We start from the raw sequence: 70,084 nt of genomic DNA on the forward strand, positions 1-70,084 counted from the left end.
ATAACCGCGTGGATCAAGACCAACAAAAGGTGCTGGCGATGCGGTCGCACACACCAGGCTGCACAGTGCCACTTGAAGATTACATGTCACAAATGTAAGGGGAAACATCTGCAAGCTCTGCATGAAGTGAACATAAAACCTGCAGCTGAGGATACATCCTGCCTCATCAGCACTACTAATGAGGTCCTGTACATAGATAGGCAGGCTGGGTGCAGCCAGGTCCTACTCAAAGTGAGTAAAGTGCTGCTGCGTAACGGTGAACACACCTTTGAGACATATGCCATCCTTGACGATGGGTCGGAGCGGACCATTCTCCTTCCTGCAGCAGCGCAGAGCCTTAAGCTTACTGGTGAACCGGAAGATCTGATCCTCAGAACTGTTCGGCAGGACATCAGGGTTCTACACGGCACTGCAGTGTCTTTCTCCATCTCCCCAGTAGATCATCCAAAGAAATCCTTCAAGATATACAGAGCATTCACTGCTGATCAACTGGGTCTAGCTGAGCACACTTACCCAATGAAGGCACTTCAGAAGAAGCACAAACATTTGAGAGGCCTCCCTCTCCAGACGATTAACAGAGTGCAACCCTTGCTGTTAATCGGGTCTGATTATACACACTTAATCACTCCAGTGGAGCCTGTGCGTCTGGGACCCCACGGGGCACCAGCAGCAGTGAAGACGAGGTTGGGCTGGACACTTCAGGGGCCGACCAGGTACAGCAAACAGCAAGCAACATCACAACAGTGCCTGCACATCTCCACCCTCTCACCCACTAACGAGCTTCTACAGAATGTAGAGAGATTGTGGCAGCTGGATGTTCTGCCCTACAGGAGTGAAAAGCTTGTCACACGCTCCAGGCAGGATCAGGAAGCAGTCCGCCTGCTGGAGGCGAAGACCACAAGAGTAGAAGTTGATGGGATTCAGTGCTATGCTACTCCCCTCCTCAGGGTGAAGAACATGCCACAACTTCAGGCACCTAAAGAGGCTGTGCTCGCTAATCTCCGCAGTACAGAGAGGCGCCTGCTGCGAGACCCTCAAAGAGCAGCCGCATACTGTACAGAGATTGGAAAGCTGGAGAATGCGGGCTATGCAGTTAAAGTGTCAGAAGAGCTGAAGGAAGCAGCCGAGTCCTGGTTCATTCCACATCACATGGTGAGCCATAACGGAAAGAACAGGATTGTGTTCAACTGCTCCTTCATGTATAAGGGAAAAAACCTCAATGAGCTGCTGTTGCCTGGGCCCACCTTCCAAGTTCTAGTCTACTGGGTGTACTGCTGCGCTTCAGAGAGCATGCCATTGCTGTCAGCAGCGATATCAAAGGCATGTTTCACCAGGTGAGGCTGCTCCCAGAGGACAAGCCATTGCTGCGCTTTCTGTGGCGAGACCTGAAGACAGAGGAACCACCCAGTATCTACACATGGCAAGTCCTTCCATTTGGCACCACATGTAGCCCCTGCTGTGCTACTTTCGCGCTGCAGAAACATGTGTTTGACCACAGTCAGTCGGGTGAAGATGTTCGAGTGTCTACAGAACGATCGTTTTATGTGGACAACTGTCTGCAGAGTCTGCCCTCGGTGGAAGAAGCCCATTACCTGGTCGACAAACTGACTTCACTGTTGGCTACAGGTGGATTTGAGCTACGCCAGTGGGCCAGTAACATCCCTGAGGTCATCAGCCACCTGCCCAAAGAAGCCAGATCTGAGAGCAGTGAGTTGTGGCTCAACGAGTCAGGCACTGACCCACAGGAGCTCGCCCTGGGACTCCGTTGGCTCTGCAATTCAGACACCTTAAGATATAAGTACCATATGCTGGAACAACCCACACCCACAATGCGAAACATATACAGAGTCCTGGCACGCCTGTACGACCCCCTGGGATTTATAGTCCCCTTCACCACGCGGGCCAAGGTCCTAGTGCAGCACTTGTGGGACTAACAGAGAGACTGGGATGACCCATCACTGCCTGAGGATGTGCTGCAGCCATGGCTGACTTGGGAGGAAGAATTGCAGCATCTCTCCCAAATCCTACTGCCTCGCTGCTACGTGAGCCCTGAGATGGACACTTCAAACATCCAGAGAGACCTACACATCTTTGCTGATGCATCAGAGAAGGCATATGGCTCAGTGGCTTATCTGCGGACGGAGAGCTCACACGGCCGTGTGGAAGTGTCTTTCCTGACTGCCAGATCCAGAGTAGCCCCAAAGAAGCAGCAGTCGATACCCAGACTAGAGCTGTGTGCTGCCCTGACTGCTGCACAGCTAGCTGCATTGCTGCAAAGAGAGCTTACCGTGAATATCCGCAATGTTGTCTTCTGGACAGACTCCACAACAGTACTCACCTGGCTCCAGTCCGACTCCTGTCGGTACAAGGTATTTGTGGGAACACGAGTAGCTGAAATCCAGGAGCTGACTGATGTCCGGGCCTGGAGATATGTGGATTCTGTCAACAACCCAGCTGATGACATAACGCGGGGAAAAACACTGCTGGAACTGGCTGGTAAGACCAGATGGAGTCAGGGCCCAGCCTTCCTACAACAATCTCCTGGCCCACACAGCCAGCCACAGAGGAGACCGAGAATTATGCTGAGCTGCGAAAACCCACTGTCTGCTGTCTCACTACAAGTGTACAGACATCTCTGCTACCAAATGCCGACCAGTTTTCCTCATTCAGAGCGCTGACTGAGGCGGTTGCGCAATCCAGCTCTGGGTCATCAGTGAGCCCTGTCAGTCTTTCTGCTGATGACTACCAAGAAGCAGAGCGAGAAGTATTGAGATGAGCCCAACAGGACAGCTTTGCTGAGGAGCTCAGCCTCTTGAGTACCGGTAAGCCAGTAGCTGCCACCAGTAGACTGATCTCCCTAGCGCCAGAGTATGACGAGACTGTGAGACTTATCCGGGTTGGAGGAAGGCTCCGTCACTGCGACCAACTAGAGCCCGATTCTGTTCACCCCGTGGTCCTGAACCATTGACATAAAGTGACCCAGCTCATCATCCATGATGTAGACAACAGCCTTCGCCATCCAGGATCAGAGCGCCTTTTTGCAGAGCTGCGATGCAAATACTGGATTCTGCATGGCCGTGAAGCTGACTGTCAGAGGTGGAGAGCCTCTCCAGTCGTGCCCAAGATGTCAGACCTCCCACAGTCCAGACTACGGCTGCTGAAGCCCCCGTTCTTCTCTACAGGCATGGACTGCTTCGGGCCTTTCACAGTGAAAGTTGGCCGTCGCCACGAGGAGAGATGGGGCATACTGTTTAAATGCCTGACGACGCGTGCTGTGCACGTGGATGTTCTGTCTAGTCTGGACTCTGATTGCTTTCTGATGGCCCTCCGCCGCTTCGTCGCACGAAGGGGTAAGCCATCCGAGCTCCGATCCGACCAGGGTACTAATTTTAAGGGAGGTGAAAGAGAGCTCCAGGAGGCCTTCAGGTCATTACACCCAACACTCCAGGCTCATCTGGCTAAACACCAGATTAGGTTTCAGTTCAACCCCCCAAGTGCACCACACTTTGGAGGAGTCTGGGAAAGGGAAGTGAGATCTGTTAAAGCTGCATTGTATGCCACCATCCAGTCACAGACTGTCCCCAAAGAGGTCCTGCGGACCATACTTATTGAGGTGGAGGGGATTTTGAACTCCAAACCACTGGGTTATGTGTCAACAGACGTGGCGGATGCTGACCCAGTGACCCCCAACTTGCTCCTCATGGGGCGGCTTGACCCCTCTTTACCACAGGCTGTGTATGCTGAGTCTGAGCTCCTGAGTCGCCGCTGCTGGAGACACACTCAGGTGCTGGCTGACCAGTTTTGGTCCCATTTTATCCGGCACTACCTCCCGACTCTTCAGACTTGCTCCACGTGGCACAAGGACTCTTCACAGCTGCAAACTGGAACCATAGTCATGGTGGTTGACCCACAGCTGCCAAGAGCGCAGTGGCCTTTAGGTCATGTCACTGACGTCATTCCAGGAACTGATGGGAGAGTCAGGACTGCAGTGGTCAAGGTCAAAGACAAAATCTACACAAGGCCTGTTGCTCGCCTTGTCGCTCTGCCTGCCATACCAGACACTGATCCGGTCAGTCCTCCTTAGTGTGGCAAATTTAGTGTAACAAATTTGGGGGCGGCTGTGACGAAGGACGGCCTCTTCAGGCAGGTAAAACTGGCTGCTTGAGAATCAGCCAATCAGGAGCGGCGCTGCGCTCTGCTGTTCGCTGAAGAAGACTGCTTGAGTTTCAGTTTCGGGAAAGTTTGGAAGAGAGAGCTGGCGTCGAAAGACTGAGCAGTTATATAGATGGATAAAGAAGATAGTGTTGCTGTACTTATTTCTAAGTTCCTAGTTTGTGTGCGTGCAACTACCAAACCACACACATACTTGATCATTTAGTCCAATAAACAAGCTAAAAGGAACATCTTGTCTGCATTCTGATCGATGCCCCCTGGCGGCCACAATCTTTTAAAGACCAATCACGAGATATATATATATACAGTCCTTTTCAATCACCAAAACAGTCTGCGTAATATCCAATTGAGCCTGTTTGTGAATAGAGAAGCTCATTGTCTGGAGGATTTACAGTGAGCGAGTGGGCGTGTTGATGACGTTTCTATCTTAAGGCTTGCGCGAATCCGGAAGAATACAAACATCAGAGGGTGATTTCCACGGAGACGCCAACAAAAATCTAACTGGAGACACAACAAGATTTGGGAACTTCTGTTGTTGTTAACGCCGCAATCGCCAGACTAATTCAAGGCAAGAGACTTGTGCTGAGTTCCAAATCGCACGCATTTTTCTTTTTACTTTTAGTATATACTGCAGTTGCCCTTACAAAGTATGCACTGTTGCATGCAGTGTGCATACAATTGGGACGTAGCCTACTACTCCATAAAATCAAATAATGTCAGAATCATTGTTTTAACACATCTTGTTCTCATTGGACCAACATGTTTATTTCCAATTGAGTCATATCCAACAAACATAAAGCAATCATTTAATGACTAGAAACACAATAAATTCATGTAATACCATATTGCTAATGAAACATGTGACCTAGTTGATTTTTTTTTTGTGAAGATTGGTGCGTGTTTGCTCTTTGCCGTTTACTGCACTGCCTTGCATGGCTGTCTGTCATAATCAAAGCATCCACAGTGTTATGACATGGAGATGAATAATTGATTCATGCAGGCGGCTCACTGGTTATGTAATAGTAGACCCAGTGAAGCATCAGACAGGGCTCGAGTCTGACACTGTGCTGCAAGTGAATAAAGAAATGTTACAACAGCTTGTTGATATTTGCTTTGTGTGTATTCAAATGAACATAATTAATCAGATTGGTGTGATTACAATGCACACTTGCACACACAATGTAGAGATGTTAAAGACAAAACACATTTTTTTTTTTACGTTTATTAGTGCAGCAACAACATCACATCAGAGTATCACACTCCTCAAAGGACGCAGATTCAGGGTTGGAAGTGTTTTAAGCAAACAATTGCGAGATTCTTGAGCAACAGTAACTCACATGAAGCTTTTACTCATATCTGACTGGAACTGAAATAATAAACTAAATGTATTATGCATGTTTATGTCTGTGTTTTTTAATTGACATTTATAGATTTCATGAATTGGGGATTTTATTTTTAAATTAATTATTTACTAGGAACATATGAGCTAAAATGATTAGTTGTTTAATCAATTGGCAGAAAATTATTCAGTAACAAGTAAGTGATTTTTGATGCAAAAAATGCCAAACATTTGCTAATATTAGCTCCTCAAATGTCAGGATTTGCTGCTTTTCATTGCGTTATATCATTGTATCATCGGGACCTATCTTCGGCTCTAGAAAACAGTGATGGGCGTTTTCACTATTTTATGATGTTTAATAGACCAAATAATGAATTGATTCATCAAGAAAATAATCATCAGAATAATGGACAATGACGTTAATTGATAGTTGTCGCATGAGTCATTATCTCTCTTTTTTTTTTACTTCAATAAATAAAGTTATCTGACTATAGGAAAGGGTAAGGCAGGATTAAAAGTGTTCATGTATGGTGGCAAAGATTTCCATCTGGACACAAAAGCATGGTAAACGTTAACATATGATGTGGTAATTTGTATGTAAATATTACTGAATTGGTTGCAGCCATGCTGCTACTTCACATTTTGTTTAGTTTTGCCTCCCTCAAGTGGTGAATGAGGGCACTGGCATTACTGGGGAGCAAGTAAACAGTATTCCCAATGAAAATAATGTAGAAATCAGGTTGAATGGGAAATTGACAATAACAAATCTATTTAATGCCCCACAACACAACTGAGTTGCATTGTTGACAACAGCTGAATTAGACAACAAACTGATTTTTTTTAAAGAGAGAGAGAGAGAGAGAGAGAGAGAGAGAGGCATGTGCTAGAAAAGCATGTGCTCTTGACCAATGCAATGGATTTGACCAGAGACTTTTAAGGGGAGGGTGGATATCCAGAGTATCCCCTTCCAGCTGGGAACACACCCTCCCCGATGACAGGTCAGAGCTGGATTCCTTCAAAGAAAAGTCCTTTGATTGTTGGCAGGAACTCCTCTGGTTTGGCTTAATGGCTGTCAGCTCTGTCAGGGTGATGGACGGGCGGGTGTTTCACCCCCGATAGAAACAAGCCCCTCCAGCGAGCCGCTGACTTTCAGAGAGCAGGACCTCTACCAGTCAACTTCTAACCTCCTCCCAAACAGATGGAAACAACCAAAAGTGAGAAGGAGTAACAAGTGATGCAAAGTCAGCCAGCAAAGAATAAATACTGCTCAGTCCAGAGTTATATCAAGAAGGTGATGTGTTCTTGGCAATTTTGACCAACTTTTAAACTTGCTTGTGAACATCACTATGTGATAGTGAGAAAGTTAGAAGTTTTTGAAGTTGTCAATGGTCAATATAATATCAAACCAAGCTACAGAGACAAAGCTCTTTAGGTTTTATTTTCAAACACATTTTAAATTATGTGTTGACTGTTGACTCTCCTACAGGCAATCACTCCATTATTACACAAGGCCAACTATACTTTTGTTTTTCCCTCTCTACCTTTAACTAAAACATGTTTTTATTCATATTTATATTGATTTTGGACATAATGTAAGTTTTAACCAAAAAAGATCAAAAACTGGTTAAACTTTACAAGTAAGGGTTAAAAGGTTTCTGGCGTCACTTGTCTCTAAGAGCCCTAGCGCTACTGCAGTGTTCAGCTCGAATTGCAGCCCCTTAACGCACCACGTTCCATGGCTGACTACACATGAGTGACAGCTCAGGTCATCAGTTTGCCTGTGAGAAGAAATTATAAACATGACAAACATGTACACTGAGCTTAAACCCCACTGAGCTCAGTCAGAGAGCAGTATTTCTCTTCTTCATCCCTCTCCAACTCACATGCACACACAGAATACAAGACAATCAACTCTAGTTGTTTATATTAACTTTAACTTAGCCGTGAGCTCCATGGCGTGATTCAGTGCTCGCCACCATCGTAGCAGGCCTTCACACAGAGGTGGTCTTTTTCATCACAGAGAGGCAGCTCTGGGTTTGTGTGGGCATCCAGCCAGCTCTGACCCTCGAACTTGGGAAAGCAAACAGGAAATTTCTGTCTACAGGAGCCTCAGTCAGCTGTCATCCTCTCTTCTCTCTGACTATAAATGTTATTATTATTGCACATTCTGGCTTTTGATAATATGCTACTGTATTTCCATAATACTGTATATGTATATACATAGATTTATGTTTATATGATTGCCTTTTTTTGTACAGCCCTTCATGGTCCCCAGAGAATGAATCCTACTGACTACCTGGCTTTTCCTCTAGCACCACCATGAGATTGATATTTGTGGTTTTTCTTAAGATCTTTTTGCTTTTTGGTATTTGAAATATGAAAAATGGTAAACATTACCTGCATAGCATCAGCATGTTAGCATTGTTATTGTGAGCATTTTAGTATCTGACATTTGCATTTAGCTCAAAGCACCACTGCCTAAGAACAGTCTCCCACTAACATCTGGCTTTTGTGTTTAGTGGGAAAGGTTATAATTAGCATTCATTCCCGGGACAAACGACTCTGCAATAGTCACAGGTTTATTAGTAGTCACATTTATTGGCTCCAGCTCTGGTGCGATGCTATGTTATCTCAGCCACAAATTTCATCAGTCTCTGTGCAAGCAGTGTTCGAACATGGTTCAATATAGTCTGCACCAAGTTTGCAAGACAGACTGAATAAGTAACAGATATAAAAAAAAAAATTAACCACAAGTTACGCTGATTTTCCCACATTTAAAAAACCTGCATATACACGCTGGGTATAACAGTAGGTGAGATAAATCTGCATGCATGTTTGAACTAAACTATGCAAAAAGGCTTTCTATGAGACTGTACTCCCCTGAAAAACGCTCCCATAGGTCATTTGTTCAAGCAGCAATTACGACTCATATTTACGTTTATAGTGGCGGTGCCCTCTAGTGGCTGTAGTAATTATGACGGGAGCAAAGCATAAAGTAATGTGACAAAGTATAGGACTGCAAAGTTCCATATAAGGAAGTTTAGGGTGGTGGATGGGTCGAACAGACACAGGACCCAGGAGACCAGGATTTGAGTCTGTTTGAAAATAAAAAGTAAACAAATGGAACAAACGGAGCTACGTCACATTTAGCGTCAAATGCATAACCGGAAGTGAAGTAACGTCTGATCTTAACCCAAACGACAATGTTTTACTAAACTTAACGAAGTAGTTTAGGTGCCTAAACATAAACAAACTGCAACTATTTCACAATGTTAATGACGTTTATAAAACCGCGACCATTACACTCTCCAATTTAGATATGAGGACAGCAAACGCACCAATATTGTCGCATGGTTTGGGGGACTTGTTACTTTCTATAGAAGTACTTCTACTTGTTCTGAAAAAAAGATACCTTTAGGTAAGGACATGCCTTTAATTAATTTGGGAATAAAATATTTTTTTCCCCCTAAATAGGCCTTTTTTCACAGCAGACATTTTGGCTTGTCACAGCAGGTGTAATTTTGGTAACATTAAAAAGGACTGAATTCCATTTGGGTGAGCTGGTGCCAGCTGGGTCCTGGTATTGTGCAAGAAACACATTTTGTTCCAGTAAGCCTGGCTTTCTCCTGCTGTGACAAGTCAAAATGTCTGCATGAAAAGAGGTCTTCTAAGTACTGTCACAGCTGGCTTCTCCAGCTTTGAAATTTAGATTTTCTTTTAGTTTTACATGTATCCTGTAGTATTTCAAAGCTGAGATACAGTAGTATAACTTTCAAACACATTACTTCTTAGGTTTTCCACATGACTTGATAAATAAATGAGTAATTCTTATTTATTGTAAAGCTTGTCTAGTTGCACCATTCAACATGTAAACTTGAGACTATTGACTTTACTGTGGCTTGAGGAATATCTGATGTCAGTCACTTTAGACTCTTAGAAAATTCAGGTTCAGCTAAATTCAGGTGCTCCCTCTTTGCTGGCAGCTGTTGCACTTTATTCAGCGCTCTGAGTAAAAGTCACCATGTTGCACAATGTCAAGGTGTAACACTAGCCTTCACCCTTGAGGTCTCTAAAGAAAAAAAAACACATAACTTTATTTTGTTTTGTTTGCCCTTCATGCAAGTAATTTATGATTCAGAGTATTGGTTTTAATGTTTAATATTTAATCTGAATTACATCTCACCATGAGCAGAGCTTGAGTTTACCTTCAACTATTCCTCATAAAACTCATCCAAAGTTATCCTTGGGTAATAGTTTTAGCCATGAAATCCTGTTTCTATTCATTGTGGCATAGTTATAGGTATCTTTCTCCTTTGTGGGTTTAAGGTAAATCATTCAGTAATGGAAAGAAAAGAACACACAATATATAGGGACAAAAATGTAAAAACGTTTTTTGAAGTACTCTTAAAATGCAGCTACAAATTTCAAGTCGGAGAAGTCAGTCCCCTGACTTGCACATAAATTAGTTTCAGCTCTTTCACATCAGAACCATTGTCTGGGGGGGGGGGCAACATACCACTCAGCCATCACAAGCACTTAAAGTCTTTAAAAACGTTGCAGTGTTGTTTACTATTGGCCCTGTATTAACAAAAGCTGGAGCCCTGGTGTCTCCGCACTAACAAGGCCCATCTGAATGCAGAAGGGGAAATATAAGCCGGCCCGTACTTGCCACTGTGTTTCCTGGCGAGTAAGAGCCTGTTTCCTGTGCATCAGCCTAAACATGGCATTTCACCAGGGGGACTTTGCCACTTTTTTGCCCCCGCCCCACATTTTCCCTCCTCTACTTTTGACTCTCAGCTGCAAACAATTTTTTAAGACACACTAAGTAACAGTTTCCAGATTAGCCTGTGATAGAGTTCTAATTGAAAATGAAATTTTGGAGGATGGATAATGTAAATCAGCTTTATTTTTTGTCAGGTCCAGGCAGTGGTTCAAACCGAAGAAGTGGATGCGGTTGTTCAGTGATTTATACCAATGTGTGGAAAGCAAGCCCTGGAAACAAATTTTCACACCGAGCAACTATTTCATGAAAAGTATAAAGCTGTCTGCTTGAGGAGAAGCTGTCCTCCCTATAAACAGTGGTGGCTTTGATTTAAATAAAACCAGAGTTGTGTGCTGCATATGTGGGACAAATGTTACACATTTTGCTTTTACCAGCGTTGCGGCTGGTGTAATCCCATCGCAGGATGATGTCTAGTTCCATATGATGGCAAAATCATTAAAGGAGTAGTTAAAAATTTTTGGAAATATGTTTATTCACTTTCCTATTGAGTTAGATGAGAACATCACTTTTATGTCTTTACGCTACATATGAAGCCACAGCCAGCAGCAGGTAAAGGTTGGGGTATGCTCGAAAATAACTAGTTCATACGACGTGTCCTCTGACCACATTGGAGAGCAAAAGGGTTTACAGCTGTTCCAAATGGCCACACTCAAAGGCAGAGTGGAAATCCTGCCGACATGAAGAGGAAGGAGACGTGATCATTGTTAATAATGGGGATAACACTTTCAACAAATTTCCTCGAAAACATTCATAGTGTTGTACAAGCGAAAAGTGACATAAATAGTTGTGAAGAATGTGCATTTAAAGAATGAGAGAGCTTCAGGGAAAAGTATGTGCCCCCGCCAACTTTCTCACCTCTGCAAACCTGGACAAAATGGCATGATGTTTGGCTTGTACGTTTTGGGAAAGTTACAAAACTGGTTGGACACAGCCCCCAAAATGACTGTTCTGTTAGAGCGTACTGGCGCCTTTAGCTTAATGGAAAAAAGATAGCCTGGCTTTGTCCAAAGGTAAGTAAACCAGCCTATCGGTACATTTAAAGCTAATTAATTAACATGTTAATTGTTGTCACTGTGAGGTTACCAGGCAACCAGCAGAGACTCCAGGAAGTCACTGCGCCCGCCCAAGAATTAATCCTGCACATAACCCCATTTTTATACCTTGGTTTTTATACAGATAATAAGTTACATTTATTACTGAGATATAACAATGTTTAACATGTTAATAAGTGAGCTTTAGAGGTGCTGGTAGGTGGATTTTGTTTCTTTTAGACAGAGCCGGCTACCTGTTTCCAGTCTTTACTCTAAGCTTAGCTAACTGAACCGGCTGCTGGCAGTAGCGTCATATTAACTGTACAGATATGACAGTGGTATCAAATCAATCCTTGTATCCAGCTCTCTACAAAGAAAATAATTCCCTTTCATTTTTAAGCTATTTCTTTAATTTCTGGTACTTTCCATGTCATCGTGAATGTGTTTGTTGTCATAGGCCTATAAACCTGAAACCCAAACATACTGTACATCTCTTACTATAAATAATAAAACACGTCATCAGAAGTGTCAGATTTTAGGAGCAGCCATGTTGCCAGGTATCGTTTTTGTAAGGATACAACAACAAACACATTTTATATATTAAATGTTGCACTGTCCCAGCTATGGACCTTCTGTTCATTTTATTTTTTACCGTACATCAACTTAAACAAAATACAAATTCTCAAACCTCAGTGTTTTGAGCCAAAACTAGACTATTCACTCTTGGAATAGACTATCAAGTGTTGTTGCCTGTCTCCATCAATTATCCAGATTTCACCACAGTGTATTTTGTGCCTTTGTGCAGAGTTTGCAGGGTAATTACTGGCAGGACCTGCTTAAAGCTGTTATTTTCCAGATGGCAGGCAGGCAAGACTCAAGAGCTGGTTAGTACCATGTGCTCACACTGGAGCCTATACAGCAAGCACTTATCCTTCAGATGGCATGGAGCTGCTATAGGCCTGGCTGAGCTGAAATGGGTCATGGTCAAAGTACTTTTGGCTGAGGAAGAAAAGCTTCGGATCCCCAGGACCCAGAAAGCATTTCATATTTTAGGGAGTTTGATTGCAGGTGGGCCGGTTTCTTGCAGCCAGTGGGAGGAAATGTGGGGTTTAAAGGGGTAGAATCTTGATTGGATGTGGAGCAGTTGTAAAGTTCAAAGCCTACAGCTGCGAGAGAGAGAAAGAGTGAAAGGTCAACAGACTGGATTCGGTGGTTTGTGGAGCTGCATTCGATAAGTGTAGACAACCAGCAGCTGCACAGTGACAAGGAGATTTACCAAGGCAAAGGTCTTCTCACCACTCAAGGATAAGATCCTATTCAGCTGTCTACTTGCTAAAATGTGCACTGGCCAAGAGTCTGGCCATTGTTTATAGCTTTCAAATTCATGTGATACATACATAGAAGTGATATTACTTGGAAACAAGGAGAAACAGCTAGCCGGGCTCTATCCAAAGGTAACAAAATCCACCTACCAGCCCCTCTAAAGCTCACATATTAACATATATCTCATTTGTTTTATCCCTACAAAAGTGTAAAAACAGAAATTGTTTTTAAAAATGTCAAACTTTTTCTTGAAGGCAGCTCCAGTGATGACTAATTATAGTAACTGTGAGGATTCAAATGAAGCGTTGACTTCCAATCTATTCTCATTTCTTCTTTATCTCCCTTTGCCTATTAGAGGAAAAACCAAGTCAAGAGAGCAATCCTTGTTTGGGTTCACTGGATGGTGATGGGCAGCTGTGAAAGGAAACACTTAACGATAAGTTTCACTTATCGGTAGAAACTGAGATGGAAGAGGATGTGTTACAAAGGCCGGGCACAAGATAGCAAACAATCTCTGTGTAGACAGAAGCAGTCATTGATTTGTGAATAACCAGTGGAAAGCAATCCATCAAAAAGTCAGTTATTGTGAGTATTTGTCTCAGGTAACATAAAACAAATCAATGATTATAATCCTGCTCATCAGTACCAGATTACATTTCACAGTTGTTGTGAAAAGCAGCATTATTTTAAAATACATTTTCTTAAAAGTGATCAAATGACAAGAAATGTAGGGCTTATGTTCATTAATCCCTTTACAGGGAAACAGCTAACATTCAGCTTAAGTTTAAATTTGAAAGTCATTGAAATTGTAGTTATGCAACGCAATATTAATTTCATGACAATCAAAGGGGTATATACTTACATTTTCTCTCTAAAACCACCCTAACAAATTCGGGCCTGTGAGCTGACTGACACATTCCTCCATGTTCCTCTGAAAAGACTTAATTTAATTTTCCTTGCGTTTTATTTTGCCCCGAGTCAACGAGCTCCACCAGCCACAAAACTCACAAGAACAAAACACCCACACTGAGAAAAGAAAGAAAGGTGAGGAGAATGGCACACAGAGAGACTGGGAGAAAAGGAGAAGTAGAAGAAGGGGAAAATAGTCTTTTTACGTTCAAAGGCGATCTTTCTCCCTCCCACTCTTATCCATTCACTTTGTGCCACATTGGCCCCTGGGGGGGATGGGGGCTGCTTGTCATTGGTGCCATTCACCTGTCAATCAGAGTGTTACAGGATCTGATGGGCTCCATGATATGGAGCGGAAACCCCCAGCCAAGAGGCACATGGGATGAAGTCACCACCTGTTTACTCTAGCAACAAAACCACCTCCACTGTCTGAAACTTCTTCTTCGGCTCAGCTAACAATGACATTTTACTTTCTGAGACTGGGGGAACTATACTATTTCGTATTCACATTACATGAAAAAAAATGAATTTGTTCAGTTCTGATGCAGTTAAGACTGACAGCACTATAAAGTCAAATGTATAGCACTACATCCATATTACACAAAGTATAATGAGGAATTTTCTCCACAAGGATACATAAAGATACTCTGGTATGGATGGACTCTGGTTCTTGGAAATTAGGGTGTTTAGATAATGTATGATGGATAGAAATGATACAATTCTTTTTTTGTTGTTGATAAAAAGATTACTGTAATATATCCTTGAGCATCTAGCTACTGCAAATTGAAATCTGTAGTGAAACAAATACTCTGGAGATATATTCCTACTGTATTTATCACCAGTAACTCTATGGACACAAAGCATAGCAATAACTACCCCCCTCAAGCCCTCCATGCTCTCAGAACAAGGTATAGAATAACACACAGGAAAGTATCTTGGGGCAGTATAAGTGTTCTGAAACAGGAGACAGATTTCCGCAAGCAAACCCAGGTGGTCTGCCGTCCCACGTCCTCTGTTACTCATGAAAAGTGACTTTTCTCTCTGCTGCTGCTGCATTCATACGGAGGACATAAACTGCACTGGAGCCCGTCGCACCAGACCCAGATTGATTCAGTGTGCGACTCTGAACATGATCTGAAGACAGCGTGTGAAGCTGATGAAGGTGCTGAGGGCTCCTGCAGCGGCGGCAGAGTTGGTGACAATAAAGCATCTCAGCTCTCGCACTGCTGCCTTTACTGCAAATGTGTCGTGTGTGTGTGTGTGTGTGTGTGTGTGTGTGTGTATATATATATATATGTGTCTGCATTACATGTGGGAATGACCTCCAAGAAAACACTACTGAATATGCGGCCAAACAATCAATCAATCGGCCAGTCGTGAGCTCATGTAAATCACTTTCCCCCCAGACCAGCCATCAATATAACTGTTTCATTGCTCTTTATACAACCAGATTAACGCTCTTGAAGAATAACAGGGACGATGTGAATGTCCTCGCCCTGGCTGTAACCCGAGAGCCTGGAGGTGGTACTGAGGGAACGCCAGGGGCCCTCAGTGTGAAAAGCGTCCAGTCAAGCTTGGCCTGAGCCACACAGACTACTACTCACTCCATCCACAGCCCCTCACAGCAGGATCCAACCATCTGGACTCATTTCTGCTTTGACAGGGTGGCTCTTAAGGCCCATCTGTATGAGGGCTGCATTCACAGTGGGCCCCAGGAATGTGGTTGTCTGGGAGAGAACTGAGCAGATTTAAGGGATGACAGCGCAAAGCGATATATCTTTTCACCCTGTACGCTACACTTGAGCATGTCATTTCATCAACATCTGCATTTCATTTTTAGTACCCTGGTCAATCTCAGGTTCAGTCTGTTTGGTTTTAGGCAAAAAAATAGGACTCAAATCACTTCGGTATCGCTTGTTGTTGAGTCATTTAGGCTACAAACACATGCAAGACATGATGTTCTCAAATATTTCTCTCATTCTCCTAATTTCCAAGTCCTAGGTTGTCATTTAAATGTTTTCATGGTTCTGTAATAGTTGAAAACAGATGATACAGATTTTGTCTTGTAGAGTTATTTGTAAATTGAGTCACTGGTTCACTTCCAGACGTTTGTTGCATCTTATACCCCTTTCCCCATATTTCCTGTCAGTTTATACCATAAAGGTGAAAATGCACTATAAGAAATCCTCTTTAAAAAGTTATGAATGTAGAAATTATTGTCCTGTGTTTCTGAACATAGCCAAGTTGTGTTACCCAACTGAAATAACCTACTGACTTTCCAGAGTTTGGTTAAGATAACCCAAAGGGATACATACTGTAGCAGAGCAGTAAATCCAGACAGGACCTCACTGCATGCATTACTGCCATTCCTGCGCCTGCAGCGACAGCTCAACCCTATTAGCTGTTCGGTTACTATGGCAACTAATACTAAAACCCCAAAAGAGCCGACAGGAAGGGGTCATAGGGCAACAGCAGGTCATACGGCAGATAACCAACACATGTCTTGCCTTGGATTCTGGGTCTACTCTGGGAAAGCATGCTGTCGCCTAACATACATAAAGATGTAATGTATGGTTGACCTGGTTCTGAAAATAACCTGGTTCTTTATAAGAAAAACGGATAAGGAGGAGGATAAAAGTGTTTATCCTCCTCCAGCATGACAGATGTCAGATGATCTTTTTAACTTAATTTGGCAGAGACACTCAACAACTTCCCTGCAAAACATCTAGACCACAATCCATATATTAACAATGTATTAACACTTACAACTGCAGACTTGAAAGACTGTAATACCGCCTATGTTGAGAATCCACTGCACTGGGAGCTGAATGGGGTGTATGTGGCAGGTCCAAATGACCAAACATTGATTTATAACCTGCATAAGACCTGTGTCCTTTGACTGTCCTCTCTGAGACTATGATCAAAAATCTCCTTTTCTGGATACGATTAACACCAAATTCATCATCCATGCAGGCGTCTGTCCGCCTTTTTTCTGAAAACACTTTTAACCACATCCCCAGGGCCTCCTCACTGTTTTCTCATTGAAAATGAAAATGAGGTTTTAATTCTCAGGACTGTTACACATCACCATGTGCTGCTTTTACTATAGGCATCCCTGGTTCTGTTTTACATTCCTATAGTGCTGTTGCAGTGAATTCACAAGTACATTTCATGAACAAATGCGCCCAATGTTACATAATCCTGCCTTGTGGATGAAATGGTATCAGAAATGTGCATCAGAGGCAGCTCCAATGTGAGTCAATCTCCTAGTAAAACCTTTTGTTCTGCTGCCTTTTGCTGTGAGCTTTCCAGCATAAATCCATTCTCATTAGTTGACTGGGGTGCAGGAGCTAAACCTGGCAGCCTAATACAAGCAGGCAGCGTCCCCCAGTGGTGTGCTACAAAACTGTGTAGAATAACTGGTGGGAAAAAAGGCCTGTTAGTGGTGCTTACTTGGCGAATCAGCAGCTTTGGGGTTTCCCATTGGCTAAAAGGGAGCTGTCAATCAAATCCTCCAGAGGGTGTTTTTCTGTGGTCTTCTCAGTGCAGTTTAGGAGCTTGTGGAGGAAAGATCCCCTCTGTAAAAACCAATGTGCTTACATTGAGATTTTCTGAAGTAAAGTAGCAATACCACAGTATAAATTACTACATTACATGTAAAGGTCCTGCATCCAGAAGTTTACTTAACTTTAAGTGCTAGTAACAAAATGTACCTACAGTAAATTATTAAAGTATTAAAAGGAAAGGTTCTCAACAATATTAGGCAAAGTTGCACCATTCTGCATAACATTATTTCCATCACTTAAACTTTTGGAATAATATAATTGATGCATTAAAGCCACATTTTCATGTTGTTAAAGATGGTACTGATTGTAACTACTTATATGGATAATTGAATCTATAACAATCTATCATACTTTATTTTGCTTAATATGTGTTCCTGTAAAATCATTGGCTGCAAAGTAACTAACTAATAACTAATTGTACTTTAAATGTTAAATGTTAATATAGCCTATTATAAATATAATATAAATGGTGACGCCCATGCATCTAATAGCAGGCACTCATATCGATTATATTTCTAAATGCAGATTTCCAGTAAGGTTTAGCTTTTTCTTTAATTTTTGGGAGTAAATGAATCTGCTAACACTCTGATGAGATTTTGTTTCCTTGCATATAGCCTCCAAATAAATTCAAATTCATGATCGGCTTCTACTGACAATGATCAAAAAGATCAAAGAACCAAAAACCTGGAACCAGTCTATAATCCCAGCGTGACATGTCAAGTGCACCGAGCCTTTGCCATACCCAGCTGACGCCCATGGGTGGCAGGACTGTTCCGGCCCACTGGACGGGGAACGGACTTCTCTCTGATTGGTCGGCGGTGTGCGCGTCCCCGTCGTCTCCTCCCGGTTTTCCTGGCATGACCTTTTCCCTTGGCAACCACTTCCTCCGAGCATCCACGGCCATCTTTAATTTTAAGTCATTCATGAAAAGTTGTTTCGCTCATGTAAACACGCCGAACGACACATTAGCGCACAAAGCGACATCGACGGCGCTGTGTGCATGTAGTTTCCAGCGACGTGCTCCACACAGAGCCGAGCAGCACCGCAGAAGGCTGTCCGCAGAGATTAAGTAAACACCGAAAGCGTAGGTGCATATTGTTCAGTGGAGCGTCTGATAGCACGTTTCCACAAATGTATTTTCAGGCTGCTGTTTGCACAATATAATCAAAACTAAACAGTTTGAATGCGCTAATACACGTGTGCTTGTAGATACTAACGTGTTGCGTTAAGGGACCTATTTATGACGTGCTCCCGAAAGAAACAGCAGGTGGAGCGCTAGAATAAATGTATGGATCATTGTCTGAAGGGCACAGCCGAGTACTCACCACTGCCAAGTTCTGCAAATATCCCAGCTGACATCACTGTGGAGTTTTAACAAAAAAATTCGAAACTTTATTATGGTTTGGCATTAATACAGGCTGGCTGTCATCATGTGTTTCTCATTCATGGCAGGATGAGAAAGAAGCAGACTGCCAAACAGCGGAAGACCGAGGAGACTCCTACAGTTGTCCAGGAGTTTGTGGTAGAAAAAATAATTCTCCGCAGAATCTTTAATGGAAGAGTGGAGTACTTCCTGAAGTGGAAAGGTTTCACTGAGTGAGTGAGATGTCCTTGCTAATATTGTGTGATTTATTTTTTTTTGTTTGTTTATGCATCATATTTAAATGTATTCCTCCCTCTGATGTATTTACAGTGCAGAAAACACATGGGAACCTGAGGACAATCTAGACTGTCCTGAACTCATTGAAGAGTTCCTAAGAAACACACATTTCTCAGAGGTGAATGAGGAAGAGCACAGCGAACAAGAGTTCATTCCAAAAGAAGAAATGACAGAGCAGGAGACGGAAATTGTGAGTATTTGAGAAATGCAGTGCCGGAGTGTCTTAAATTTGATGTTGTTTCCATGTTATTCACAGAACTTCCGCACCTAAATCCGTAAAAAGGAAAAAACAACAACATATTATTAGAATGCTTTTTATGTGGGGTGTTACACTCAAAACATTCAGGGAAGTTGTTTCTCTTAAAGTAAAAAGAAGCTGCTCTGAAGTTGAGTAAAAACATCTGACCATGTTAGCACATTTTGTTGTTTTAAGGCTGAATATGAAACTGAATGTTGTGTGAAGGTGGCTAGTTCCCTGTGCAGTGTAAGCAATACAATTTCCTTTTTTTCGCAATAGGCATTTACAGTAAAGAAAAAGAAGAAGCGGGCGGTCTTTGAATGCGGATGTTGTCTTTGTGGTTTCTTCTAACTGCTGCACCTTTATCCTTGTAATTCTCTTCGCAGTCCTTCATGCAGTCTCAGCAGCAACGCAACAGCGAGCCAAATGACAAGCAGTCAGACTCCCCCACTAACCTCAGCACTTACCTCGAGCCTGAATGCATCATCGGCTCCACAGACAGACAGGGAGAGCTCATGTTCCTCGTCAAATGGTAACTCCACTGCTTCCTCTTTTCTCTGCCCTTGCATAAACGCCAGGGGTTGGGTAAATGTTTGTGTGATGGTAAAAGTCAGTTGTTCACGTGTAAAGCTGCAATCTATATGTTCAAACTACAGAAAGGATGATAGCATCTGGTGTCAGGTGTATGAGGGTGTTTCGTCGTTTTGTAGGTATGCAATTAATAATGTCATCATGTTGTGTGAACATATCATTAGGAGACAAAGTTAGACAACATCGTGACCACTTGACAAAACACTCCTCAGATTAAGTGATTATGAAGTGCATGCTGCCATGATAAAGAAACGGCACACCCCAGAAACGCAGTGTCTTTCTTTTTGGTCTGAATTCCAGCTAATGAAATCATGCTTTTGGTTGCATTATGGGAAGTGGAGGATCTAGAGTTTTGGAGCTTCATCCATATACTGTAAGGCAAGGCAGTTTTACTTGTTCATTTATTTATTGGCACCTTTCGCACACAGAGGTAATTCAAAATGCTTTACACAAGGCAAAGAGATGCTTTAGAACAACATTTAAAACACAATACAATAATGAAAACATATATTAAAATAGAGTAAAAGGAAATACAAATGGACACAAAATAATCGACCAGAAACAAGTAAATATTTAAATATCTGCTGAGTCCCTTAACTTTACTGAAATGCAGTACTAATATATGTACTACCCCTTTTAAGTGTCATTGGATATTTCAAAACCATAGAGTGACTGATGTGATTCAGTCCCCTTAGCCTTTCCTCATCACAATAACTGTTTCCAAATTGGCAGGAGTGTGTGCTGCTGAAACGATAAAAGTTGGAGACCGCCATCTTAATGGTCTCCTTCTCCTACGTGTTTCTTTCCCCACAGGAAGAACTCTGACGATGTGGCCCTGCTGCCGGCGCGCGAAGCCAGCGTCAGGTGTCCCCAGGTGGTCATCGACTTCTATGAGCAGAAGCTGACCTGGCACTGCGGAGACGAGGAGCAGTGAAGTGTGTGCGTGGGTTGTGTACAGAGGCAAACTGATAAACAGCTGTGCTCTCACCTGAAGCTTAGTTTAACCTCCATCGAGTGTCCCTCCTTCAGCTGACATTAGAGGCACACTGTGTGAAATTACGTCGCAGGAAGGGGTTTCAGATTCTGGCAGGTGCGAGATCCTCTGCGGGGAAGGATTTTAAGTGCTCTGTCCCGTGGTGCTCAACGAGGTCTTTGTGCCTTTGTGGAGACTGCGATGGAGACTAAAACTAACCTCTGTGTAGAGCAGCTGATTTGAGGTCAGACTAACTTGTAGCAGCTTAGGTCTCGCGTAAGCAGACACAATCACTGTGGACATGTTTTGTTTTTATTGTTGTAGAGTAATTTTAGTATTTATAGTCCTGTTTTCCATCTTGGTTGTTTAGTGTATGCTTTATATCTTTTATAGCAACACTGTGTAGGCAGAGTGAACTACCTGCTATCCACCCCGAACCTCCAGTCCATGTAGCTTTTAGTTAGAGCTGAAGATTGTAGACCTGTTGTTCGAACATTTGTTTGAACTTGTATTGTGTGAGGCGTTTATAGCCAGCCACTGCTTGTACTGTGTCTTACTGTGTCTCCTTGTGTTTGATGTCAAATATTTATAAATGTTGCCCACCAGAAATCTCCCCATATTTCATATCAGCTGCTAAGTACCAAATATTCTCTTCTCCTCTGTATTGAATTATAACCAGATTATTACTGAGTTTAAAAAATATATATTATTTGGCGATTACACAAAGTGAAGTCCTGGCAGAATGAATCAAAAGATCATAACATTTCTTAAGTAAATCTATTGTGATTAACACAATAACTTTTGTGCACCTGTGATAGCTAATATGATTGTTAAAAATGTAGCACTTTAGATACAAGACTGTCCAATTACGCGGGGCATTGTCTTCCAGCATTTATACAGGTCTGTGTACATGATATTTGTATCCTGATGGCACTATCCTGACTCTACATATCTCCCATGACTGTTATGGGACACTCAGCTGAACCTTAAACCTCCTAAAACGCACCTGCTACTAAATTACTGTAACTGTTGACCATGGATCTGTGAAGTCTCTGTGAATAAAGGAAGTCTTTTTGTGAAGCTTTTATCTTGAAGTGTTTTACGGTCACATTTGTCACATGCTAAATCATGTGGCAGGAACATCAATCCAACAAATGATCAGTAGCAAAGGATGTGTTTTAACTTATTATGAGGATAAGCCTATCTCAGTCGTGACTTTATTTTGAAACCTTTGCCCCTGGACAATATAAGTTGGGTAAAAGAAAAAATTATCTGGCTGACTTTACGTTACTGAGATTCAAACAAGAATATTTGGATTATGAGAGAACAAACTGACACCACTGTTAATCGGGTAGGTCTGAAGTTATCCAGTAATTGTGATTTTAAGAAGTTTCATAGTTAAAACACCTTTAAAATGTCACAAGTTGAGTTCTGAACCTTTAAATTCTTGTACAGCTTTAAAAAAAATTGTTTTGTCCTAAGTTAAAAAAGGATATTTGGTGGGATTTTCCTATGCTGATTCCTGTCGTGTTGGTCATTGCACTTCCTCTAAATCTGCCAATAAAACACTTCCCCTTTTTCATAACGCATTCAGTTCAGTGTTTCAGCGTCTCTTGCCTTCTCAATGCAGCAAGTTATCAGTGTCTGGGTGCGGGACCCACGACTACGAAAGAACGACTTTTGGCATGCCTACATAGACTACGAAATTTGTTTACATGTAAGTACAACGATAAAAGGAAGTTCTTTTAACCTTTACAGTCAAATAGTGGAGCTTACTGTAACATGTGCGTCACACTTGTGTCCTGTTTTAGACAAACAGCTTGTGCTTCACCAAGAAGATATCAAGTGTGAGAAGGAGGTACAGTGAGTTTGTATGGCTCAGGCAGAAGCTACAAGCAAATTCACAGCTAATGTAAGTTAATTTACTGCATTTTGAACTGAGATTTTTAGCGAAAACGGAACACACATTTCAGTTTTCATGTTAAAAGTAATCTGCACTGTGGTTCCTGTCATCATTAGGATGTATTTGTGTCTTTTGCAGGTTACAGCTGCCAGAGCTGCCCCCAAAGAACCCTTTCTTCAGCCTGAACAGCGCCCAGCAGATCACTGAACGGATGAAAGGGCTCCAGACGTTTTTGGAACAGTAAGAATGATCTCACAGATCAATAAACATATGAACTTTGACATACATCCCAGTTTCCAGAAACACCGCGACACATGACTGCTGTTCTCACAAGCAATACGATGTACTGTTCACAACAGTCTGATTTATTTATTGTCCTTATTCTCCAGGATCCTCCAGAGTCCTCAGCTGTTGTCCGACAGTTGCCTGCATCTTTTCCTGCAGTCACAGCTAAGCCCGTCTAAGATGGAGGCCTGTGCTGCTGGAAGGACCCACTACTCTGTGGCCCAGGCGGTCCAGCACTGTGGCCTGAGGCGATTCCACTCTGAAGAGGATCTGCAGAAGGACCTCAGCATGTCCTGTGACTCTGACTCAGACGGGTATGGTAATGTTACACTTTGGAGTTTTTCTCCACTCCAAAAAATCACTAGAAAGCCTTTTACCTCTAATGATAGAGTTCGTTGTATTTGCTTTGTCAGCAGTAAGACAAAATATGCTTTTAAGTATACACTCACTAATGCATTTTCCAGGACAGATAATATGAGAACTCCTTCTTCCTCATTATAAAATGTTATTCACTTTCCATCCCCTGTTCTTGTGTATGTCATTCCAGCTCAGAGTGTAGAGATCCAACGCTTCGGATTAAAGATTTGGCAATAAACAAAGCAGAGAGTACAGCTTCACTTGATCTCATGGGAACCAGCCAGGAGGAAACCCTTAGCTGCTTATGTGGTTCTACATGAAAACATCATCATCATATCATCGGCACAAATGTTTGGATCTGTGAAGAAGAAATGTGCCTCTTACCCCATCATACTGCACCTTTGGCTACGTGGTTGCTTCTAATTATTTCACTTGTAAAAAAGTTATAGCTTATCATTGGAGCATTTCAGTTTGTAACATGTACAGTAAATAGTAATAAAAATGTAACTAATGTATATCCATAAAGTGTTGTTTACCAGTATGTTCTGTCTGCACGGCTATAAAGTTGTAGCAACAAGTTTCCTGAAGATGGCAGTATTGTTACATCAATCTGTTTGTATATTAATTTATCCCATGAACATATGCTGTAACTGTCCATAGTCACTTCATAAACACGCCTAACATTCATCACTGGTTATGGTCATTCACAAGGTGTATTTTTGCCAGATATGTGCAGATAACAATGCAATACTTTAAGCAGTGACAGCCTGATGTCTCTCACTGTGGTTGAACTCCCCCTCCTAATAAAGTGTAAGGTGGAAGCTTGTCATCTGGTGGCCACTGCAGTGCTTAGCAGTATGACGTATAATAGGGTCTCTGCAGAGTTTTCTGACAGCCCCCCTGTCAGGTGTGTGGCTGGTAGGAGGTCCTGTGGGATCCCAATGGACTCGCCCCTGTCTGACGGGGCCACCAGGTAGACAGGCTACATTGCTCTCTGCTGAACAAAATGCCAGCTGCACTGACAAGCCACCTTTTATATCTGTCTCTCTCTCTCCCTTCGTACTTATATGAGCCTGTTCATTACAGTCACATATCCGTGTGTGTGTGTGTGTGTGTGTGTGTGTGTGTGTGTGTGTGTGTGTGTGTGTGTGTGTGTGCTGAATACATGTACATAAATACATGTGCTCCCACAGTGAGCAGCACTATGCTTATGCAGAGGTAATGACCACTAAACAGAGTGACGGCAAGCTGACATATCTGCACAGCCAATTAAATTAGCTTTGTCTCTCTGCAGCGGGTGAGCAGACAAAAGGCTTGTGTTGCAGAGAACAGAGAGGTGACAGCATCTCAGAACTGCTCTGAGTTTGGACAGTAGGAAAGCCCACTAACTCAAATTGGAGAGGGGAGGGGGGTATTCAAAAGAGGTTTATGCACACTTTAAGTGTTGAAGTACAGTAGGTTATTTTTACACACATGGAAAGCCATACCTGTCTTACCACTCAGTCTAACAAAAACAATTCTACCACTGATGTATTTTTTATGAATTCATTTTTAGGCTTTGTTGGCGTGTCATCAAAGAAGCAACTTAAATGTTTTACATGGCAATTTTGGAAGTTAAAGAGTTAAATTCTACAATTAAAAACCTACACATCATGGGTACTTTAGGAGCCAATTCCAGATAGATGTAGTCCATAGAATAAATATTTTTTATTTTATATTTTACTATTTTTAGGCGACCAAATGAATGCATAAATAAACTAGAGATCACACCAGCCGCAACGCCAAATCGGGTCAAGGACATAAAGTGTGTGTGACAGACATATTTAACCTGGCAAAGTACTCAAATCCTTTTGTGTGGTAGCACACACACACAAACAATCACAAGATGAAAGCGATACCAGTGTTGCTGTCGCTGCTGGTAATAAATATAGGCTTCAGCATTTCTTCACCAGCACATACATACATACATACATTTCTTCTGCACATACAGCAGGGAGGGGGGGGTGTCTAACTGCATTTCAATCACTGCTCATGCACACACATTCATTCTCCCTTATGGGAGGAGGAGCTTAGGAGACCATTTTGGGCTTCTGCAGAAAGTGGGGAGGGACTGAGAAGTTGTTGATGTTCAATTTTTTTGGCAAAGTCCTGGATCTTCCCAATCCTACCTACAGTACCTTTAAACATGCTAAAAATGTACGGTATGTCACATTACTTTCAGGAAAAGATGTTGGGTTTTGAGTACTTTAAAGATATTGCCTGTCTGTTGTCCCTGTTTTACATAAATCACACATGCATGTGTCAGTGAGTTTCCCCACATGGCTTAGCACATGCTAGCAGGTCTCTGTAACAGTAAACCTTTGTTTGTTGCTTATAGTCCTGTGGATTGAAACGTTTACATTGCTGGTTTTAGTCTGACCTGTCCAGGAGTATTGACTCCTCATAATGGTCTGTGACTCTGGTCTACTGGCTGTTAACCTTGAGCCTCGCCTGTCAGTGCAGCTCTGCTGCCATGACAACACTGACACATTTAAACCCAACAGATCGATTGGCTAACAGCTCCCTGCTCCATGTTGCGTGACCTCGAAATCAAATGGAGTGAAAACATAGAGAGCGAGTAAAATCACTCTGTTTTCAGGGTGGGCTTTTAGCTTGACATTACCACAATTATTCAGAAAAGTACAAGACCAAAATCAGGTTTTAATTATTTCCACAAATGCTTCAGCTCAGTTTAATCAAATTAGTATGCTTACTGTTTGACACATAAAACAGTAGAAGATAAAAGAAACGAAAATGGCCCTTCTGGGAGGTGCCCATCTGCCTCTGACCAAGTCAGCATGTCTTTCTGCAGCGACAGCTCAAATAAACCCCACCTCATGTCTGTGATCTCATGCTTGACTTATTATTCCCTCTGTTGTGTAATTAAAACAGAATCACAAAAAGCAAAAAAAATCCATTTTATGTTTTGGAAAGAACCAAATTGTCAAACTGAAATGCAACAATATGAAATCCCAATCAGGGTTTGTTTACTGAGAAGACTGCACAGAGCCAAAAACAAATGGAAGTATTAAGGGAGATATGCTCCAGTGGAGGCAAATTACAGATAAATCAGAGGCTGCTCATGCATTTTAAGTGCCACATTATACAGAATCCATTAGTAGCAATAGGAGTTCAGCACCACTTGAGATATTAAATCTCTTTGCCTGCAACTCGGTAGAACCAGGATGAGTCAATATCAGAGAAGCCCAGCTGCACTGCAAATAGATAGGGGATGAGACCTAAAGGAATGATGCCAGTGTTATACACCAACAACAATCATATGATAACAGCACAGGCTGGAGATACTGATGTGTTGTTATACAGCGGGACAATCACATTCTTAAGGAGCAAGGTAAATTATCTGGAAGTCTTGGGTTAATTGAATTGTTAATAGCATACGCCTCAACTCTTTTTCAAGGTCTTCAACATTTCATGCCAATACTGAGCACTGATTTACTGAGGGCCACAAAAATTCCACAACCTGACGGACAAAAACGGATTTTCAGGCATTACATCTGTCCTTGTAGTTTTTGTGTGTGTGTGTGTGTGTGTGTGTGTGTGTGTGTGTGTGTGTGTGTGTGTGTGTGTGTGTGTGTGTGTTCAAAAGACAACCCTATATCCTAACACCTGCCTCTATTTGGAAGGAAAATACTTTTTTCTCAAGGCTGAAACATTTTTCTCTGTCACTCAAATGTCACGGATGGAAATTTGCTGATTTAAGCGCTATCCATCATTCTTCAAACCCAACAGCCCCAGTACCTTTCCTAGGTTCTGCATGGTCTATACCTGCGATTTCCTCTCCACATGCTGTCGCCTTTTGGTGCACGGATGTAGCAATTACAGGCGTGATCACTGTACCAAGGCGAGCAACAGCTTTTCGTCTCCTGGAATCAGGGCTGATCAGCGTGAAACCAAGCTCCTCTCCCTTGAACACATGGGCTTGAGGGGGAACAGGGAAATTAAGATCACTGCTTCATAATTTCCTGTAATAATATGGTGTGTAATACCAGACATGCTTCCATTGGAGCATACAAACAGAAGGAATGACCTTGAGTTAAGATACCTTTTTTGCATGTATATTTTCCCAAAAATTCTTTAACCCATGCTAACACAACAGGCAGGGATGTAGCACAAACTTCTGGGCCCTGTAGAAAGGCATTTTCTATGGGCCCCTTCCCACATCCACAGCTATTCATTCTAGCATCTTTTTAGGTCCTCCTTACATGAGGGCCCTGGGTACTCAGCCCCTTTTCCTTCCCCAGTCCGAGACCCCTGCAAACAGGATCCTAAAGCTTACCAATCATAAAATGTGAGTATTGTAAGTATATTTAGTGTCAATAATGCCTTATGCTTATCCTTATATGAATTTGTGTCTTGGCACATGGGAACAGGCCCTCTATGTCACAAGATCATGTGTGAATACGCCCTCCAGGCCAACGTCTTCTTAGAGATGAGGAGTCAGCTGCGCGGGAATGCATTTTGACCATGCCGTACTAATGTGACCAGCGTATAGGTCCATGGTGACCAGATGTCCCCGTTTTTGGTGGCCAGTCCGCGTTTTTAAATGTGCGTTAATAACACATAGCATTGCTATTTTGAGGAAAGTGTTGTCAAAAAAAAAACCTGGGTAACAGAGTTGACGTCTCAATCGCGTCGTGCTCTTAATAGTCTATAATCGCTACACAGACACATACTGTACGTGAGAACACTTCACTGTCCCGTTTAATTGTAGGAATCCTGCTTCCAGCTGCTCTGCAGGGTTGGTAAAATCGTAGGCCTACTTGAGAGCAGCTTTTATAAACATTATCTTTGTCTTTCCATTTTCTTAAGTACTGTATCCAATATTAGGGCTACATATGGTATTACATTAGTAACTTTTTTATAAAATGTAAGTTTTTAGGCTAATGCAATCATTTAATCCAAAAAAAAAAAAAAAAAAGTTAGGCTAGTATCTTAAAGTGCCCATATTATGAAAAAAACACTTTTTCTGGGAAGTGCACCCTCATTTAGAAGAAGTCTCCCAGCTAATCCTGCATTGTACAGGCTGAAGTTGGAGAAACAGCTAGCTAGCTCATGTAATTAGCTAGCTACTGCGCATGTGCGACTGCCAACAAAGACGTTACAGAAGTTGAGATGTCTCACTCTGTAGCTAAAACAAAAACCTGAACACAGGGTGAAAAGAGGCAGTGCAGCAATGTGCAGTACAACAAAAATATGGTGTTTTTTGAAAATTAAACCATGTAAACCTATTCTGATACAATCTCAAATTACAAATAGAACTGCAAGCAGTTATGACGGGGCCCAAGCCACCCACGCCAGTCACCCCCGATGCCCCGGGGAGCGCACAAAAGCGGAACCCGAAACCTGGCGGCGGGGAGGCAAACGTCAGTAAATATCGAGAGGTGTGAGCCGCGAGGTCTGCGGTACGTCACTGTTGCAAACGTAGCGGTTAACAGTTCATCTCCATGCATATACAGACTACCTTTAACAATTATCTACAATAAACAAACTTCTTAACCCCCCTGACTACAGGGGACAGCAGAGAGAAATGAGAGAGTGACCGAGAGGGTAAAGGAGGGGAGGCAGGTGTGGTGGTTGAAGGAGCAGGGGAGGTGGTCAAGTTGTTGCAAATGGCGTCATAGGCGCTGATTTATGTTTTCTTCCTGGGTGCTCACAGGCACGCGCCCTTTAAAAAGGGTAGTCAAACATTCTTTGCATTTCAGCCAACACTTGTCTACGTTGACTATAGCGCCCCCTAATGGCCAATCTTCGCCAAATTTGGTACCGAACTTTAGAGCGGCATGCCGAACGGGCATCACAAGTTTCGTGTTGATTGCATTTACTGTGGCAGAGATATCGCAATTGCAAATTTCCCATTTAAATGCATTGAGTTATTGGCCAAAACAAATAAACGTTGCTTATAGCGCCCCCAAATGCCGATCTGCGCCAAATTTGGTACAGAGCATCATAGTGGGATGTTGAACAAGAGTCTTAAGTTCTTTGCTGATAACATTTAATTTGGCCGAGATATGATATGATATGTGTGTGGTAGCTAGCTAGGAAAATTTGTTTGGTCGTCAAATGTGCATACTTCAACGTAGCAAAATTCTTTGAGTAACTTTTGGTCAGGCCCATCTGGAGATGCTATTTACCAGGTTTCGTGCAGATCGGTCGCACGGCCTAGGACGAGTTCGAAAAAGTTGTTTTTTTTGCATTGCGCGATATTGCGAAAAAATGTATTATTATAGCGCCAGCTAGTGGTCCACATGTGTAATTTTTGGTAGGTGTGGTCCATGACCCATTGTCTACCCTGTAAATTTAAAGTTGTTCACATTAGTGTAAGTAGTAAATTCAGACTTGGGTCCCATAGGCCACGCCCACTTTGACCCCTCAGTACCCCACTCTAGGGTTGGCCTCGGGAGTGGCCCTAGATGGTACCCAATAAATTTTGTAAAAATCGGATGAGCGGTTCATGAGATATAAACTTTTTGTACTTGTAGTGCCTCCTAGTGACCAATTTTCGTAAAACGCATGAGCGACCTCCAGAGGGTCACGGCAAACAAGAATCTAAAGTTTGGCGTTGATAGCATTTATTTTGGATTAGATATGGCAAAGTTGGTGTTTTCATAGTTAGCTACACAAATTTGTTCGTGTGTAATATATACAATTTTGATCCTATCAAAATTATTTTTATTTATTAAGGCCCATCAGGAAATGCTACCTGCAAAATTTTGTGCCAATCGAAAAAGTAGGTTTTTGATAAATCACGATTTTTCACGCATAAAAGTCTAGGCGGAAATGGGCGTGGCCTATATCACGTGATTCGGTTGGATCCAGGAACCACGTGGATGTATGGTTTTTGAATATCAGGTGTACGGTGTGGGAGCATAGACTGTATATAGAATGGACCAACAGATCCGTTGCTCTGGACGGAGACCAGTGAAGGCTATTAGAAGCACTTTTCCGGTAAGTGCCGAGCGTTACTACGCAGCCTCCAACTGAGAGAGACGACGTAAATGTGCCGTGAGCAACCTGTCTGAAAGTTGTAAGTCTTCCGGTAGCTGTGCCAAGAGAAATCTCAATCATTCCGAATCTTGCAGAGATGGAGAGCGTAGGTATATGTAAGGAGATAACATGGACACAGGCTTTAATATTAATTATTGCTAACTAAAATGATAGTTAACATTAGTAATTAAACTTAAACAGCTAATGTAAGTTGAAACTGCCTGCAAGCTTCTCCTGTGCTATACGGTAATTCCTCTAACAATGGACAAATAAAGTCTTTAAACACTTCAGAAGTTATTCGCTGTCAAAGTGACGTCAAAATGAATGGCAGTCAATGGGATGCTAACGGGGGGGTGAGTGCTTGTTAGCATCAAAATGGTGCCATAGGAGGTTCGCGTTGTGAGGAGAAGCTTACCCCTTTGTGTGGGAGTTATAGGGCCAAACGCGGGTACTATATGGTAATTCCTCTACTATGCGACAGTAAGTCGAGTGGTTATGACACAATCGTTAGCCTATTTTTACAAAAACGTCTGCTACGGAGCCATAACGTGAGGTACAAGGTAATGGAGCCTTTTATACATTGTCGTGTTTCTTTAGAAATAAACAATGGACAAATAGAGTCTTTAAATGCTTCAGATGTAAAGTTATTCGCTGTCAAAGTGACGTCAAAATGAATGGCAGTCAATGGAATGCTAACGGGAGGTGATGGCTTATTAGCATCAAAATGGCGCCATAGGAGGTTTGCGGTCCGAGGACAAGCTTATCCCCTTGGGAAGAAGTTCCACTCTCTCGTTACTTCCGGCTTCTGAACTGGTTGCAGTTCCATCAGAGTTCCGTATAGGGGGCACTCACAGGCCAGTGCAGAATGAATGGGACTCTATGGAGCTATACCCCTCAAAATCCACTTTTCTCAGGATATCATTTTTTTTCTAGTAATTTGAATGTTGCATTCGAAAGGGGAGGCTAAGAAAATACACACTGCTGGGTGTTAGATTTTTTTAAAGTGGCTTTTTTGTTCTAAAAAGCCTTTTAAAATGTCAATGACGTCATACACATATACAGCTAGAGATACTGCTTTACAGCAAGCTCTGAGTCACTTTCTTTGTTCTCTCGAAGCATCGACATCACAGCTGACAGGTTAGGCTCTCCCTGTTAATACACGTGCTAGAAAGAGGTTTGCTAATGTTTTAAAGACCACGCCAAAATATTCACTCTGACATTCTGGTTCTGCTTCGGATGCCGTCAAGCGGGATCTCCGATTGTTATCAGTCCTTCACTGACCAATCAGCATTCATTAGCAGAATGCTAGCGTGTTATGGGCAACAACGACTCAACCTGTAAGAAATCGAAAGGACACAAGTACTCGTTCATTCAACTTTTGACCTATAATCCATGTTGAACTTGCAAAAACTACAATCAAATCTGAGATTTCTCAACGACAATCAGGCGAAAGAGACACATTTAGCCGTCTAGCTCCATAAAGTCCCATTCATTTAGCACTGGACCGCGATCACCAGTGGAACTCTGGTGGAACTGCAACCAAATTCGGTACAATGGGGCTGAATAGGGAGTGGAACGGCTTTCCATAGACGGGCTTTGGTTTAAGGTTATTTCCATGTGAAAGCTGCAGGGGCTGCAACCACCACCGGGGGGGGCTGCAGCCCCTAAAGCCCCACACTTCCAGCGCTGGTGGGTAGAGGGGTAGCTCTTTGGTCAGACTCATAGACTATAATATTAACAGTCTATGGTCAGACCCAGTTCAGTGAACGCAGAGACGCCCGGCGGTGGCAGTGCGACGACGATGGAGTGGAAAAACAAGGGGGGAAAATATGAAGAGGTAGAGGGCACCGTCTCTGGAGGCCTCTGTGCTTCGCTGCCAGTGTGTGTAAATCAGCAGGCAGCTCACGGCTGCAATGAGGTAGAAAATAAAAAAAACATAAAAATGTCCGAATGAAATAAGAGGCAAGGAGAAATCTTTTATGATGAGTCTAAATTCTCCTTACTCTGCAGTAGATCCACTGGTCGGCTCAGCTTGCCATCTCCAGACACCGTCCATCATCCCAGTGTCTGCATAAAGCCACAAATTACTCAAATTATCCCACCTGCTATTCATGTAATACATATGTAATGAGTATCCTAAATTCACATGATTATCATTCATGGTATGTTAATAGGGCCCATGTCAAATTAATTAATATGCACGTGGAATTATGTGGACTGCCAACCCACATTGTCTGAAGTTCTACAGATGTGGTTTAATACACATACAGTCCTGGACAGAAGTTTATCAACATGTTAAAACTTGTAGTATTGAACATTTGCATCACTTGAGCATAGAAGTTCATTGTTGACCTTTGTTAACAAACAACAATCTAAACTCAAAGGTCTACTAGCTTTTGGAGCTTTTAAACCGTTCGTAATGGTCTTCTTCAACAAATGGTGCTGGTTTAGATGCCATTCCTAGTGAACGTTCCCTGTTAAAAGCTCAGGACAATAGTGAGTAGATCTTTGATCTTAGATTATATATGTTAAATATAAGCTACATCATCAGTTATGTTGTTTATCGCATTTAGTCCAATTTGCCATTAGCCATTAAGATGAGACAGACAAAGACTGTTTAATGCCAAAGTGAAAACAGATCTCTACAATGTGATCTAAATTATTTAAAATGTCATGTTTGCCTAACTCCTTTAATAGGACACACTTAAATTATCACTGGTGCAGCCAATTGGTTTTAGAAGTCACATAATCAGTTGATTAATCCAGTGTCACTGCAGGGGGCGAATAAAATGATGTAAGTGCCTTCAATGGAAAAACTCCAGATTGACTTGTACAGTAATTGTTTCAAACACTGCTACAAATGGTGGTCAGCTTTGTTGGTCAGTTGAAAGCCAGTGAGCAGCAACTGTCAGCAGTATTGCAAGGCTAGCTATCAATACTTACTGCACGTTTTTAAAGTAACATAAGAAAATGTCCAGCAGGCCGAGGAGGCAAAATCATCTCATGATTTACAGTACGTGAAGGGAAACAGTTGTTACAATATCTGCCAGACAAACTGCACTGCGGAAAGCTGAAACTAAGAGGGAAATTAAATATAGATACAGTATATAATACTGTCTATAGGGGGTTAACAAATACTTCTACTTGGTATTTAACCACAACCAAAGCAGTGATGATATGAATTAAGTTTAAATCTTTGTTCATGATGTGCAGTAGCCAGGATTTTAGAAATACTGGGTCCCCCAATGCAACCAGTGCCTCCAACCATCTAAGACTCTAAGACCACATTTTATATTAATTAAAGTGTTGGGATATACACTGCAATTTCTATCTCCTTACACAATTGTCTGAATGCTTTTTCAAAGCCCGCTGAACATTGTGGAGAAATATGAATTCCCTCTTTTTTGATTAGTGCTTTTGGCCTAAAACAGTCCAATTTAAGAATTTGGAGGCTTTAGAACTCAGCATGCATGCTTTCTGTGTAATTGTCACATGTAAACTCCTCTGGATGTTAAAAATAAAAAAAAACTGAAATAATACTAAGCATGTTGCCTTGATGTCCTCAATAGTAACCCTGATGATGTTGTTATTCTGTCCACCCCATCAGCATGGTCACTGTGTACTGATGAGCAGCTCCTGGTGTACCCCGGGCACTAAATTAGCTCAGGTTAGCTTGGCAGGACCTGTGCTCAGATACATGCCAAAGCTGACATTAAGTGAGAGTGATGGCAGCATTCTGCTATCCAGTGACTCAGTTAACTCAGCAAGCTCCTGTAACTCAACCCTCATACCTTTACTTCCTCTGTCAGGGGCTATAATAAGAGCTGACATTGAGATGCAACCTCAACCTGAATGTTGGGTACAACCGTCTGTGGAGGCTAAAAGAGAAGGATTGATCAGTTTACACTGGATTGGCAGGCAGTCAGCTGCAGTGAGGTGCAAGAGTACAGTGTGGAGGGCTGTAATTACAGATAGACGTCTCTGACCTCCCCTGATTACAAACTATCCTCCCAGACCATCCAGGGTCATTATTCACCTCACTAACTAGTAGAGTAAATCAGACGGATCGCTGACCTGATATTAGAGCCACAGCCAGTAAAGAGGAAACAGTAAACAGTACGTAGGCTGGATCCTTGTAAATAATCTGCGAGGAGATGGAGCAGGAGCGAGGCGTGGGAGATGTTTATAGCAGGTGGACAAACACCTGTCACTTTGATAAGCCTGATTTATCTTGGATGCCATGTCAAAACATAGCCCGTGTCTGCCTGGACCGCCAACCCCACACCCTGGACATGAGACCTGTTTGATGCAAGCGAGAGAGATGAAAAGCAACACTCTGTGGCAACAACAGTTCATCAACGTAAAATATCACTTGTGACATGATGGTGTTCAATGTGGTGATGTTTTCAAGGCCAGAATCTTGCCTATCCAGCTCCTGAGATATAAAAGTCTTCCCTCGACAGCACTGTCTGCAGCTTGCAGAAGGCAATTAACAAGAAGGAGACACCGACACCGATAACATGTGAGAGAGATGGGTGTGGTGCTTTTAATAAATGACCTGTCTATAAACCCATATTTACTGGCCTGCCACTAACCCTTGCTCATAATATTACACATTATATATTGAAGAATCGCTGAAAGGCATGAAAATCGAAGTCTCAAATTCCAGAAATATGAATTTTCAGAGCAGCCTGTCATGATGTTCATTAGCTTTCACTTTAAATACACCATGTCTTCTTCTCACAATGTCATAAGCCAGCCGAGGAAACCTCAATTTGTCAGCTGCCATGAGTTATGTTAACAGAAACTGACCTCAATTAAGAGTGACTTGCATTTAAAAAGTGTCTATTTCAGATTTTAAGATTAAGACTAGTGGGGGGAGAGGCTTTAATGGAATGCTGACAGAGGGCCAGTTGGAAAGGCAATACATTTCCTGCAAAATGCCAGAGGATACCACATAAATAAGGCAGTGTTATTTCTGACAGAAACTCTGTGAAGCTGTGGTGTGATCTACGGCTGAATGACCCGGTTAAAGAGCAGCAGAAACAGCTGACAGCTTGATCAAGATTACCTCTCTAAAGTGGTATAGATCAAGTCTTTAGCCTTCTCACAAACCGCAGGGGTGATGGTATGAAACGGGGATGGTACATGATGATACTCAACAAGGATGAGGAGCAGGGGTGATATTAGTGTACTGATATTGTCCTGAGAGTTATTTACCCAGAAGGCATGCATTAACAGAGGATGAGCATCATAGTATTGCTTATTGGAAGTATAAATGCATGTTAAAGTTGGCTGTGTAAGAATGACTACACATGAGCTCTAAATTGTCAGTACAAAATATTCTGTCCTGAAGGGAAATTTGTTTTATATTTCCATCATCTTTCTCAGCAAATCTAATTTTATTTATTATTACTCAGCAGCTCAATCTATATTTATTTGGCCGGTAAAAGTGTGTCTTTATGGTTGCAAGTATTAATTAGTGATATTCTGGTATCATTAGTGTAATTTAGTGCTCAATAGATTAATGGCACGGTGGCATTTATCTATGAAACATTATATCTTGATGTTAAATTGCAATAAAAGAACCTGTATATTCTGCAGATATGGCTGTCCAAATCTAACGGAGGGGGATGGGGGTGTAGTTGACATCCATTAAGGAAATCCTTTATTGGCACATAAAAATGAGAGGTAATATTTAGCCTTACTTGCCTTTAGCAACCTAACCCCTAACCTAACATTAAAAATAGGACTCTTGAGGGGGAAATACCAAGCTGTATCAACAGTAAAGAAATATTTGTGTTGTATGTATTAAATCCACAATTCAACATCGGCACCAAAACATTTTTTTAAACATTTTAAGTGTTACATAATCTGCCTAAATGATGAAATAACACACACACTCAGCCTTTGTCAGTAATATTTGGTGATCTCCACTCACTGAACATCACATTGTTTCACTACTGTCCGTGCCTTTCCTCCCCTCAAAACACTTTCCTCTCTTTATCCAATGTAGTATATTCAATTACTAATTATGATAATTCATTACATCCCCAATTAGCAGAGAGGCTTTATCGCTGCACTATACCGTAAAGAGCAGGATTTATGTTGGCTTTGAATGTCACCCAGAGGTAGCCCATCACTCAACAGGAACAAAACAGAGACAGCACCAAGGGGGAAAAAAATAGAGGGATGAGGGAGAGAAAGATACAGTGAGTTATTGGTTAATGAATGCATTTTCCTTCCCATTTTCTCTCAACCTTGAGAAAACCTTGACAAGGCCCCTTTTGTCCACAACACACCAAAAGGAGTGGATTACCCTGATAGATAAAAGTGTAGTACAACTTTGGTATTTCAGTGAGGAGGCTGTAAAAGGATATGTACAGTATGTATGTAACCTCAGAGGGATATGCCTAGCTAACGCCACCCCGCCTGCTGTCAAACAGCCCTTCAGAGGGTGATAAGCATCTCTGCTATCTGTGTGGGTGGCTGTCTTATTAGTGTACCTCAGGCGTTTCACTCAGGCACGCAGCACAGTCAACCATCTGCCACGCTGTGATCCTCTGCCCAGCAAAGTCTCTCAGGTGCCATCAAATAAGCCCAGTGTCCCTTTGATGCTCGGAACTAAAGTGCTGACCAGACAAATAAACTAATTTTTAAACAGAAATAAATATTTCTTAATTTATCCAGAGGGTTGTGTACACATATTTGGTGTGAACACAGGATTTGATATTGGCATTGGCCTGAAATTGTTAATGTTTCTTTCCTCCAGAAAACACAAACCTCCATCCAGAATGTGTGTCCCACAGCAACAAAAACTGGCATGTGGCATTTCGGTCACGAACATCTGTTACAGAGGTAGTAATCTATGACCTTTGAAGAGACTCTATTGCCACCTTGTGGCTTAAATCACAGGTTAAATATTGAAAAAATGCTCAGATACAACCAATATGTCTGAATCTTCTTTTAATCTTGCCATTTGCAATTACCAAATTTACCAAAAACAGTGCATGAAATGGTGCGGAAAAACTATATCTATCTTGGATAGGATATAAATATGAACAAGCAGTGCAACATGCATATAATGTAGAAATATACTTTCAAATATGTATTTCAGTCGTATGAAAATAGTTGCATCCAGTCATCAGTCTCTTGTGGATATAAGAGGGAATGATCCTGAAAACGACACATTTATTTAAATATAGTGGATTACCTCCAGTTATATATTTTGATATTCAAACAAGTGGAAGAAACTTGTTCAGTGCAGTCACGAGGTCTGAGCAACTTACATGGGGTGTATTTATATAGCGTAAAGCTCCATCAGGAAATCTTTGGGGACGATTCCTACAATTCCATTCTTCTCTCCGACCCACCAGCCATAGTTCTGATACTCCTGGAAACAGGAAAAATTGGACCATTAAGATAATGATAAGAGTGTGTTGAGGTAACACATTTCCTCATATCTACATAACATTTCATTTAGATGACATTTTTATCCAAAGCGACTTCTAATAAGTGCTAGCTTCAAATAAGCCAAACTACAAAGTGCCACATGTAAGTGAAACATGCAAGTGCATTTGTATCTATTTTTTATAACCATCATCTTCTTAGCCAAGGTGCAGTGGTTTTAGCCTGCGGTGGAAATCTCTTTAATTCATGTAGTCATCAGTAAATATCACCATCAATCATCACACCACAAAGTTGAGGTATATCTTAAAATGTAAAATGTTGTCTGATGGGAAAGCTCCATATGTACAGAAAGCAGCTATGTTACTTTGGTGTCATTGAGACTGACAGTATGTTTAACAGATGAAGTCAGAATTAGCAAGGATATAGTCTGGATCAACAGAAGTACATTTCCAGGATAATTGCCTGGTACACGCCGGATGTCCCTCTGCTTTCACTTTCTGTGTATTCCCGTTCTCAAACTGTGTTCACTTTGGGAAACAACAACAAACATCGAGCTAGCAAGCTACACGGTGAAAATGGAAAACTTTGAAGAAAATTTGGATTGTGCAATAGGGCAGGCCTGCTTGGTTCTTTCGGGGAATGATTGTAAAGATTTACAAAGAATATTTTTACAGCATTTACTCTTTAACTGGGATGTTTTGGGAATGATTGGTGGGGATATGCTATGGACAAAGTACACACTGTGATACACTGGTAAGAGCAAATTATGTTTAACCATGCATGCAGATAATTCAAATAGCTCACATTACTGTATTGTGTGACCAGTTAACTTCATTTAATATCGTATGTGGGTTTTTTTTTTTTCTTAGTTTAAAGAAATGCAAACAACCCAGAGTTTTTTCTCCCATCCTAGAATGTATGTGTGGTGTAGCCAGACCTTACTCCGCAGCGCTGTGGAGATAGGTCTGGCAATGCGAGACTAGCAAGGATATGGTGCCCTGGTGGCATAGGTTTAGGACGCCAACTGTGACCCACAACATCCTCGGTTTGTGTCCGGTTGGGGACCTTAGCTGCATGTCATTCCCCATCTCTCCCCAGCCCTCATTCCCTGTCATCTCACGAATACTGGCTGCAAGCACTTTTCTTACCAGCATTACCTGTTAACTATTCACAAGATCTCTTCTGTTCACTCACTGTTTACTCCCACCTCCCAAACAACATCGACATCCCATCAACAATTCACATCTCTTGTTCCCTGTCCTGCCTTTCTACCCGCTGTCGGTTTTGAGACTGCACACACATCCCTCCGCTCCACACAAAAACCTCAGTGTGTGTAAAGCACATCACACATAAATCTGTCACAGCATGACAAGTAATAGCTCCAAATGGCTGTCAGCATGCAGAGATGTGAGGGGGATGCTGTGGGGAGAGATCTGAGACAAGAGGAGAATACCTCCCTCTCTCTCTCTCTCTCTCTCTGGCCAAGAGCCTGACCCCACATCAAAGTCTTCCCAGGGCATGAATCAGAACTGGAGATCACAATCTGACAAGGTTGAAGGAAGAGGAACCTGCACAATGTTTCAAATCTATGCCAAAACTCAGGGACGAGGAGGAACCACATCTGTGTCCAGTTATTCCCAGGAGAGAGTATTGAATGGTAGTGATCTTATGGTAGTATTAGACACAAAAACATTACAATAACAATAGTGATGGCTAGCATTGACCATTGTTTGGTGGATCATTCATCATGTCAGAAAAAAAGGTGCTTGACTTGCTTTCCATGTCAATTATTTATACACAGGACATGCATACAGTAAAAAGTAATTAGTACATCTAAATTATTAACAGCAAATTAAACATCACAAGAAACAAACATGATTAAAATGACATTGTACAAGCCCCTGAGGGGTAATATAGCAGATTGACATGAAGTGCGTGTAAGATGGTGCTAGACGGAGTGCGTGTGGGTGCACGTTATGACTTCCTGCAGCTAGCCTTTGAAAAACAGCAACACCTCATTGTGTAGTTCTGGCTGACAAATAAGTCCTACTTGAGTGAGTGTGGGACACAACATGAGAACATCTATACGGAGCTGTGGAAGACTAATATAGCACACACTGTGACTACACACACTTTAACACAAAACCGGATAAACTGTTCCATCATTTTATGACTTTGTCCAAATGAAACGCTCCACAGCTGATGCTTCAGCTTACAAGCACAAACTGTACAACGGTGATAAGGTGAAAAGATGTGCAGGCACGATAACGACAGCAGCAACATGTTTGCACAGCGTTTACTTTTTATCAACCCATCTAGCCACTTAAGTTAAGTGAAATGTTACATCCCTCGATTTGTTTTATGTGCTGTGACTTGGGGGGAGATCAAGGGGTGGTGCAGCATATCCGGATAACACACTCTCCCTCACTTCCAGTCAGGCCCTATAATCAACACCCAGGGTCCTGACTGGGGGGTCTCGCAGCTGTAACACTACAGCTATTTCTGGCCTGTGGAATGGGGGAGGGACACAGGGAAGAGGGAGAAAGGAGAATTGGGGGGGTCGACTGTCCCTTTAGCTGCAGCTGGCTGCTGCAGTCCAGACAGGTTTTATGGTCATTGCCCTCGCAGCAGGCCACAACCCCCAACACCAAGGTTTCAGCTAATGGCACTCCCAGTCTGAGTGAAAGGGCAACTTGATTCTTGGTCCTTTTCCACACGAAGAACGTGTCATAAACAGGCATTTGGCCAATGACCATTGATGGTGTCTGTCTGCTTTGTGCATTGGTTTCCTTCCATTAGTGCTAAATCAATTAATCAATTAGCTGGTCAGCAGTAGATTAACAATTTTGATTATCCATCATTAGCGTGAGTTGTTTTTTCGTTTTTTGGGTTTTTTTTTGCGTGTTTCTGCTCCTCAAATGTGAAAAATTGATGCCTGATTAGTCAGACAAAAAAAATCTAAACATGTCAACTCAGGCTCACTATTTTCTGACATTTTATAGACTATGCATTTAATCTATAAATCAGAAAAATAAACAGTAATTAATAAAAAAAAGAAAAAGAAATCTGTAGTTGCAGCCTACATCGTACGATCCTGGCTGAAAAAGAAATGTAATTATTAGTCTAAATTATAATTCAGGTTTTTACAAATAAATCATTTTTGGATCTCATCAGTCACATTTTTTAAGTCTTAATGGCGTTGAGGTGCCACTAGATGGCAGACTTGAATTTGGAAAGGCCAGTTGACAACAGCGCGTCTCAGTTGATTTCATGCACCATACAACCCAAACCAGACAGGAAATATAGCCAGTCTAGATGGTGCACATTTCACACCTTTTTTTCTTTTCTTTCTTTACACAAACCACAGGGTCGACATGCATCGGTAAAAATATACAATTCCTTGACTTATTACAGTGCAGTGTTCAAAAAAAAGCTTGTTAAATAAATTACATTAAAATCCAACTCGATATTCATATGAACCAGTTAAGCACAAAAGGGCTCCTGTTTAGTTACATAATAAAAGGTAAAGAACGGCCCCTCAGTCCTCAATAACTGGCACCCACGCCTAGCCGACAAGCCTCGGAAATTGTGCGTCCACGACACGTCCTCACCTGCTCTGAAACAGAGTGGTGGACTGAGCCTGGGTTTCCTGAGAACACACATTCCTATTTGGCGAGGTGAGAGAGACGTCTAAGAGGTGTGTGGGCTGAGTGCTGCTCACCGCCTGGCATGGCAGCAGCGTGCTGAAACAGTCCAGATGGAAGTGATGGAATGGCGCTGTGTGCCAGCTAAGCCCAGCCTCCGCCAGCAGCACTAGAACAGTTTCCGTTGTGACACAACTAATCCCCATCACAGTGCCAGAGAGGGAAACCTAGTCCCGTCTGCCTCTAACCATCAGCCGTCCACCTCCAGGCGGTGGGCCAGGTGCTGCCGGTAAAGGATATGAACAGTCGGTTTCTCTGAGGGCCGTGAAATAACTCACTTTAGGTGGTCTGACACCAGCAGAACCCCTTTAACTACAAACCTTGTCACATCACAGTTGGGTTTGAGCTCATCCTGGCTACCCATGCATCATGAAAACACTCAGCAAGGGACAAATCAATGTTTTACCTCTGACAAGGAGGGTTCTCCTAACCATACCTTGCTCAGGATATAGATGGCATCTCCACGGTTGAAGGACAACTCATCTGAGTGGTCCCCTGTACAGTCCCATAAGCCCTGGTAGAAGTTGGGGTAGTCTGTGTTCTTATCTCTGCTCTTATTAACTGGGTGGAAAAGGGGAAAGATACACAAAATATTTATTTTCTACTGAGAGTATAACACATTAAGTGTACAGGTCTGACACATAAGTGATCGTTTGTGTGCAGCAAAACCAACAGGAGGCAGTGGAGAGCCTAAAACCGAACTGAGGCAGACAGCAGCTGTGTGCCAAGTTAATACTAAATGCTAGGTTTTAAGTATGTAGTATGTTCACACTGGCAAAGAGACACAAATTACTCAAAACAGTGAGTATGCAAATTACAAAAACACTGATTTGAGTGTGCTGTTGATGGACGCTATTCTCCCACAACGGACAAAGACTAATTGTGGATGGAGGTAAAACAGCTCTAGGAACACCTCAAAAGACAAAATAACCATTATCTAGCTTAGTCTTTGTTGGGTTAAATTTTCAGTGTCAAAAGTTCTCTGGTTTTAGCTTCTCTATTGTGAGGGTTGTCTCTTTTTTATATCATTTTATCATATCATATCTCTTTAAAGTCTCTTTGGGTTTTGACTGTTGGTCAGACAAAACAAGACATTTGAGGACTTCAACTTGGACTTACAATTTTCTAAAATGTAGATAAAAATGATCAATCGGTAATCAAAATAATCGTTTCGTCTTAGCAGAGCACATCATTTTCTGTTTATATGAAATGATAAGTATGGTGATTTGTGTTTTACTAACTGCAAAAAACAGCACACTATAAATAGTACATTATAGAATGCTGTATACAATTAGTAAGTAGTGGGAGTAAGGACACAGCTAGTGTCTTAGCAGTTAGAGTTTCCAGCTCTCAGCCTAATTATTGATTTGAAGTGGGACCATTTCCTGTTTGTAGGCGACCCCCAATGTGTGCTAATGTGCGTAGAGCTAGAGATATATCGGTTGGCTGATACCATCACAGACATATTGGTATCGCCGTATTCGTTTTCGGCTATGCACCAATACGAAAACCTTTTTTAAAGAACATATGATGCAGAAAAAAAAGCTTGGGGTAATTTAGAAATGGTTTCATATACTGTATCTATTTATTTTATTTTTTATTTCTTCTTTCATCCACAACTGACTGATACTGAACATGATTTTAATTTAGCTATTTATTTTATTTTTATTTATTTTCTCAGTGTTCATTTCCAGAATTGGTTGACAATGTAATGCATTGCATGTATAATAATGAGAAATATTCTTTAATAAAGCAGAAAGCAGCCTTCTGAGTACCTTTGCATAGTGATAATCAGTGCAACATTAGGTACATAATCCACATAGAAGTAGTCTGTTTCCATTCCAGCTCAAAACGTCACTATATCGGCCACATATTGGTAATCCGTGAATCTTTCCCCTCTAAAATCAATATTGGTCTCAAAAAGCCCAATATCAGTCAAGCCCTAGTTGTGGGTATGTTTACATAGATACAGTAGATGGAGATAGATAGCATGCTATTTCTGCACTTGCAGAACTTTAATACGTCACTTATTGTAAAAAGGAAGTTGGCCAATTAGGCCAACAGTTATTTCCAGCATTGTGTTAACTGTCAGTTGCAAATGTTCACAGAAACTTCCTTTGTAAATGTCACTTCTTCTCAACTGTGGCTTAGAAAGTTAAGTTTGCTCACAGCACAAAAAAACGATTAAGTGACAGAATGTTAATTTGTTGATCACAGTCCCATCCTTTCTTACCATCTTCTAATCCAAAAACTAAATACACCACTCACATCCATGCAGTCCAAACACTAATTTTGGTAATGTGTACCTGAAGCAGCAGGAGGAGCAGCTTTGCTGGCTGGTTCCACCTTTGGAGGAGGCTTTGCTGGAGTGGGCATGTCATCCTCTGGAGAAATAAGATATTGATGGATTGGTGTGTAATAATTTAAAAGCTATGCTCCTCTGTATACGTTGCAGGCAGAGAAATATGCAATAACTGAAAATGTTCCAAGTTTTCATGTTCTGTAAGACAACACAGATCGTCACAGTGATACAAAGCATGGATCGGACCTGGGAGCTCTTCATAGATGTCTTCGTCGATCGGCTCAGAGTCGGCTGTATCTTCTATAGCTCCAACGTCATCGTACACTTCCTGTTCCTCCTCTTCATCTTCTGGGATGATGCCCGTCATATCTACAAACAGGGGAACATAGAGCATTTGATTTTACACACACACACACACACACACACACACACACACACACACACACACACACACACACACACACTTAAAAGCATTATGATGAGTTCTTATGTTTCAAACCTCTCAAAACAAAGTCTATCTGTTTCACCCACTCCTCCGCCTCTTTCACCGATGACGCACAAAACTGTGATGAAAGAGGAAAGAAATGAAAACTGCCATCAGTGCAATGTTCAGTTCTACATATATTAATTAACATAAACAAATAATACTGCATTTATGCATAGTAAAATGTTCCACATGGAAGAGCCTGAATGTTAGAAACACTCATTTCAACGTTTTAAATATGCGTGTCAGATTGAGCCATTGCAAAGGCAGCAGTGTAAAATGAATGAATAGTTTTTTTTAAATAACGACTTAATGAAGTGCATGTACACACATTCCGTGCCAAGTTTTTAACATGGCACATCTCAAGTCCACATTTGTTTTTCAATTAGGAAGTATACACTTAGAACAGCAGTGACTCAAATCATCACCATGAGACGAGCGTACCTGATAGACTCGCTTGTCTGGAGCCGTAATTTCAAAGCAACAGTCTTTCTTTGAGTCTTTCCGTAAAGTGCTGTTCATTTTGACAGTGTACCCGTCGATACTGAACTCCCCCTTCTGCTGCTTGTCTGGTTAGAGGAAATTAAAACTTCATCATTAATGGTTCAGATACAACAACAGCAGAATGTCAAATATCCATCCACTTTGATTTTCTCAAACAGTATGTGATTCATAATTGAGTGGGATGATATGTGTGAAAAAGTACCTCTCTCACTGCCATAATAGTAGAATGTGTGATGATTAAGAGCGCACCATCTCTTCTGCCATTCGGTGCCAAAAAAACTGTGATCTGTGGAGGGAAAACCAACAATAATCTCAAACTGTAAGAGATAGATCATTTTCTGGTTTATTTATTTAGAGGGCAATTAGAGCTGTGTTTTGCAAAAGAAATTGAAAATTCCAATGGGAGTTTGGGTGGTATAGCATGTGATATCCTATTTGTAGGTGGAGCTGTCATTTTTGTCTTTATACAGAAAACAAATCCAGCTTTTTGTTCACATGGATGTTTTGCCTGAAGAGGTCCTTGTAGGTCAAAACACAACATCAATATTTTTTTGGAGCTTGCAAATGTAAGTCTGCGACATCCTCTCCATTAAAACATGTATATTTATCTTATCAGCAGAGCACTCGCCCTTTCTGCGCTTCTCAAGGTATCCCGCTTTAAAGACAGACGTCAGGTCCTGAGCTGCCACAGGTGGGGACTGCTGGGCACCTGGAGAACAGTTGAGGAAACCCATTATCCTTTCAAAGTGTTTTTAATATGCAAAAGTGAAAATTACATTTGTTTTTAAAATCTTAAAAGATAAACATCTGGGTTTCTGACTAACGTCATGTATTCTTCACATATGTTTATCATGCATTTGTTTGACTGATCCACGGAGGCTCCACTAAGCAATGTTTTGCCTCTCACTGGAGGAGATTCCCCTTGCAGCGTGCAACTTCAATGCAAATGTTCAACTGCTGTGTCAAAGTTGCTTTGTGTGAAAGAGCAGCCATAAAACTGGCAGCTGCTTGAAGACCATAAACCCCAGACCACTAATAGCCATTTCACAAGCATTTCCCTGATACTCTGTTTATAAAAGTAAACACAAAATCTTAAATATTGCCATGATGGGGCATACGGGGTTAAAGCTACCGTACAGTATATTGAGGCATGTTGTTTCTCAAACTACAAACCATGGCAGTAATGTTCAGTCCCCAGACTGTGGCTGAGAGCAATAAAGCATGCTCTAGCTGTCAAAGGGGTGGGGTGAAAGAGGTGGTGGGAGAAGCAGTTGTGCCCCCAAATTGCTTCCCAAGTATGTTGCCAAGCTACAGTTGGAATGTCTCCCTCATTGTGCCACTCAAAGTCACTTTCTCTAAGGAGCAGACCCAACGATTTCTAGCCTGCACTTTCATGACAAGATGCAATTTCCAATACTTTAATCCACAGTTAGCAGTTAGCAAGTCAACTTGTGGATGTCTGCTAAGTGCTTGTGGCTTACCTTCGCAAGCCTCTTCATCCTTGTCTGTGCGCTCTGACTGCAGCGATCCTGCATCATTGTTGCTGTCAACTTCCTCCTCATCATCCTCCTCATCTCCACCTATGAGTAAACAGAAAGTGCTGTGTAGTAATGGTACATGTGATATTTTTACACAGTGGTTTCCAACCTGTTGTGCGTATCTACGAGGTGCAAGCATTTCATTTGACGAGTGATTTTCCCTTGTCACACTGTTTGGAGAAGTTTTAAAAGCACAATACAGTATTTTACCTAAAAAAAAAGAACAAATAACAGAGAAAAGTCTGAAAAGAATTGTGTATCAAAATTGATCTTATATTCTGAGTTGGTAAACATCATTTTTGAAAATGAGAATACATTTCAATGGGTGTATCATGATATAATTCAACTCATCTTGTGACCCCTTAGATTCATGTTGTGACCTCTTGTGTGGGTCCCGACCCTCAGGTTGGGAACCACATGGATATAAAATTGTGTGGCCCCAGTGTAACACTCACTTCTGTCCTTGAAATCTTGTGGGAAACTGTTGGGGAGACAGTAAATGGATGTTAACAATTTTCACATTTTGCATTAGAATCTTTAAATATTCACTTAAGTGACACATTTATAACCAAACTCCAAAACACAGGGAACTCTGATTTACTATGCAAACAGACATACCCCAATTTGACCTCTTTAATCCGTTTGATGAAGGCTTCCCTCTTCTCCTTTGCCTTTTTGCTTAGATTTTCTCCCTTTAATCCATCACAGAGGAAATATTCTAGGTCTAAAAATCAAACAAAAAATACCAGGTAAATCCTTCATACAATCTGATATCACTTACTGATTGTGGTGTTTTATCTTGCCAGTTAAACGGCCCAGTACTGCTGGAGATCATATTACATAAGTACAACACAGCAGTTTGCAGCTTTGACGTCAAACCGCGCATTGTTTGATACTCATAAGCATGTAAGAATTAGCAGCAATGGTGTGTTGACAAGATGCAACTGGACTAAAGTAGGTTTTCTGACTAAAACCTTTAGACATCCATATTGAGCTTGCGCTTCCTCTTTTACTAAACGGTGTCTTTTAAGCTGGGTTTTGTGACACAAGCCCTCAATGAACACGAAAAACCGCCCACTGTGTGCAAATAAACATTCATATATGAAGGTTTTACCTGAAATGAGCGTCGTTAACTCCTCGGGAATCGGACGCATTGTTGTCAGAGTTTAGTTCCTGAGAGCGGTGGCCAGTCCGGCGGGGCAAAACACTTCACACGATACGGAAGCAGCAATGAGTTTACGGACACGGAAGTTAATCTGCTAATTATTTATAACTGACCACACGGTTCCGCTGCAGAAAAAACACTGAAACCTGCCTGTTGTTCAACATCCATTCCACACTGACTTTTATTGGCCTATCAGCTTTTGTGATTGTATATAGTTTTTGACTGCTACTGATGACGGGGAGTTGATGCTTTAATGGAGCAACGGGTCTTTACAGACTAATAAAGTCAGCGGATAACGCATGATCATATTTTTGATTGATTCCACATAATATTTCTCTGGCACTTAAGTCTGTGACTGACTCACTGGACACGTTAGGAGTGTCTTACAATGATGCAAGCACTTTGGGTTTATGAATATGTCAACATTGTAAATCTAAACAGGGGCCATTAATAGTCGAGAAGGCAATTATATAAAACTGTTCTGCTGGTTTTCTGCGCCAGGTTTTTTTTTTTCGTCTTTGAACAACAGTGTTTGAATGAGCCTGCACTGGTTTATTCCTAAATCACGTTTGTAAGTTAATCAGTTTCTATTGTACAGTCAATGACAGACAAATTTTTCCTTCCTTATCTGATGCAAGAGTAAATCCTCCTAAACAACTCATCTCTAACATCAAGTCAAACCTGTGCCTCCCGGTGTATTCAGTGAAAGCAGCTAGTCATATTGTTTATAAATGTGTCAATCATTCATAGTCATCGTTTGACAAGCAGAATTCCCCAATCCAGGTTTAAAGACATGCCTTTGAACTGTATAGCTTGTTATTGTGGAGAAATGAGACCGAAATGTCAGTGCAGCTCTGGAGGGGCTGTCTGAAGACCTTCAGCTTTTTCTTCTGCTGCAGGTGGTGGACAGTGTTTGTCAGTGTTGCCAGACACACAGACTCTCCCCCAGAAATACTTTATTTACTCCAGTTTCAGTCCAGCAGCTTCAGGAAGACTTTAACATCCAAACAATATCTAATCTTCTTATTTGTCTTTTTGTTTTGTCTCTTTGTGTCAGAGAGGAAAATAGCCTATATGTTTTGATGATTGAGATCCGACAGTGATGCATATCTTTGTGTTATATCATGTGTTAACATGTTTCAGAATCATCCTGAGAAAAAGAGCACTACCAGTCCTTTAGATCTTTGGGTAATTGATAAAATCACATTCCTCACGTCTTAATGCAAAATTAAACCTCAGATCATATTCTGCATGAATGTTATTGTTTCCGCATTCATATTCTGATTGCAGAATATGAGCCACAAACCCTCTGCAGTCATTCAAAACCTGACCCCCTCCTGACCTGGCAGTAGTTCCTCCCAGCTTGGAGAGGAGAGGAGAGCCAGCTTGACCTTTGACCTGTGTGTTTGGTGTGTGTGTGTGTGTGTGTGTGTGTGTGTGTGTGTGTGTGTGTGTGTGTGTGTGTGTGTGTGTGTGTGTGTGTGTGTGTGTGTGTGTGGAGGGAGGGACCTGCATAGTGAAGTGTTGTATCTAGTTTCCCATACATTTTCATCTACTTTTCTTTCAAACTCACTGCACATTGACCAAGCTGCTCAAAGTCACCAAACTCATTCATACAACCATACATAATAAAGAAATTAAATAATTCAAAGTCTGAATATGTAATGATTAAATATGCACATTGTCATGGTGAAACCTGTGGATGTAGGAAAAAAGATACAACATGATGTATGTTTTATTTTGGGCATTCATTTTGAATGTTATCACTCCATTGAATGAGCATTATCAGTCAAATAAACTAGCAGAGTGTGCTAAGGAATAAGTGGCCTGGCCTTTATAAATAATAACTATGAGATGTAGGCCTATTTGTGCTTAGTCTAGCCTGTAGACACTGTATACACTGACACTCTTACTATTTTAAATGAGCTCAGTGGCTTCAGCACCAAACCAAATCTGACCAAAATCCTCCCCTCTGCATCCTGGGCTTTAGACTTCTCCTATCTATTTTCAATTGATCACAATTAGTCATCATAGTCAGCAAATCTTAGTAATAGTAGTTCACCACCTCACTTTGTTTTTGCTATGAGGCTCTTAGTCCAACCTGCACAATCCTGAGCTACAGATCCTATAGCTATATACACTGATTCATGTTGCCTGCAGACACTGGTCAGAATAATTGATCAGCGTGATAGTTAATGTTGTGATTCCTGGAACAATCTCTGGCTTTCCATCGACCATTTCCCACTAAACATTTAATAACAGTATCCTAATAAAGACACAGTGACCACGGCTGTTATGTGTGCGCTTTAACGAGCAGAGGCTCAACTGGTCGGTGTGAAGAATTCCTTCTGCAGTAAACAGGGACTTAGTCCAGATTAACATACATTTACCTTCATTAAAACAATTTACTATAAACAAATAGAATAGATACATTCTGTCTTATGTCGGCTGCTTTGAATTAACTTTATATTTTTAAATCATACAAAGTTTTGGCTTTGTAAGGCGCGATTCTAAATTCAAAAATATTGTATTACACTGCAGATCGGGCTATAAACAAGCCCCCTCAGTGCTGTGAGTTTTATAGGCAATAAAATGTAATTACAGAGCCAAGAAAAGTCATAGCTTTTGGCCTGGGACTCCTAGCAGGCAATTCTCACTGCAAATGTTCTTTTTCTGGGTTTGAACACGCGGAGGTAATGAATCGGCTTTTTTCTCCAGGTCAGATAAATCACTGAGGTCTGTACCAGAAGCATGGTCACGTCAAAAAAAAAGAAAACGTTCAACTAAACCTATGAAAATAAAGATTTGAAACAAACTGGGATGCAACTATATATAATTTTACATTTATATCACTTTTTTACAAATGTATTTGTATCTCATAGTGCTCTGTGTTCACTATATTTGGCTAATTTAAATGAAAGTTTTGGGGAAGTTTGAGATTATATAATCAATAGTCTTTATACTACAAGAACATGTTAACTTAGACTATAATTTAAAAAAAGTATCCTGTGGCGTTTAAATTAAACCGTTTATATTATCTTGATTTGAATACTGTGAGAAACGACATTCAGCATTATGAATTATGCATGAGCATAATTCATTTTTCTTGTGGCCAATATTCTCATATATACGTAGGCTATTTTTTATGTTTTATCGTATAGGCCTAAAATCAATGAGCTCTCAAAACTTTCTTACTGTGAAATAAGACAATAGCGCTGCTGATTCCCATCAATATAAAGTTTTATTTCAAGAAAATTATTCTGCTCAGTTATAGTCGAAATCCATATAAAAATAAACTCTCCTCTCGCAGCCCAATGGAAGAAACTGCCATACAGACTAAATAGTACTTTTTTGTTTTTGCTTTAACTTACCTTATTTGTGAGATCTATTAAAACTGAGCATATAAACTGAACACAAGTGTCTGAATTCAAATAAAACATCGTTCAATGGCTCAAGTTTTGCAGGTCGATTGTTGTGAGTGTTTCTGAGAAAAGGTCAAAAGTTTCGGATGATAAAGACAGGGGACTTTGTGCCGAATCTGACAAACTTGGTGAGAAAGAGGAGGAAGATGAGAAAACTTGGAAATCCTGCAAAGAGACGTCCAGGCCCGGGGAATTATCATTGTCCGGGCCTATTGTTGACACGCAGATAGGAACAGTGGGTGCCGGGTTAGGAAAATGTTTCAGATTTTTCTCATAGCTGTTCAATGGCGTGACAGCCGGGCTTTGGTTCTCCCCATTGTGCCCGTTCGGACAATGTTGTGAAGTTAAGGTATTTTGGTGGAAATACCTCTCCCTCTCCAGGAGCGTCCCGGCTGCGCTGCTGTCCGCCGCCTGCTCTAACTCGTCCTCCGGCCCGTTGTCCAGGCACGCGTATATCCCCTCACTGTCCCGGTTCTCCTTGCAGTGGGTCTGCCTCTTGTGCTTCATCCTCCTGTTCTGAAACCACACTTTCACCTGCTTCTCTGTTAAATCCAGCAAAGCAGCTATTTCCACTCGCCTCGGTCTGCACAGGTATTTGTTATAATGAAACTCCTTCTCCAGCTCCAGAAGTTGGGTGTTGGTATACGCGGTCCTCAACCTCCGGGATGCCCCTCCACCGCCAACACCAACCTCTGGCCCCTCTGGTGAACCTAAAAAAAATAAACCAAAGATTTTATTTATTTTAATTAGAGAAAAGCAGGCGAAAAATAAAACAGCAACACAGTTGTGTATGTATGGCTATGTGGAGAAAAAACAAGCTCTATGGGGTGAAACTTGTGGCAAGCCAGCACCGGGACTGGGAAGATTTATGGGCCCCAGGCAGAATATGATGGGTCTGCGTGGACAGGACAGGACAGAGGGTGAAGATTAATGAACATGCCAGCTGCTGGCCCGCGTAAGAATAATCTATCACTCTCCATTACTGTCAAACATTAACACTCTTACACTGCATCACAAGTCAGTGCGTTACTTGATGAGATTAAGCATGCTTAAATCAAAATCCTCTACTGGCTTAAAGGGACGCCCACGTTGCACAAGGCCCGGGATGCAGCTTCTTGCTGAGGGGAATCCTCAGACAATGAGGAGCCTTTTACATGGAGGTTATTAATCATCATGTCTTGCCTTGGGGGGAGAAGTAGAGTGGAGAGGAGTCAGTCGTTGTTGCAGCAGCAGCAGCAGCATCAGCCTGGTTTCTCTTGATGCTTTTCTTCTCCTTCATCCACGGGTACTCGGGTAGGGATGCAGCCTGCAGCGGCTGCTTTGAGTGGCTGTGGCGTGGGTGGATTCCCGGGTTAAGGCCGGGGATGGTCTGCTCAAAAGGAGGAGGAATCACTGTCGACTGTGAAAGCTCCGAGCTCTTGATTGATGAACTTTGAAATGCATCACCGACAGGGTTAGTGAGAGATGTCAGGCACTCAGCGAGCGACGGCTGGCTGTTGATAAAACCACTTTCTCGCCCAAATTCGTAATTCATCTCCTCCTCCTTGTGTTGAAATTTCGCTGAGTTTTAGGTTGATTCAGATTAATAAGCAGTTTATTGTCATAAACTACTAAACTCGTTATAGTCGTATGGAGACCTGTATGCCATAAACTATTGCTTTCATGAGGACATGGTTGGAATTAGACCGTGCTGCTTGTCACATGATTGCATCTGCCCAATGACAATTTGGGGTTTTTATCAAAAGAAGCCACTGTCCCCTGTGATTGATCGAGAAAGTCGGAGGAGTAACGCCTCATTCCTGGGGTAGGGTGGCTTTATTTACACATTTTTTGGGGTCAGTATGTTCACCACTGCCCGCCCCCAAAAACCGTGCCTTCTTTGCGCCTCAACGCAGTTTGCCGTACGAGTACACGCGAGTTGTGGTAGGCTACGTTGTGTGTGTGTGTGTGTGTGTGTGTGTGTGTGTGTTGTTCATTTATTTGTAGCGTGGCACTCCACAAATCATTTCAGCAGTCACATTTGCGTTTCATAATGCTGCGAAGCCCATAGTCGTTATCAGTGCCAAGGCGTTAATCTTGTTAGTTTCTTGAAGGTTTTCTTGGAGAGGAAAAGCTGCACCAGACATCCAACAACATGCCCACCCCTCCCCCAATACACACCGCAGGGGAGAGAGAGAGAGAGAGAGAGAGAGAGAGAGAGAGAGAGAGAGAGATGATTTCAATGTGATTTTGAGTTCAACAGATCAGATCAGATTTAGCGTAATTTGATCTAAGCGTTCCAAAAGGCTACATTTTGTCATTAAAAGGAACTTTATCATTGAAGTCATTATAGGAAATCTACTGGAAAAAACGCAATATTTTGTGTCATGTAAGAAAGCAGTTGGGTTATTTAACAGGCATTTGTCATCACCATTTCACAGTTTATAGCTCCCTGTCCCACATTCAATTTCATTTATTTTATTTCACATAGGGATAATGTTGACCTAAGCCATCATCCTTACATCTCAGCATTATTGGTTATAACATAGCGGATAGTAGAAATGATTTGCCACTTTAGTGTGAGGCAGAGGAAAGGTGGCTGTTTATTGCTCAGGCTCTAAACAAAGAGCCCTGGTAGCCTGTGTGTGATCAATCTTTCTCGCCAAAAGGTCTGACAGCTCACTACCCTAAGAACACATTTACGCCATCTAACACTCCCTTAGATCATATATGACCAGGAAGAGGACAACCACTCTCTAGGTAGGCTGTAGGAGAAGTTTTCAATATAGCAATCTAGGGATTTCTTATGAAGCACGGATGAGACGCACGGCCATTACGCACAAAGGCGTTTTGCTTACTCGCTCGATATTAAATCAGAAATCCATCTAAAGACGAAACTCTGTCGCTTTTTCGTTTTCAAAAAGGACTATACAGGCACAGAAAAAAAACGAGGAGAGGGATGCACTTGGTTAGTAGTATAGAAACGAAGGGAGCAGATTTTACATAGGATGAATTATTTGCTGAGGTGAGTGGGTGTTGGCATTGAGCAGAACTCCATTCAGTCTCATACCTTCCTCTGTGTCAGATAACAAGTCTTTTTCTGGCCTGTTCGGTTTCTAATATAATTCGTTTTTACCACATTTCTTTGGAATGTCAGATATTACTTTGTCTAACTGTTTTTGGACTTTTTATTTATTTATAAGGATGTACTCTGAATATACAGATCTTGTGAACGAATAATATACTTATATAGCCTATCATATTAGGCTATAATATAACTGAAGATAACTGATAAATTACTGACTTTGAAATTAATTGAATTTACTTTAAATTTAACCGAATTCCTTTTGTGTGTAGCTCATTGTTTTAAGCAAAACTGCTGCAAATTATTATCTAAACTAACCACATTCATTTCTTATTTCTTCTTATTTGATGTGCAAATAAATTGTGTTTCATAGACAGCTGGCCATAGATTTAAATGACACAGGTGTAGAAACAGAACAATGATACAAAGAGAACAAAGAGCTTTCTGAAAAAAAAAAAAAATCTACAATACTTAACAGAACCTGAACACTGGATTCTGTCACTTGGACATATTGAACATTATATATTGCAACAATTTCGATTTAAGTCTGCTGTTCCTGTTCGGAGCTGTGCAGACAAAAAGCTAGATTTGGCTGCTTGTTGACCGGATGTACACAGACGACGGTGTCTCGAGGAGCGGCGCGTTTCCCGTCTGTTCTGACAACATGAGACATATGGGAAGCATGCAGGCCAAACCTGCGACCACTATTCCGTTTGTTTTTTGTTAAATTTTTTTTTTTTTAAGAAAAAATATTTCAATTCCTATTTATAGCCTATACTGTGTCGTGGAATATTTCCATTTATGGTGAGTGTGATGCAAATGTTTACCCAGAACAATAAAAAAAATATTTTTTTAAACATTTACCAAATGTGCATCTGCTTTTTTGTGTGTGTAAAAGTTGGTAAATGTAATTGCAATTATATGTGTATTATACATTTAGTACACATTCTGCACAAGCGAGGTTATGCAATATTTTGAAATTATGTTAAATATTTATTTGTAAAAATGTTTATTGCATGTTGTGTCCGACATTAACGCTGCATTAAATCCATATATCACAATATATCCTGGTGTGTGTGTGTGTGTGTGTGTGTGTGTGTCTGTGTGTCTGTGTGTGTGTGTCTGTGTGTGTGTCTGTGTGTTTTTTTAACCTGTAGTAGGTAAATACGTGGAGAAACGTACACATTGTGTGTGTGTGTGTGTGTGTGTGTGTGTGTGTGTGTGGTTCCTAGAAAAACACGCCGACATGTGCAGAAATATCGTGATAACATCACAGATACGGTCATTCTGGATCATTCAGGATCATAGCAAAGGAACGAAAGTGACCCATACAACACACCTTTTAAAGAGACAACCAGCCTTCGATTAAAGTGTCCCTGCTCAGTTGCCCTGTAAATGAAGGCAAACATGGATATGAACACGGTTTAAGGAATAAGCAAATTCCAAATTGGTGTGAGATTGACAAAATAATAATTTAATATGTAATAATAGTACTAGCAGGAAAATGCATTGGGGATTGTAAACTGATAAGGAAGCTCTCTAGAAAGCAAACTCCAAACTCAAAAAGTCTGTTTCTCTTGAAAACTGCATTAATCTGAGGTGTTCTCAGTATAGCTGGTTACAGAGGTCAATCATTTTCAAGAAAGTATCTGCACAAATGTTTAACCCTATCTAATAACACACACATACATATCACAGAAATAACCTCACAATCCACATGCCCTTTCATCCAGAACACCAGATTATTGGCATTAAGGATAAGTGGAACACACTCCCATGTGCTCATTACTTTACTCCCCTGAACTTCTCCTCCAAAGTTCACTTGTGGCCTCCTCTGTCACCAGGTGTCATGAGGTTTGATGTATAGGGGTCACGAGAGGTCACCGCAAACAGCATCCAGCTACTTTCTGTTTTCCTGCAGCATGGCTCCTCTAAGGGACGTTTGCATGGAGGATATCATCCACATGTTCATGGGGGATCAGAATACCATCTACGCACACTAGTGACTGAAGAGACTTTACTGAAGGTGTACTATATAATATATAGTGTAATGCCACTATTTTTTCATGCTTATCTTTACAGTTTTCCCAAAAAGGAATAAGAGAGTTAATGAGCTGCATGTGGGTGACCTTTGGGGGTGAGGGAGGGGGGAAAGGGTGAGGTTGAGGGGGGTGTTGGGGGAAACCAGGAAGGGAGGAAAGGTTTTGGGGTATCTCTCACTTCATGGGACCTCAAGTTCATCACTCAGTTGGGGTCCAGTGAGGTCCAGTCCGGTTCCTGGAAAAAAAGAGAAAAAGAATAAAAGGCCTAACCCCGATTTTGCACACCCAGTGCACATCCAGTCTGCACACTGTATGCATACGTTTAAAGAGCATACCTTTTTTGTTATATGATCTATCTATCTATCTATCTATCTATCTATCTATCTATCTATCTATCTATCTATCTATCTATCTATCTATCTATCTATCTGATGATATGCCAAATTATCTGTATGCATATGTGCTCACACATACACATATGTTCACATATTTGATTATTTATTTATTCCATGGATATGTATTATATATTTGCCTTTTTATATTAATATGTTATAGGTATTCTTCTAAACTTCTCAAAAGCATAGAGTGGAGTCACTTGATAAACTAGCTTAATACAATAAAAAGTAAAGGAACCCGTGACCAAACAGAACCCCAATTAAATTAAATAAGGATCTTAGAGCAATTTATGCCATGGATAACCAAAAAATGAAACTGAACACGCAGCAAGATTAGATTTTTTACGACGAAAACGGTGCAGATCTGTCATAAATGGGGAGTGGTCTTGATGTGCCATGTACGCATCATCTAGTTTGAACATTGTTCTTCAGATGAGCTGCTGCCTCCACCTGCTGGCGGTCCGAGCACAGCAGCACTCAGATCAGCACGGAGCTCTGACAACATCATCAGGACACGTGTTTGTCCTAGTTTTAGTAGTTTCCACTTTTTCACCAAATAAAGTAAAATAAAGTGATGTATGTTGTGTAAGTTATTTGGAAACTATGTATGTATGTGTGTGTGTGTGTGTGTGTGTGTGTGTGTGTGTGTGTGTGTGTGTGTGTGTGTGTTTTTCAGGCCTATCCTACAACAATATCACATATTTGACTGTTTGCCCGAGCCTCATTTGAAATGCTGCTTTACTGCTGTCACATAGCCTCTACATGCTTTGCTGTTTTCGCACCTTATAAACAGTTGAGGCTATGATCGTGGTTTATTGCAGGAGGGCATCTAGTGTAGTTCAGAGGCCGAACATGTTCTATGTAATAAAGTAAGTATAGTGCATAATACATTGACTACATGTTGCGATTCAGACAATAATTAAGTGCAAAATAATCTACAAATACTGAACTTTCGTTGTTGCTTTGATTTACTCTCACTCACTCTTTCGTGACTTTCTATTGTTTCTAAATTGTTGCATCGCTGCGTGTTGTTGGGTTGGCTCCTCGATACTGCAGATTCCATTTCTGTAAAGGGTTTTTAATCGAAGGATCCAAGAATATTCAAAGATAATTCATGTGTTTTTCATCTTTATATTCCATATTTGGTTAAACAGGATGCTCTTTAAGGGACTCTTTAAAAATCAAAAGGTATTGACCATGTTACAATCAAATTCAGATCCCGCTCTCATTTCCACAGTAATATTATTGTAATATATAAATACTATTATTTAACGTAAATTCATGCCAGCAAGGTTGAAAAAATAAATAAATTCTGGACAGGCCTCAGGGTTTTCCGCTATGGCTTAGAGTAATTGGGTTGTTGCGCCATAAAGCCCAGTGGTTACAAGTATAAAAGTGTACTATTTAAATATTTTTTTCCTGAAATAAAAACAATTCAATTCCTTTTAAAAGACAGAATGAAAATTCTAATTTTGTAGAAATAGTTTTGAAATGTTAAAGGCGAGAGAAGTAAATTGTAAAAGGTAGTATTACTTTAATTCTTTATGTATGTGTATGTTTGTTAAAATGTGTTAGAAATACGAGATGGGTTTTAATAATAAGCAAAATAATAAGAAATGAATAAGCCATACTAATCTTCTCATGTACTATACAAACTACTCTTTATTTTGGATGAAACCAGGAACGACGAGGTATCTGAAGTGTGCACAAATGGATCAAAACCCAAAACGGTTATAAAAAACAAAAGACATCTAGATTACAAAAACAATAACTTAACAATGCAAATTTTTAGCTGAAAACATTCAGGTAGTCAAGGATCATTCCATGCAAATAACAAATGACACAGTCAACTATTTCTGTGCGCCAAATACAACACATTACACTTTGTCCTTTCACAAACAGTAAACACTGGATAAGAAAAAAAACATCCAGCATGGTTTTAACAATACAAACTTTACAACAACATGTGTAACAGGCCAGGAATATTAAAGCCAGACACCCCCCCTCCTCCCCCCTCTAATTCACCATCAGTCCAAAACCAGTTAACTGTCTCTCCGCCGGTCTTTGTTTTCTTTCTTCATCTTCATCCTGCGGTTCTGAAACCAGATTTTCACCTGTCTCTCGGTCAAACTCAGGACTCTTGCTACTTCGTATCTACGATCCCGGGGAAGGTACATGTTAAACAGAAACTCCTTTTCCAGTTCGAGGATTTGATGCTTTGTATATGGACAACGCTTTTTTCTGGTGGGCTTTGCGTGAAGCCAGTTGGATGATGGGTTATCTGGAAACAGTGGGGGGTCAAAACCATGACACAGGAGAGTTAATGGACTCAAAAACAGGACTGCTCTATTGACTTTACAGTTTGGGAAGGACATGCTACTCCTGGCAAGATTGTATATTTATATAGGAATTATTTGTGGTGTATGTTTATTCTGCACTTAGAAATTTGAGGATTGACGATAACAAATACCTTGTGAAATGTTGTAATTATGCAGTGAAGTGTGTCAATTACTTTGAAGACTGTGCATATCTCAATTCACAGAAGATCATGTCACTGAGCCATACGACTATCTCTCAGAGCATAAATACTATTTGCTATTCAAATGTTATGCCCATTTTTATACTAAATCAAGCCTGTGGCATCCAAATCCTCAAACCATTAATGCCATTTTCATCGATCTAAATGAGTCCATAAAGTGACCGGAAGAAAATGAAAACACGGCATTGCTTACTTGCATCTATCTCCCTCTTGTTCTCTGCTGACGGACTCTCTTCGTTGGCTTTAGACGTGGATGTGGTTTCGCAGGAAATCTCCGCAAGGGACGCACCGTTTTCAATGTCAGACAAAAGAGGTGTGTGCGTCTCCAAAGTTGTACATTCAGCACTCCCAATCAGAGGCTCGGGTTTTATCTCATAATGCATGGCTGTCGATGGTAAGCCCGTCAAACACAAGGACGCAGAGACCGGATCCAACGCCCAGGAGCGCGTAAACATGCCATCGCTGTCCCCGCTCGTGTAATGGTGATGTATATAGGTCGGAGTGGCTGTGTTCGGAGGGTGGGACGAGATGGGACTCCAAGATCCACCAAAAATAGAAGATTTCGCCTGCAAAGTGCAAGATTCCTGTCCGCCATATTCGGTGAGCATCGCCTGCTCCACCCCTGCAGCTGACGAGTACCTCGGTGCCATATCTTCATGCTCGGGAAGAACAGGCGACTCAACATAATAACTTGTTCCCAACGCCGACATTGCAAAAAATGCAAAAGCAAAAAATAAAATATAGGCTATATAACGCAGTACAGTCTTGCAATGTTCAGAAAAAACAGATTCATGGCATATAATGTGCTGCTTTCCTGCACCAGCTAGGGGCTCAATGCGTCCAGTAAGTTGAACCTTTGGATAGGGCGCCCCAAACACGTGACCGTGGGACAGAACAATAAAAAATAAATCAGCCTGCTGCTCAACTAAATGGCCACCATTTTCCCCACCATATTTTTATAGCAAGTCTCCGCGCCTTTATTGGGAAATATTTCGTTTTATAAGCAATAAACGTTATGATTTTCGTCAAGAGATCTTATGTTGGTGTAATCGAGTTGTGATAGGAGCGGGGGTGTCAGGGGAATGACTTTAAAGCCTCCATTTGTAAAATCACAAAACAACGTCCATTAGAAAGTTGTGCCTAATGGGATTATTCATTCTCTAAAATGTAAAACTTGTATTCATGTAATGGCCTCCATTTATAATTAAACCTTTGACTTTGGTGAGATATGTCTGGTTATTGTTAGTGGCTGGGATATAAAACATTTTCAAGACTTTTTAAATTAAATAAAATAAGCATAAATGTGTTTAAAGCATCATTGGAGTTTACAATATAAAAACATATTAAAGGACAGTTTCCAAGATGCGCATCGCTGTGTCTGCAGGGATCTGGGTCTACTTTGAAGGCAATCTAAAAGGGAAGGCAATCTGAAAGTGGGGTGAGGTTATTTGGGTGCTATATAACAGTCCTTTTTTATCACGGGCAATTGGGGTGTTTTTCTTAAGGTTACAACCTGGCTGTCTAAGCTAAATATCACCAATAAAGCTCAGCCTTTGTGTCCTTTCTCTGGCGAAAGCAGACGCATCCGGCACTTCCTACGGCGAGGCAACTGGCAGACTGCAATGATCATAACCGAGGCCTTGTCTGTCCTTTTCTCCTCTCCTGGACATATACAAGCCTTAATCATTTCATTCCCCAGCCTGCATCTTTACTTCCGGCTGATCACACAGAGATGTTCTAAATCCTTTGTAGATGTCTTAAATTATAGACATGGTGAAAACTTTGTATCTCTAAGATTAAAAATCACCACGTCCAGATACATACATCAGAATGCAGCTTAATTATCAAAACCCACAAGATAAAAAAATCATAGAAAGAGTTCCTTTTAGGCACAACAATGAAAAAAAACATGCACTTTTCTGAATAATAATGATATGTGTTTGCAGCAGTCTGCACCAAACGATTAATACATTCGAACAATAATTAATAGCGATTCAATTTTCATGATGCGACGAGTTTTACTGAGGTAATCAAGGCAGTTTCGTGTTGCGGGAGAAAAATAAAAGCCCAACAACATGAGACTACCTAAACCACTCAACAGCACGCTGTCATCTTCTGAGATGTCTGTTAGAATGATTTTTTGGGGTTTTTAAGTGTGGGCAGTATGTAGTTTCTCAGTATAACATATCTACTTGGAAGCATTTTAGAAATCTGTAGAGGCGCAAAAGACAATGCTCAGACAGATTTTATTCATCATCTGATGTGTGCCGCAATTCTCAAATTGATTTGGACTGTTAAAGTCCAGGCGTTGGTGAACTTTAAAATCAAGCATGCTATAATTTGAAAGAATAATTAGTGCTTTTGCACAAGCCCCCACTTATTCACAATTAAAAATTATGTTGAAATTATATATTATAATAATAATAATAATAATAATAATAATAATGAGGAACATAAACACTGTTTCTCCACTCGTTGTGTGGTTTACATTTAAGTCTGAGGACAAAAAGCAATGAAGTATGCACCGCCGCCAGACATCTAAAGGCCTAAACCCCCCCCACTATTGTAATAATATTTACTGTGCACAGAGCGAACCCTGTCCAAAACACAAAGGCATTAGCACCATGCACTGTACCAGTGCCAACTTTAAGATTTAAACACCGCGCAGCTCCTAGTCTGTCCTTCTGAATGAAATAAGAAGTCTGCAGTTGCAGGGATGGTTTTATTAATTTGACCAGCAAAATGTGCAAATATTCATCAGACCTCTCTTTAGCTGTCACAAAAAGGTCTACATGTAACTGTAACACAAGTATGCCAAGGGTTAGTCCAGCATGCAAATTCCAATGGTTCAATCAGGTTGACTATACAATATGTACAAGCCTGAAGCTCTGAAACATTGTGGTCACATTCTGAACGTTTCAAACACAATGGATCAACGTTACAAATGTAGCCATTTATAAATACATATCCACGACTAAATAAAACAGACGTGAAAATAAGAAAGAACAACAACCAATAAGTTAGCAGTAGGGTCCTATTTTCCATGGACATTCTCACAGTTGGTGGGGGGCTCTGCACAGGCGCCCTTGCCATGGATGGAGGAGGGCGCCAAAGACGCAGACAGTCTCATGAGAAACTGAAGTTGCTGGAGAGCTCTCGGATCCTATTCTCCCGGCTCATTTTTTTCAGTTTCATCCTCCTGTTTTGGAACCAGATTTTGACTTGCCTGTCAGTGAGGTGCACACTGCGGCTGATCTCCAGACGACGCTCTCTAGTCAAGTACATGTTGAAGAGAAACTCCTTCTCCAGCTCCAGAGTCTGGTGCTTGGTGTAGGGGCAGCGCTTCTTTCGGCCACTCTTAGCTGTGAGCCAGTTGGCCGTAGATTCCATTTTTCCGTCTCCTACAATGAAATTGAAACATGATATTAGGCAACAGGTGTAAAAAAAAAAACACATCATACCTGACATGCCTCATATCTTTATTAGAAAATATGGACTAATACGATTCAAAATCCAAAATAAAGAAAATGTCACGTTAATAAAATTGTGGTTTTAGTGTAAACTACTGAAGATAGGATTTAGTATATACTGACACTGACACCTACTGAATATATACCCACATAATGACTATTTATTGTGTTCTATTTGATTTCTACAACCATTTTACGCACAGTCACATATATGTAAATATCCCATACACCTGCAATACAGCATTTTACCAGAAACCATTTGCCATGTTAAGCAGCAACTACACCTTTATTAAGACATAAAAGTCTGCACAGTCTGCAGACATTATAGGAAGGCCTGTGATTTTGATGAGAGGACAACTGGCATCAGAATCCTGCACAGGACAAATGGGGTAGACTGGATTTACCTTTGCTGATGCTTTAAATGAAATAATAATGACACCCCGAGAATATTTAAAAAATATATTTTTTTTAATCATCCAAACGTCATGGGTACCAATACAAATAAATCCATAAGGCCTGTTTAAATAGCATGGTAATAAACTACAGCTATATATAGCAGCTTATTTGTGATCTAAAAACAGCTAATAACTCACAACAGCTCTGATCATCGGCTCTGATTGGTTAAGTCACGTTCAATTTCGCCTCATGCCCGATAAACCGGTAAATAGCCTACCCGTAAAAACGCACACCTGTGACTGGCTTTCTGTTGACCTCAATATTAATAGACTGTCAGTATTCATTCTCATGCATTCCTCTGTGTTAAGAAATCATTGGTTTAAAAAAAATAGAAGCCTAAGAATTATATGCGCATGCCTCATTATGCCAGCTGCTATTTTTGCAACACATGTCTACAATGTATGTCGACTCTACACCTTTGACTGGCTTTTCTGGACACTCCGCACTGCATGTTTCAGCGGGCTCAGGGGAGGACGAACTTTCCGAGGAGAGGCGGCTGTCCTCCTCTGTAGCCGGGGCGCAGGGCGCAGGGACAGGCGCCTCCTCGTGGCTCTCCCTTCGCTCCGGCTCAGCCGAGGCAGCCTGGGGCTGGGAGGGTTGGCTGTCCAAACGGGCAGGTCTTTGCAGAGTAAAGTGATTCATGTTTGGCTGGACATCATGGTAAAGCCTGGAGGATGTGTATGTCTGAGACAGGCGGAAGTAGCCGGGGACTGGCAAAGTGCTGCCGGTAACCGGGCACGATGCAGTCGAGTAGGAAATGTCATCTACCGTTGCTCCTTTAGAACATTTGTCAGACTCATAAAGGCAATAAGCGCTCTCCTCTTTTATGTTCGGTGAGAATGAACACTGAGCCATATGCTGGCCGCTGGGCTGATCCACCCGGCAGGATCTCGACGTTTCCAGCCACGTTTCCATTCCTTGAACATACGGAGCAGAAGACGGAATCACGCTTTGGGTGCTTGGCTCGTTGCGCTTACCGATCCCCGGGAAACAAGAGCCACTCGAGAGTCCATATGAATATTCCGATGCCGGTGGCAAATACACCCCGTTACTTTGGTAATATGAACCGCTGTCGGTTCTCACGTTGATTAAAGAGTCCACGAAAAACGAATTTCCAGCTTGGTTGTTGGGGCATGTCATCGTTGTGGTATAATTGGACGGAGGATGAAGATAGCCCTTTCTGGCTGACATTTCTTGTGCAAAACATTGCTGAATAATTACTGATACTCACGCTTCTCACTGTAGCCTGCAGCCAATTAAAACACCAGGCGACTACAGACTCCTCCCAGTCTGACCAGGCAGCTCCACTGTGTCGTATATTTTGTTTTAGGCTAAGTCCAGAGAAAAGATGGGGGGAAGTGGTGCATCAGAGAGTTTTAGGTAAAATCTTTAAATCTCTTTTCAATCTCACGTCTTGAGCCTCGATCCATAAGACCTGCCTGTGTGAACTTAACAACAACCCCTATTTGACAACTCGGTTGTTGAAAGCTGTCCCTAACAATTATGTACAATGCATAGCTTTATGGCCAGTTTTACAGCACTGTAAAAATGAAGGGTTCTAGAGGTGCCTCTGAGAAGCACAGGGTGCATCAAAGATCCAAAAAGTCATATGTGACTCTTTGGTCGGGGGACTCTTAACCCTCCTTGTGCTGCCCTGATGACTATTATTGGACTGTTTTTAAAATTCCTCATGGATTGTCCAAAGCAGGGCAGACAGTGTTTTCATCTTACCACATTGCTGGTCAAACCAGTGCAAAATCACTTCCTGTATAGCCCTAGAGCTTATCTGATGGTGGTGTGAATATTGTGGTTGCAAATGCCATGATTGCGCCCATACACCTTTTACTGCAAAGGCTCAGTTGAGCATTTAAAGGTGACACGTAGGCACACCAAAATAATACCACAGCTGAACAATGTCCTGGTGCTACATTTTTCTTAATGATGACTTAATATTGGCAAGGCTGCAAGAAATGTAGGTCGTTCCTGCATAAATGAAATTAGAACTTGTTAATCTTGCTATTATCCCGTTAAAGAACCACTGGGAATGTGTACCTATTAAGACACACACACACACACACACACACACACACACACACACACACACATTGCCACAACAGAACAGGTTGAAACTTGTCAATTCTCTGGCTCTGAAACTTTGACAGTTGAAGTTTAATTTCAAATCAATATCTCTTAATATATCCATTCCACCCACGAATAAAATGCTCAAAGCGCCTTCTAAACTGGTTTTAAATGTTTTTTTTTAAATACATAGCTCATCACCGTTTCTATTTATAGTGTTTGTACTTGTACTTGTACTTGTTGGTACTTGTACTTGTTTTATACCATGAAATGTTTAAGACAACAATCTGAGTTAGAGGTCAAGACAAAATAATAAAAACTAGTAACCAGAAAACAAACAACTAAAACGTGCTTGCTTTGCACGCAACATAAGCCTACATCTATAATTTAAAGGGGGCCAATGTTATATGATAGCCATGTAGTCTCAATTTGAACTAAATAAAACCAGTAATCTGACATGGATCATTTTGTAATACATGTCCACCGTAAAAGTGAATAAAATGGATATTGGTCTTCATCTCATGAGGCAAACAACTAACACAAATCGTTAGCCTGGACTGCTACAATATTTTAACTAAAATAATTAAAAAGTTAGAACTACATCCACCCATTCTTCCTTAAAAGACCGCCAATAGGGTTAAGAGTTTACAACAGGCCTACAGATCAGCCTAAAGATGTCTCAAAGGTGGGTGAAATACAACATCGGCTATACCTCCATTTCCTATAAGTCTGGAGCCATAACGTCTAGAAATCAGAGCTACAGTTTATGTACAGCCATTTTATGTGTCGTCAAACCTGCAGCATGTCTGGCTGCAATGAATGATAATAATAATGAATGAATGATTATTTCCTGTGATGTCTCGGTGTGCGCTGTGGGCGAGCTGCTCTTATATTATTATTACGATAAAACTTCCTTTTAATTCATTTAAATATTTTTTGAAGAAATGTTAAAATTAATGAAAAATCCCATACTGCCTGTGCGTCAAAATGTCTCTCTGTTGGGTGTCTGTCTATGACACACACACACACACACACACACACACACACGCACACACACGCAATCCAATCCAAGTTTTTAATTTTTTACATTTTTACATTTTTACATAACGACGAAACAACATAAATCCAGTTCAGGATTCATAAAAATGAAGTATAATTTAGGTTTTAAACTGTATGGGGATTCTAAAAGTTAGTGAGCCACAAAATGTTTGAAACATAGGCCCTTGTGATCTTATTTCTTAGTGTGCATTAGTCACATAACGTGTGCAAAATTGCAACCTGAGAATCTTCATTACATTTGATGCTCAAAGAAACAAACTTGCACTATTCACTTGCTTTCACGATTTCATAACATCTGCACCTTAAATGAAAAACAGCATCTTCACTTTTCAGATGATGAAAATAGAAAATCGTCTTAAATCACACACACAAAAGAAACCCCATGTATGGATAAAATGCACATAATAATATTTGTGTGCCTACCTTAACAATGAACTCCTGAGGTGGTGACATATTTTAAAGCAGCTGAGCGACGAGTCAAACTTCTTTTATATCTCAATTCACGACAATGACATTGATCTGATGAGCGCCACCCAGTGGAAGAAGACTGCTGTGCATACACTGCAACACAACACAAACGCAGAATATTCCTACCACGGTAAGATGCTGAAAGAAATGACGCTGGAAAGGTCCGTGAACACAAGCTTTGAATGCTCCCAGCCGTTGTTTTTCAGCTCCTTAGTCACAGTTAATAACCTTGGTCTCAGACGCTTTATTGCACTACACTCCAAATGCTCCAGACGAATCCGCGTTTTATGGCCAAGTTACTGGAGCAACTGGGAGGATGTGCAGCAACCAAAGCGGAATTCCTGGGAGCCTCACAGGATGCACGGTATAAGGAAGGCATCAGGGCCCTTATTAGCTTATGGCAGGCAATTCAAGTTGTTTTCAGGGGCCTGGTGGTGAATACAATGCCACCTAAAGCCAATTTTACCCATCTTTGTATGTGGGAATGCTTCATTTGACCTTCCTTTGCAGGCGCAACATAAATCCTCAGGCCTAAATTCATATTTGGTATTGATAACTGATGTATGATATTTGGATTAAACCACTCCAAATGCTAATTAAATTGACCATAGCGATGATTGTAATAGTGATCTGCAGTTCGTCTGCCCTTTGTTTACCCCAATGTCACAGCCTGATGGGTCAGCAGACTTTCAGTGGATGAAATTAATAAAGTCTTTCAGAAACTACTTTGATGAGAGCATAATCACACAAATAGATTCATGTCATTTTGAAAGAGGCGGCCTGTTACATCTATATGCATTCAAACAAGTGTCAAGATTGTTTCAGTAAGGCTGTAACAGGCATGTTAGGTCAGAAATCAGCCTCTCCTCATCGCCCCAGAAATGAATGAACCCTTTGTAATGGATATCAAACAATAACTGCAGCGGATCCCATTTCCAGCCATGAGGGAATAAAAAGCGTCAGACCGACATATCAATCATCTGATACGATCCACGTGCTGGCATATAAAACTGAATATGGGGTTATGTTTCATTTGGGCGTTTTGCTCTCTTATCAGCGTTTGGACTTGTGGATGAAGTTCGGGAATAATCCAATTTTACGGCCAAGAGCTCAACAAAGCGCCTGAGGGTCAAGCGCAGATGTTACATATCACTGATATCACTGACTCAAAATGCTTGAAATGGATTAATTGGTATTAGAGTTAATCATCCTTTAACTATGCAACATTGACCGGTAATTTTGGAGGCTTCTGATAACCGCCAAAAGTGCCAGCTGAGATCTGATATTAATTTCAAAACACACAAAATAGGGTTACAGTCACCGGAGTTGTATTTGAACAATAAAGTTAAAATATTAATAGAAAGAAGAAAACACCAAGAGTTTGATGTTAAGATTACTGACCATAAAAGTTGCGTGCTTACATTTGGGAAAACAATTTAAATTCTAAAGAATTTAAGGAAGAAAAAAAAAGTTTTGAATTGCAGTACAGTAATCTCCGTGCATATTAAATAATACAAAAGGAAATCAGACACATCTGGCTTTCTGATAAGCACACCATACACGCAACCACTTAACTTTGGAAAATTGTTGATTGGTCGGGCAAGCAGGCCAATAACAGGCCTAAATAATAATAGTAATAATAATAATAATAATAATAATAATAATAATAATAATAATAATAATAATAATAACAATAATAATAATAATGCCCCCGTTGTATAAATAGTAGAATTCTTTATGAATTCTAGCACGTTAAACACTCGTCATGTAACATGTAGATGTGTCTTGATGATGGGTGAATGGCTGCATGTCAGTGACAGTCTTTGTTCAGTGTTTATAGCAGGGGGGTTGTGGTGTAGTACTGTAAACGGTCTCTGTTCAGTTTCTTCTCCTTCATCCTCCTGTTCTGAAACCAGATTTTGACCTGGCGATCTGTCAGATTGAGCATCCGTGAGAGCTGCATGCGCTTCTCTTTGTTGATGTAAACGCTGAAAAAGAATTCCCTCTCCAGTTCCCGGATCTGATACTTTGAATATGGACATCTCTTCTTGCGCGTCCTCTGGCCACCTGAAAGATAAGATAATAAAAAGGCAAAAGGTCACCAAATGAGATATTATAGACACAGTACAACAACATGAAATAATTTCCTGCTTTGAAGCAGCCGTGGTCATCTACATGGAGTTCAAATGTTTCCCTGCTCGCTCTCAGACCTACAGGACCGAGATTTGTAAACAAAAGACTCGACTTGATAGTGGAACGTGTTAGGCATGAAGGGACTGCATGTCGGAAGTTGTGAAAACTTGTTGAAATCTGTAAAACCATACCGGCTGGCTTTTAAGAGTGAGGGTGTGGGCCTAAACCAAACAGTCACGAGTATCGTGTATCTGATATGCTTGTATTGTCCGCTTTTGATTTCACTGTGCGTAAAGAGCAGTGGTGTCAGTGAGAGCTAATTCCATGAAAAGCAGTCGTTGAATTAAATCCTTACAAATCCTGTGAATTTGTAAATATTTATCTTTGAGAAAGGAGCAGGGTTTTAGCATAAATCTGCTCCAAAGTCACATCAAAGTGCCTCAGCAGCCCACTCAAAATAAATCAAATCATAAATCCAAAAATATACAGTTATACAATATACAATTGTACCCATGGACATAAATATGGGGGATATAAGATGTATCTACAGTGTTTAGATTTTTATTTTAATAGAATTTCATAAATGTTATTTGCCATATAAATGAAGTTTACAGGCAAACCATAGAAAGAGATTTAAGCGCACACATGCAGAATAAAAGTTGAGATGTTGTTTGAAATCTTGGAAGAAGCTTAACGCCAAACTCTTCACGGCCAATTTCAATCCCAAGCACGTGATCTTGTAGTTTATAACATAGTTTTGTCATAGGGTAAATCTGCAGGCCCTCCATAAACCTTACGTGCTTATAAAACAGCATATAAAAAGCTTTAAGAGCAAAGCGTTAGATTGTTCTCCTTCTTGCGTTCAGCAGGGCTACTCACTGCTGCTTCTGCTCTGTTTCTCCTCGCAGTGGCCGGAGGACGACTTGGGGCTGCAGCTCTCCGCCGTGTCCGAGCCCGGAGGAGCCGGAGCGGGACTTGTTTTGGCGTCGTGTCTGTCCGAGTCTGCTGCTTGTGCTGTTGGCGTTGTGCTGCTTTCTGCGCTCCCGTAGGCAGTGTCGAAGAACTGGTCGAACGCCTGCGGCAGGACGCCGTTCCTGCCAACGCTGCCATAGAAGCCAGAAGTCGGGTTGCTGGAGGAGCTGGAGTGGCTGGCGTTGGAGCTGCCTTTCACCAGGATCTCTCCCCCCCGTGAACTCGGGCTCGTCCAGCCGTCTCTGTGCACGATGTCCTCAGGGTAGCAGTGTGACAGGCTCCCCCTGCTGTGGTGCCATTTACTGGAAGTGTCAATCCCATAGTCTCTGAAAGCCACATCTCTCACGGACGGGACCTGTGGCAGGGCAGAGGACTGGTAGGGGTATGTCATGGGACAAGAGGACTGGCTCTGGGTTAAATAATGAGGGAGACCCGAGAAGTCTGCTCCGGAGACGTAGTAAGTGCAGCTCGGTAAATACATATTAGAGCCGGAGATCCGCTCATCAAAATCCATATTCTGCTGTTGGAAACGTCCTATAATAATCCTTTCATAGCTCCTTCGCGGCGCTGCGCTCCAGCCACTTTGAGGCAGACTGGTGGAGCAGAAATCCTTAGACGTACAAGCTGACGTGGGGATCCATCTCCATCCATTCCTGAGGGCCAAAGCCATGTGACCACTGGCACAAAATGACAGATAGCCTAC

General features: G+C 41.4%; 7 protein-coding genes and 1 long non-coding RNA gene across 11 annotated transcripts; 2 read left to right on the plus strand and 6 right to left on the minus strand.

Annotated features, from left to right (window-relative positions):
* Positions 1–11,950: 11,950 nt before the first annotated feature.
* Positions 11,951–18,581, minus strand: LOC144519743 (uncharacterized). The gene is made up of 4 exons (XR_013502132.1): positions 18,450–18,581; positions 17,867–18,028; positions 17,012–17,136; positions 11,951–12,492 (listed from the first exon to the last, which is right to left on the minus strand). It is a non-coding gene; the product is annotated as an uncharacterized LOC144519743 (long non-coding RNA).
* cbx3b (chromobox homolog 3b) lies at positions 17,967–21,666 on the plus strand. Of its 3 annotated transcripts, none has more exons than XM_078253125.1 (5): positions 17,967–18,193; positions 18,577–18,720; positions 18,818–18,974; positions 19,409–19,554; positions 20,427–21,666. In XM_078253125.1, the coding sequence occupies exons 1-5, from the start codon at positions 17,982–17,984 to the stop codon at positions 20,545–20,547; spliced, it is 780 nt and encodes a 259-aa protein (XP_078109251.1). In that variant the 5' UTR covers positions 17,967–17,981; the 3' UTR covers positions 20,548–21,666. The 3 variants fall into 3 exon arrangements, with proteins under 3 accessions (XP_078109251.1, XP_078109252.1, XP_078109253.1); XM_078253126.1 differs by having other exon boundaries at positions 18,119–18,208; XM_078253127.1 differs by having other exon boundaries at positions 18,131–18,212.
* Positions 21,667–21,763: 97 nt separating this feature from the next.
* snx10b (sorting nexin 10b) lies at positions 21,764–23,818 on the plus strand. 2 transcript variants are annotated; one of them, XM_078253128.1, is made up of 6 exons: positions 21,764–21,937; positions 22,181–22,303; positions 22,398–22,498; positions 22,628–22,729; positions 22,879–23,088; positions 23,322–23,818. In XM_078253128.1, the coding sequence occupies exons 1-6, from the start codon at positions 21,905–21,907 to the stop codon at positions 23,449–23,451; spliced, it is 699 nt and encodes a 232-aa protein (XP_078109254.1). In that variant the 5' UTR covers positions 21,764–21,904; the 3' UTR covers positions 23,452–23,818. The 2 variants fall into 2 exon arrangements, with proteins under 2 accessions (XP_078109254.1, XP_078109255.1); XM_078253129.1 differs by having other exon boundaries at positions 22,217–22,303.
* Positions 23,819–37,124: 13,306 nt separating this feature from the next.
* Positions 37,125–47,362, minus strand: skap2 (src kinase associated phosphoprotein 2). Its single transcript, XM_078253130.1, has 13 exons — positions 47,232–47,362; positions 46,736–46,841; positions 46,573–46,598; positions 46,061–46,159; positions 45,208–45,288; positions 44,782–44,865; positions 44,520–44,644; positions 44,091–44,154; positions 43,838–43,960; positions 43,596–43,673; positions 41,726–41,850; positions 37,465–37,568; positions 37,125–37,351 (listed from the first exon to the last, which is right to left on the minus strand). The coding sequence occupies exons 1-12, from the start codon at positions 47,269–47,271 to the stop codon at positions 37,476–37,478; spliced, it is 1,044 nt and encodes a 347-aa protein (XP_078109256.1). The 5' UTR covers positions 47,272–47,362; the 3' UTR covers positions 37,125–37,351; positions 37,465–37,475.
* A 3,363-nt stretch (positions 47,363–50,725) lies between these two features.
* Positions 50,726–52,238, minus strand: hoxa2b (homeobox A2b). Its single transcript, XM_078251877.1, has 2 exons — positions 51,887–52,238; positions 50,726–51,405 (listed from the first exon to the last, which is right to left on the minus strand). The coding sequence occupies exons 1-2, from the start codon at positions 52,236–52,238 to the stop codon at positions 50,726–50,728; spliced, it is 1,032 nt and encodes a 343-aa protein (XP_078108003.1).
* Positions 52,239–58,247: 6,009 nt separating this feature from the next.
* On the minus strand, positions 58,248–59,454 carry hoxa9b (homeobox A9b). The gene is made up of 2 exons (XM_078251878.1): positions 58,938–59,454; positions 58,248–58,486 (listed from the first exon to the last, which is right to left on the minus strand). Exons 1-2 carry the CDS (start codon positions 59,452–59,454, stop codon positions 58,248–58,250), a joined length of 756 nt encoding a protein of 251 aa, XP_078108004.1.
* Positions 59,455–61,769: 2,315 nt separating this feature from the next.
* hoxa10b (homeobox A10b) lies at positions 61,770–63,861 on the minus strand. Its single transcript, XM_078251879.1, has 2 exons — positions 63,087–63,861; positions 61,770–62,145 (listed from the first exon to the last, which is right to left on the minus strand). Exons 1-2 carry the CDS (start codon positions 63,859–63,861, stop codon positions 61,871–61,873), a joined length of 1,050 nt encoding a protein of 349 aa, XP_078108005.1. The 3' UTR covers positions 61,770–61,870.
* A 4,249-nt stretch (positions 63,862–68,110) lies between these two features.
* hoxa11b (homeobox A11b) lies at positions 68,111–69,895 on the minus strand. The gene is made up of 2 exons (XM_078251880.1): positions 69,289–69,895; positions 68,111–68,343 (listed from the first exon to the last, which is right to left on the minus strand). Exons 1-2 carry the CDS (start codon positions 69,893–69,895, stop codon positions 68,111–68,113), a joined length of 840 nt encoding a protein of 279 aa, XP_078108006.1.
* Positions 69,896–70,084: the final 189 nt, after the last annotated feature.

The sequence above is a fragment of the Sander vitreus genome, chromosome 6 (assembly GCF_031162955.1).
Source record: "Sander vitreus isolate 19-12246 chromosome 6, sanVit1, whole genome shotgun sequence".
NCBI classification, from domain to species: domain Eukaryota; kingdom Metazoa; phylum Chordata; class Actinopteri; order Perciformes; family Percidae; genus Sander; species Sander vitreus.

Excerpts from the sequence above, each read along its gene's own strand:
- cbx3b (XM_078253125.1), top strand. The coding sequence starts at position 17,982 with ATGACCTTTTCCCTTGGCAACCACTTCCTCCGAGCATCCACGGCCATC. Across the intron at positions 18,194-18,576 it reads AGGCTGTCCGCAGAGATTAA|GATGAGAAAGAAGCAGACTG; the intron begins GTAAACACCGAA and ends CATTCATGGCAG. Across the intron at positions 18,975-19,408 it reads CAGAGCAGGAGACGGAAATT|TCCTTCATGCAGTCTCAGCA; the intron begins GTGAGTATTTGA and ends TTCTCTTCGCAG.
- skap2 (XM_078253130.1), bottom strand. The coding sequence starts at position 47,271 with ATGCGTCCGATTCCCGAGGAGTTAACGACGCTCATTTCAG. Across the intron at positions 46,160-46,572 it reads ACAAGATTTCAAGGACAGAA|GTGGAGATGAGGAGGATGAT; the intron begins GTGAGTGTTACA and ends GTTTACTCATAG. Across the intron at positions 44,645-44,781 it reads CTATTATGGCAGTGAGAGAG|ACAAGCAGCAGAAGGGGGAG; the intron begins GTACTTTTTCAC and ends TCCTCTAACCAG.
- hoxa9b (XM_078251878.1), bottom strand. The coding sequence starts at position 59,454 with ATGTCGGCGTTGGGAACAAGTTATTATGTTGAGTCGCCTGTTCTTCCC. Across the intron at positions 58,487-58,937 it reads CAAGAGGGAGATAGATGCAA|ATAACCCATCATCCAACTGG; the intron begins GTAAGCAATGCC and ends CACTGTTTCCAG.
- hoxa2b (XM_078251877.1), bottom strand. The coding sequence starts at position 52,238 with ATGAATTACGAATTTGGGCGAGAAAGTGGTTTTATCAACAGCCAGCCG. Across the intron at positions 51,406-51,886 it reads ACTCTACTTCTCCCCCCAAG|AGGGGCCAGAGGTTGGTGTT; the intron begins GCAAGACATGAT and ends TAGGTTCACCAG.
- hoxa10b (XM_078251879.1), bottom strand. The coding sequence starts at position 63,861 with ATGTCAGCCAGAAAGGGCTATCTTCATCCTCCGTCCAATTATACCACA. Across the intron at positions 62,146-63,086 it reads TCCAGAAAAGCCAGTCAAAG|GAGACGGAAAAATGGAATCT; the intron begins GTGTAGAGTCGA and ends ATTTCATTGTAG.
- snx10b (XM_078253128.1), top strand. The coding sequence starts at position 21,905 with ATGAGAGAACAAACTGACACCACTGTTAATCGG. Across the intron at positions 22,304-22,397 it reads ACTACGAAATTTGTTTACAT|ACAAACAGCTTGTGCTTCAC; the intron begins GTAAGTACAACG and ends GTCCTGTTTTAG. Across the intron at positions 22,730-22,878 it reads CTCCAGACGTTTTTGGAACA|GATCCTCCAGAGTCCTCAGC; the intron begins GTAAGAATGATC and ends CTTATTCTCCAG.
- hoxa11b (XM_078251880.1), bottom strand. The coding sequence starts at position 69,895 with ATGGATTTTGATGAGCGGATCTCCGGCTCTAATATGTATTTACCGAGC. Across the intron at positions 68,344-69,288 it reads GAAACAGAGCAGAAGCAGCA|GTGGCCAGAGGACGCGCAAG; the intron begins GTGAGTAGCCCT and ends CTTATCTTTCAG.